At 37.8% G+C, this 72,089-nt stretch overlaps 3 protein-coding genes across 3 annotated transcripts; all 3 read left to right on the plus strand.

The window, feature by feature from the left end:
- The first annotated feature begins 4,009 nt into the window (after positions 1 to 4,009).
- Positions 4,010 to 6,180, plus strand: CIP8 (COP1-interacting protein 8). The gene is made up of 2 exons (XM_086641032.1): positions 4,010 to 5,259; positions 6,065 to 6,180. The coding sequence occupies exon 1, from the start codon at positions 4,104 to 4,106 to the stop codon at positions 5,244 to 5,246; it is 1,143 nt and encodes a 380-aa protein (XP_086497158.1). The 5' UTR covers positions 4,010 to 4,103; the 3' UTR covers positions 5,247 to 5,259; positions 6,065 to 6,180.
- Positions 6,042 to 31,580, plus strand: LOC147538663 (MLO-like protein 4). The gene is made up of 8 exons (XM_086641033.1): positions 6,042 to 6,180; positions 6,310 to 6,370; positions 6,702 to 6,793; positions 7,318 to 7,353; positions 7,674 to 7,741; positions 8,135 to 8,195; positions 31,040 to 31,090; positions 31,498 to 31,580. Exons 1-8 carry the CDS (start codon positions 6,172 to 6,174, stop codon positions 31,507 to 31,509), a joined length of 390 nt encoding a protein of 129 aa, XP_086497159.1. The 5' UTR covers positions 6,042 to 6,171; the 3' UTR covers positions 31,510 to 31,580.
- Positions 31,581 to 47,045: 15,465 nt separating this feature from the next.
- On the plus strand, positions 47,046 to 50,101 carry LOC147538664 (subtilisin-like protease SBT1.6). The gene has a single exon (XM_086640198.1). The coding sequence runs from the start codon at positions 47,203 to 47,205 to the stop codon at positions 49,549 to 49,551; it is 2,349 nt and encodes a 782-aa protein (XP_086496324.1). The 5' UTR covers positions 47,046 to 47,202; the 3' UTR covers positions 49,552 to 50,101.
- The last annotated feature ends 21,988 nt before the right edge of the window (positions 50,102 to 72,089 follow it).

A 72,089-nucleotide genomic window follows, 5' to 3' on the forward strand; every position in this document is an offset into this window, starting at 1 on the left:
GATCATCCGCATTAGTCCAAGAGCTCATAATATTGACAAAGGTTCGTCCGCTTTCAGAATATAGAAGTACCATCTTAAAATTCTGAAAGGTTAGTCGTTGTATCCCGAAGGCATTCACCCTAACGTTTGGTACTGTTACGGGGGTGTAAAATGTCTTAAGGAAAGAGAATTTATTCTTGCCTCGACTACATTAACACCTATCTCGGTTAGTCCGAAAGAAGGAATATTAATTAATTATTATTCCTTATTAGTTTATTTCTCTATAAGTTAGAGAAAGGAAACTCTGTCTAAATCAAGCCAAGACAGAGAGAAATCGACTTATCGATTAATAACCAGAGAACAACATATTTTTCTCAATATTTTCTGTTACGTTTGTGTGTTTGTGTTAAGTTAGATGAATATTTGGTTGTTTTATACATTTGGTCTTTGTTTTAAGATATAAGATGGGCAATTTCTTCCTACTTTATTTTTTTCAGGGAGAAAAAAAATGAAAGAAAATTAAAATTTTCTCTCTCTAAATCTATTTCCCCGAAACATCAGCCTGTCGGTATTCACCCAGGTGATGTGTCGGGCATAGCATCATTAATCTTTCTAATTTCAGACTAATTTGTGTGCCATAATGCTCTCCACCTTCCACTCTTTAAATCCAAAATATCATAACTGAAGATATTTAATGACATTTAAAATTTAAGATACTGATTGATTTCCTTTATTTCTTTCTCGGCTTAACCTCTAATTGAAAGATAACTTTTTCTTTCTCTGCTAACTCTGTAATATGAATCCTTATTTTCTTAACTTCTTACTCTTCCATGTTCTATTGACATGATATTCATTTGTATTTTTTTTCATCAACATTTGAGTTTCATTTATGTTCTAATTTTCATTGTCTTCTTTTTCTTTATAGACAGTGTTTTTTGTGCAATGAAGAAGAACAACAACCCACCTGCATTCATAAATCCTATTGTCAAGACTGAAAGACATAAAGGGCGTGCACATTATTAATTTATGAATAGTTTTTTTCCTTCATTGATTCTCTTTTCATGTCGACTCTCTGTATTTGATGTGTCTGTATCTTTTAAGAATTTGTAAAAAATTGTAAATTTTACTTATGCAAATTTACATTAGAGTATATCGGGATACACTGACATAATTAGTGCCAGAAGTTTGTTAATAAAAGCAATAACTTTGATTTTTTTTACTTCAACATAAATCACAATTCACTTTGCACGTATGAATTTATACACAACCGCGAAATATTAGATTTGTATTGTTTCATCTTTCGTCCTATGTACTGATCTATCTATTTTTTTCCTTCTCAAATGTTTATGTCAGTTGATTTAATTGAATTATTTTGAATTGTTTAGAAGGCTTCATGCGCAAATATGACTTCTGATCCTCTTCTTTGAAGGCGGTATCTCTTCTTCTTCTTCATCTAAGTTTTCTAAATGAGAAATGATAATGGTTATCACTACTATGCAAAATTTTCAATTATCCATAGGAAAATTATCTACCCAATATTATCTTCTTAAAATTTAGTAATTTCTTTAATTATTTCACATCCTAAGACATTTTTCCAACTTCTCTTATTCCATATGCTAAAACATTTACGAAACATTATCTCCAATAATGTCTTCCTAGAATTTGCAAAGTTCCGCAATTGGAATTCTAAATTTCTTATATTTGTAATTTTTTATTTATTTCTTTAACAACTTTTCTATAAGCTTTAGTGGGTTTATTTTGTTTCTTCGATAGTTTTTTCTAAAACTGGAAAAATAACTCTACCCTTGATCCACTCCCATAATCAATGTGGCTATAATAAGATAAATAGGTTACTTATATGTTAGGAATTATTATGATTAGTATTTGGTGGGTTTCCACAAGTTTTAACTATAGAGATGATTTGAATAGATCTCCTACAGAACTCATGAAAGACTTTGATATGGTACTCGAGGGATATGATTAATTTGGCTACAAATATTTTTAATTAGTGTTACTTAAATCTTTAAGCTTAAGACTATGATATATGATCAACTTCACAATTGCAAGGGTCTATAGTCATGTTCTCTTTGATTCCATGATATATAGTTGTATTTTTTATATTTTTAATCTTTAATATTGAATCTCATTGTGTTTAATCTTTAATATTGAATCTCATTGTGTTTTTTTTTCTTGGACATTCTAATTTCGTGCTCATAGTCTTAAGTGTATAATCACTAACTGTAAAAGAAAAGGTTTTGGTTGCCATTATAAGTTACTAGGTATCTCTCGCGCCATGCGGGTGCGGTCAGTCCCGTCGGGCTTACACCAGTCGTGATCGAAAACTTTCATAATACTAGATTATACACTCTGAAATATATTCTGCCTCCATACGCACTAATCTTTGCTCAAATAATCTATAGTTATATGAAATATTTTCAAAATTAGGATTTGACAATAACATTGAAACTTCAAATCATATTTCAGAGTATGTTCCGCCTCCGTACGTACTAACTACATAACGCGTTCAACAACTTGCTCAATATGCTCCAAATAATCTAATCATTTGTTACATAGACTAGGTATCTCCCCCACCCTGTGGGCGCGGTCAATCCCGTCGGGCTTACGCCAGTCGTGGTTAAAAACTTTCATAGTACAAGCACATAGGGTTCAATATACTAAGGGTTATTATGTCCCAAGTGCAAAAAGACTAAAAACCCATTTTTTTGGAAGATTGGACCCTAAACTAGGGGTGGGATTTTGGTCCGAAAACCCGAAACCCCGCCCACGACCGTCCGAGTCCGAAGGGTCCGTGATCGTCCGATGCCCGAAGTCCGAACCCGCCCGACCGAAAGAGCTTAAGCAGACGGACGCGGGCATAAGAGAGACCCGGTGATCCGACCGAATCCGCTCGCTTATATAGTCCGCCCGATCGAACCCGTTCATACCCTTCCGTTTATGCCACCCGATATACACACCCGCATATATGATTGATTTTAATCCTTTACATCTGTAGGGTTAGCTACAACTGTTAGATTTCAAGAGTAAAAATATATAACATTAGAAATCACTTTTTTTAATCTTGTCTTCGGCTCTCTAGTTCTCAATCTCTCTCTTCCAAAATCTCAATATCTCATGAGTAATCCTAGAATCCACAATGCACCGATCGTAATCCATGAGAAGAAGAATGGAACCAATCGTAATCCATGAGAAATCTCAATGACTATCTTTTAATTTTGTATTCATTTAGTTTTTGAAATCGTAAAGTGGGAGTTTCGAAAGTTGTAATTAGCTACTAAACAGTTTTAATTTTAAATACAAATTTCTTTATTTGTTCACTAGTGACCGGCGTCCGACCGACCAATACCCGGTTTGCCCGACTATCAAAACGGTCACGGACGGACATTTTTTTGGAGAAAAATCCGAATACCCGCTCATTTTGTCGGATGTTCGAGTGGAGAGTTAAGACTTGTGCCCATTCCGCCGGGACCGATTGAGTTAGTGTCCGTTTCTCGCCTGTCCGAACCGATTCCCACCCATACTCTAAACCCTTTTTGAATATTATTTTGGACCTTATTCCCATGAACCCTTTATTAAATTACTTTTCTCTAAATCGTCATTTTTTTTCTTCTTAATTATTTAATAAAAATTTGTATGGTGTAAAGTCAAAGGTGGAGATTTGTATGGTGTAAAGTCAAAGGTGGAGATTTGTATGGTTGGTGGTGACTTGAATGACAAATGCGGGATAAACACAAGGAAGCTTTAAAGACGCCGCCGTAAATATGATAGGCGCCTCTTTCAAAACAAATTTGAAGAAAATGTTGTGAAGGTTGGAGGGGCGTATAACACTATGGGGATGCGCCTTTAACAAATTATCTAACTTAACCACCAAGGTTATCTTGATTGATTCATTTTGTCGGTTGAGCATCAGAAAAGGCATGGATGATGTTATCGTGATTACAACATAGTCGCACTAACTTATTTCCATCCTAACTGAGTTTTAACCGTCAAATTTCCAAATCAACGGTGAGAACTCAAGTACTAACCTTTTTATTTAGTTTCATATATATAAAAATCAGAAAGAAAAAATTATCCACTCTCTCTCTCTCTCTCTCTGGTCTCTGGTAATGGCAGAAACCCCACCTCAACCACTAATCTCACCGGCATCTGAACCGGAAATGGAACCGGAACCATCAGAATACTGGTGTTATCACTGTGATAAGAGAGTTTCAATAGAAACTGTATCAGAAGATCTTTCAGATATCATCTGTTACGAGTGTAAGAATGGATTTGTTGTGTCCATCGCCGCCGCAGTTGTTCCTGCTAATCCACCGAGTCCTCCTAGATCTCTTAATCGAAGTGGAGAATCTTCCTTTAGTGATCAGTTCCTTCAAGTTCTTCGATTAATGGCTGAAGCAGCTCGTGAAGATGACTCTCCTCCACCACCGCCACCACCACCACCACCACTACCGTCTTCAGATCCAGTAACAGATCCATTTGATCCAAATGATTATCTTCGAATCGAACTTGATGGATGGAATAATTATGACGATGAGAATTTCAACAGATCTGATTACGAGATCGGTGATGAAGAAGAAGAAGAAGAAGGAGGAGGAGATGAACATGAACATCAACATGAGGATGATGATGAAGATGAAGACGATGAAGAAGGAGATCGACGGAGACGCCGTGAAATTCTCCGACTTAGAATCAGAGACATCGCATCTCGTGCTGGTGGTAGCCGAAACAGAATTCTTGATTGGTCAGAAATCATGATAGGATCAGAAGAGAGTGCGATTCAATTCCGAGTACAGATGATGGAATCAAATGGATATATAGGTAATCCAGAAGATTATGTTGATGCAGCTGGATACGAAGCTTTATTACAGAATTTAGCAGAAAGTGAAGGAAGTTCCATTAGAGGAGCTCCACCTGCTTCAAAATCAGCAGTTAATGAGTTACCGACGGTAACAATCTCACCGGAAGAAGTAGATTTAGTATGTGCTATCTGTAAAGAATCATTAATTGTCGGTGAAAAAGCAAAGAAATTGCCTTGTGGACATGATTATCATGGAGATTGTATTATCCCTTGGTTAGATTCAAGGAATTCTTGCCCTATTTGTAGGTTTGAGTTACCAACTGATGATCCAGATTATGAGGAAGAGAAGAAGAAGAAGCAAAACAAGAGATCAATTCTGAATTCCAATTCCTCATCTTCTAGCTCTGGAGGAAACACAACAACAACCACAACTACTTCCAGAACAGATTAAATTGAACTATTAAGTAATCAATATCTCATCTTCTATGATCTTTATCTTAAGGATTTCCCTTTAATTTAACTAAAAATGAAAACCCCAATCTTGAATTTGTTTATGTGAGTTGGATTTTAAATTTGGATGAGAAAGAACAAAACAAGTATGTGATTTGTGGGTCTCATATGTTCTTGTTGAATGTAAATATTTTTCTTCTCAATTTCTTATTTTCAATGTTGTTGATTAATAATATCAGAAACATAAAAACTGGGTTTGCTAATAACTAACTCATGAGCTCTGTCCTGAGGTAATAACTAACTCATCATTCCTAATCTTCTTTATCTGGGTTCTAATCTCTCTCTCTCTCTATATATATAGATGTAAATTAGGTGTGTGTGTGTATGTGTGTGTGTGTATGTTGTGTGTTTGAAAGTGGCATTGGTCATTCAATAATTTGAGGAAGTGTTCAATGTGGGTGATAAATGTTTAGGTTAGGTCTGTAATTCCCTGCCAACTGGGATAGCCGAGTTTCTAACAATCGGGTCCCTACCTTCACCACCAGACGGGGGTAGCATGGTTCATGACAATTCCTCTTACTATTGTAGTACAGTTGCCTTTTATAAAGTTGTTCATCCCTAGTTATACTTTTTGTCATGGTTCAATGTTGTTTGAACAAAACATTAACCTTGGTTGAGTTGGATTTGGAGTTTTATTTCAATTGAGGCGGACGCCTGTTTATTTGTCGAAGAGAAAATCTTGATTTGATGCAAAACTATCGACAACATTCGAGGAAATTAACATGTAATCATGTTTCATCAGAAACTGTAATTATGCAGCGCCACGAACCCTTCGCTTCATATGAAAGTCTTGAGCAACTTCACCGTTGTTGTTTGTTCTTGGTGTAATCCATGTTACTTACAACTTTGTCCTTACCGTTTTGGCCATGATCAAGGTGAGTTTGGAATCTTTTGATTTTCCAAAGCTTAGCATATAAGGTTTTTTTCTCCTGATGTGGTTCTCTGCTTTAGGTTGTTCTTTTTTATTGACATAAGAGTACAGTAAGATTTTCTATTTGTTGCAGATACATAGTTGGAAAACATGGGAAAGTCAAGCATTGTCGATGGCTAATGAGGGATTGAAAGGTGAAAATCTTCCTTGTATTGTATACATTTGCTTGATAGTTGAGACCGAAGTTAAAATCTACAAAAATGTCTCTCTGCCCGAAAAAGTGGGCTGGACTCTGAGGTGGACGGTCTGATTTCACCCGGTGGCTTAGAGAAAAAGATACTTCGGTGAAACCGTGAAATCAACCTCGCCCATCTCAGATTTCGGCCCGACTCCAGCCAAATTTTTCGGGCAGCGTATCAAGGTTTCTTGTATGAATTTCTTTATTTATTTGGTCGGTTATCTTAACATGCTCACCCTGATGTTACTTTCCTATATAATTTCTATATTCATATTACCGATTTTCAGGCACTGGAAAGAAGAGCTTTAAGCGTCTTTCAACTTTCGTTTTCCACCATACGCCCCATCCGTGGAGCAAAGACCGCGTTCTCGTTTGGCTGGTACCTTTATATGTTCAAATTCCTATCCCATTATCAGGTTTATTATGTCTGTATTTGGTTTGTTACATCACTATTTTTGTTGGTTTTCCATTAGCCGTAGTTATTTAATAATGTGTGAGGATTGTCCCACATAGACAAAGGGAAATCTCTAACCAACAATATAATATCTAAGACCGTTCCACTCAATTTCAAATGGTTGTGAGTCCGATGTCGACAAACTTAGCGTGGTATCAGAGTTAGAGCTGCACGTGATAGGAACAATGTCACACATGCTCTACGCCTGTAACGCTAGCCAACAAAAGGACACATGTTAGGTACTCTTGAAGTGGAAGACTCAAACCCATGCAGTGGAAATCAGTTTAACCTAAGAGACGAACTTTTTTGGTTTGGAAAATCCAAACTCTTGTTATGGCTAATACAACTTATCTCATTTCAGGTGAGTGGAAGCAAAATCGTTCTTCGAATAATTTGAAACTTCATCTTAACAAAGTTCTTATCTTTTCATGGGCTTCTTATTTTTGCAGAATGCATTTGAAATGGCGACATTTATTTGGTCCTTGGTAAGAATTTGCTGATATCAATACAATATTTCATAAAACGGGTACCACCATAGGCAGAGCCACTAGTAAGCTAAGCCTGGCTTGCCTACTAATGGTTCCTGTTGAGAGGCCAAACATGTGTATATTGGTTACCTCGGGTCAGTCTGTCCATTAGAGTAGCCTACATAACCTACCCTCCCTCAATCAAGATTTATGGTTTGGGCCTTGGGTACCACCACACACCAAAAGCAGGGGATCAAAATTGGTCGTTGGGTTGTTTACAAGTAATGTTTGCACAAGAGAATCTGCAACATGCTGACTTACTCTTTTTTTTGGTTCAGTGGGAAATAAGAGGCCCTTCTTGCTTCATGGAGAATCGGCTGTTTCTTGTTATACGCTTGATATCTGGGTAACTTCTCTATAATGTCCCAATGCTCGTTTCTACAAGTTTTTTGATGAACCGGTAAGAACCTAGAAATTTTCCAAGTTTCTTGTAATATCCAACATTGCTTGGGGGATTATTCAAAGTCTGGGGTATAGGTGGGAGCTCAAGCTTAGTAAGTGTTGAGGTCATATGGATGGGCTTGTGGTGCCTTAGTTTGAAACAAAACATTTTACCCAGTGGGTTTGGGCCTATGTTGTAAAAGTGGGGACAATGTTGATACTGTTAGTGCTGGGGTTTCATTTTTTCTGTTCTCGAGCTTGATTTTTGAGTTATGTAATTGATACACATATAGAAGAAGCTGAAAGAACGTCGGTAAGACTATAAATTTGATATTCTTATTGATTGTTGGTTTTGTAGGATTACATTCCAATTCTGGTGTAGTTTCATCACGTTCTCACTATACGTTATGGTTACTCAGGTTTGAACTTTAACCTTTTTTAACTTGATTTCTATGTACTAAATGCATACATTGTCTCCTTTTTTAACCTAGAAGATGTGATATATATGTTTCTCAGCTATTGCTAACTCTAGTGATGTAGATTGTTGCGGAAGCGTAAAAGTAATGGAATCCACCATTGTTAATAAACTAAACTAACGAAATAAAACTGATAAAATAACGATAAACAATAAACTTGATTAATAACTTGATTAATAATAAACTTGGTTGATAATATTCTCTGATCTGTATAACAAGGACATACCTGACTTCCTTTTATAGGAACTTGGAAACTTCTAGATAGACTCAAATTAGGATTCCTAAATATCAAAGATACTCAAATATAGAAACTTCTAAACCTAGATTTAGTAGGAAATACTAAAACATGGAAACTCCTAAACTCTAACCCTAATGGACTTGCCATGAGGCCCTCTAACTAGTTCGGCCGTGAGGCCCATCTTGATGGTCTCCATCATCTAGTACATAAATATGAAGAGATTCATATATTTGTAAAAGCCATCTTCTCTCAATCCCCTAGTATCAACCCAAAATCCAGTGCAAGAGTCTCAATCTTCGAGCGCTAGTAACTAATCCTCAAACACACCCTAAATTAGAGGTTAGAACGGAAGGACAAGGAGGCGAAGGCAGGTACTGGAAAGAATGAAAATTTTACCTTTAGGAAACATCAGAAATAATTATACATAACAATAGCACCACGAGTCCATGAGAGTCTTCCCAAGTCCAGTTGGCAACGCCACTAATGTATTTGTAAATAGAGTCGTGTTCTTGAGAAAGCTGGTAATCTCGAACTGGTAGACAACATATACAGGAAGAATGAGAACAAAAAAAAAAAAGATTTTATTTTTAATTAATTCAAAATAGAAACTTCAACGTGAAGTAAATCCCATACAAATTATAAACCTAATACTACAAATCCAAAACTAAACCAATTAAACCATTCTTCAAGTAGCATTCCTCAAGTAGCATTCCTACTAGCTCAATTAAACCAGTCATTCTCACAGAAAGTGAAAATTGTGAAATATCTCCAGATGGTCGAGAGGTTTCACATAGTTCTGGTCTTACGTGTGACAGTTCTGAATCCTCTGATGAAGATGATAAAAGTAGAAAAGATGAATATTCTTTTTTTCCACTTTAGCAATGTTTCGATTTTCATTTTGCTAAAGGATGTAATTCTCACTTGTACTTCCTGCTAATCATTTCATTACTTCCCACGTAGTACTGGAAAAATCTTCTCACATTCAAGCTCACTTATTGTACCTGGATAATCTGGTAATCGTACTCCAAATTTTGGCAATCGTTTTTTTAAAATTTTGATCTGGTGGGTGGAAATAAATTTGATTAGCAGGAATGGCGTTAAAAAGTAATGGTCTCGCTGCTCTTGCACCCGGTAGAAGGGCTTGTCTCTTCTTTATATTAACTCATTCATCCATAAACTTACTTTGACTGTCTTATAGTCCTCCATTCTCTCTTTTAAAGTTATTATTATTATTATTATTATTATTATTATTATTATAATTATTATTATTATTATTATAATTATTATTATTATGAAAGTTCTCTCTTTATATTGTTGATTTCTTTGGAGAGAATATGGAAGAGAAGAGATGAACTTAGCTTTTCTCTCTTCTGCTTTCTCATTCATCACTTAAAATGGTGAGTATCTTTTTTCTTCATATAGGTGGAGTCCCTAAGTTGGTTAATCTTGAATTTTATTATTTCTTGATAGCAAGGAGTAGAGCATTAATCTCATAAAAAAAGGCGTAGATCATTAAATATTCAATCCCAACATATCATGTAAGTTTTCCCTATCATACATTGCTTATGCCTAGTTAGAGAAGTACGCATGTGATCTCTATGATCGAGACTCTCCATCTTTATATATATATATATATATGTATATATATATACATGTATGTACATATGACTGAGACTCGGTCTTTATATATATGTATGTACATATGGTTTTGTTAGTGTTGCTAAATGTGTTGCAAAATAAAAGCAAATGAATAAGTTAAGATGTTGGTGAGAACTGAAAATGAAAGGGAGTGTGCCACAATTTAATGGTTCTGATTATAAGTGGCATACACCGTCCCTTTTTTTGACTTTAAAGAACTCGCATGTAAGGAGTATTTGGAGGCTATTATTATTGAGGTAGGAAATCAAAGTAGTAATTAAGGGTGATAATTTGGTCATATTGTTTTTACCCAAATTCCATGAGCAATGACTTCTTATAGAAAAATGTTCGGCACTTATGGAATATCAACAACAACATTCTTTTGCCGAATGAAGAAAGAAAAAGACCCATCATATATACATTTTTTGTCATAGTTCGCTCAGTTCTGAGTTTTACAGTAGTCAGGCAGAATAATAATGTTCGAACATATTAAAATGTCCTTTCGATTTTCTCCATTCAGGGGCCGCCTGAACTCAAAGCAACCAAAGCCGATGGTTTGACCCCGACATACCTAAGGCCCCTTATTTGGAGTTTAATGGGCTAGTCTTATTCAAACATATACAATCGTAATTAGATTATTGAGAAAATTAAAACTATAGTTTAGTTGTTATAATCTTGGTTTGAGTTGTGATGGTGTAAGGTACAAACCACCTGTCAAGCAAACATGGGCCGGCCTTATCCCCATTTTTGTAGTTTAAAATTATGATAAAGCAAGACGAATAACAAAAAAGATGAAGTTTTGTTTTTATTTTAATATAAAGATTAACTCGATCGAAAAGCTTCCTACAAATCTACCATAATTACGGGATGGGAAGTGATGAGACATGAAAATGTCCCATCTGGATCTCTTAACTCGGGTCAGTTAGTCCGATTCGAGCGGTTACTCTGACAATTTGTCTTATTTTCTTTCTCAGGTCTCATTTACGGAGTTAGATGCAAAAAAACACCATGATAAAGACATACTTGAGGGGCATTTTGGTCATTTTAATGACAAGGGTATTCTGGTCAATATTAGTGCTCATGTGAAAGCAGAGTCCAATACGAACCCAACGGCGAAGACGGAAGTCGAATCGGAGTCCGAATGGGTGAACTATAACAGGTCAAAGTCCGGGTCCAACACTGTTGACTAGTGGGATGACTTCGGGAGCTATTCTGGCCAGCGGGTATATTTTTATGATGTGGCGCAAATTGAGGCGTTGATCATCCGAGCTCCGTGTACCAGCTTTGCAGCGAAATGGACCCCTTCTCGATACTTCAATACAGCCGAAGCAGTTTAACTAGTGTACTCCCACTTCCCCACATACGTCCAGATCCGCACTTTGCAAATCCGACGGCCACTGAAGCTCCCACCATGAAACCGTGAGACACCACCAGCAAAATTCAATCTTTTCTCTCTCCCTCTCGTCTCTATCTGCTCGAATGCTAAAGAGAGAAAGAATATAAACCGAGATGAGAAAGGAAGGAATATGTTGGATCCTTTCATCTTCACGGTTGGAAGAATATAGAGAGAGAGTGTGTTTTAGAAACAGGGAGAGAAGAAAGGAAAGAAAAGAGAAGAAAGGAAAGAGAAGAGAAAGGAAAGAGATAACCGAGTGGTTCATCTCGGCTATAAGAAAGAAAGAGAAAGAACTGATTTGTTTATCTCATCTCGGCTGGGATTATCAGCCACCTCTAAAGCTCAACTACAAACAGTAAATTAGAGAGAGAGAGAGAGATCATCAGCTCGGTTCTGGAAGAAGAAAGTTAGAGAGAGAGAGAGTTGATAGAAGAGAAACCCGAGAGCTAAGAGCTAGAGAGAGAGAGGGAGAGATTGAATTTTCTGTTTCTGTTCTTATTCTTCTTCTTCTTCTGTTTCTTCTCTTTGTGAGAGAGAGAAGATTAGATAGAAAGAGTTAAGAGAGAGAGAGAGATACTGTAGAGAGAGAGAGATCGAATTAATATAAACTCCATTGAAATTTCTTTATCTTCTTCTTTCTTTACTATTTCGGTTAGAGAGAGAAAGAGGTGTTACTGGTTTGTTTTAGAGAGAGAAAGAGAAAGTTTAGAAGGAGAAAGAAGGATAAAACAGAGAAGGAAAGAGAAAAACCAGGGAAGGAAAATTATTTTCTCACCTGGAAATCGTTTCCGGGAAGATGAGAAAATAATTTTCCCTAAGGGTCTGTTTGGCAGAATTTTGGGAAAACAGAAGGAAAATCTTTCCCTAAGGCCCTGTTTGGTTCTGAAATAGCGAAAAAGTTAAGATTTCTTCTCCCTCTTTTATTATTCATATTTATTTAAATCTCGATCATGATTAACTAAGACTCTCCATCTAGGGTTTTACGATGAAACCCATTTTTGATCTTTTAGAGATATAATTTTTATTGATTAACTCTTGATTAATGCTTCATAGTTTAATTCGTTTTAGTTTGATAAATAGATTTTCTTTTCACTATTTATACTTTTCGATTTGATGCATCGTGCTTATGTTAAATCATTTGACGGTTCATACTTATTAATTGATAAATAGTAGTTTAGAGATTTATTTATTTAAAATAAAATGATTACATTGTTATGTTTTATTCGGTTTTAACGAAAACATCTCCCGGAATTAGGATAGTTCATTATCCGAAATTCTGAGTTATAAAAAAGAGAATTAATTAGATAATTATTTGCTCTAAAGGTAATTTTATGTGGTGAATTCCTAAAACCTAGACTCCTCACCATTTGAGTTCCTTGTATCATAATTTGTTTTATTATTTTGTCCGTTATTTTATCACCAAAACCAAAACCATTTTCAAAACCGTTTTACTTCCAAGTCTTAGAATAGGTTTCACTTAGTCTCTGAGGAACGAACCGGACTTACCGGAATTATCACTTGACGCCCGTATACTTGCGGGTGGTGACCTATTTAGGGTAACCTTTTAGGCCCATCAAGTTTTTGGCGCCGCTGCCGGGGAATAAGTTCAAAATTTTTTCTAAACTTGGAAAGTTTTTATTTTTGGTAAGTTTTTATTTTTGGCCACTTTGACTTGCTTCTCTATTTTTGGTGTGCAGGGCATTAAGGAGCGAAAGAGAAGGCGCAAACAAGGAGGAGGAGTCGAAAAGAAGAAATTTACAGTTTTATTTTATTTTATTTTTGGTGAGAGAGAGACTTTAGACTTTCTAGACTTTATTTTTGGATTTAAGTTTTGACCCTAATTTAAAGGGCATAAATTGTAACCGAAAAACCAAAACGAAGCCTCGGGTTCGAACACTCGCGGGGAGAGTGGCCCGAGTCGTCTGCAAAGGTCGTCGCCCGTCTCGAACGGGAGGTAACTTTCTCTAATCACCCACGAATCCCCTGTTAGTGGGTACTTTTTATAAGATCTTAGTAGTGCTTCCTCGGTTTTCGTGTTTAAAAAAAAAAAAAAAAAAAAAAAAAAAAATTTTGGACCAAAAGAAAGGAGTCAAGTTTAGTTACATAAGTGTCAATTCTCATCTTGTGATCGTGCCTGACCATCATGGCGCATTTTTCTAATGGTTGGACATACCCTGTTGGTGATGATGACCTTGATATAACCTTAAGAGAATACCAACAGTTGCTTAACCAACGTGGTACGACTCTAAGAGATTGTCAACGACTTAACGAGGGGAATAGGCTAGTTGAGCCTAACCGAACTGGTATGACCCTAGGAGAGTACCAACAGATGTGTAGAGACGAGCCTAACCGACCGGGTATGACATTTCAGGATTATAAACGAATGTCTAGAAACAGTCCGATTAGTGAGTGGAGTAGACCATATGAGCCTGATCGATCTCATATGACATTAGGAGATTATCAGCAAATGTGTGGAGATGGTCCGATTAGCGATGGATATGGTCCGACGCCAAATATATATGAGAGACCTTATAGTCCACACTATTCTGAGACCAATGACTTTAGAGACAGGTATGATCCTAATATGTACGGTGAGAGTTTTTATCAAGAGTCTTCATTTAATTACACTAGTGAGCCTTATTATGAGGAGACTCTTGAAGATAGATCTCGATCAGAGTCCGAGAGTCGTCTTATTGAGATTATGTCACAATTTACGACTCAAATGCAGCAGGATACTGAGTCCTTGGCTCAACAGATGAAAATGTTTAAGTCACAGTTATTCGCCGACGAGGAAGGGGGTTCACCACCCCAAACTCAGGAAGGTACTAGGTACGATGACGAGGTTAATACGTCTAACCCTAGTACTAAGTTAAATGTCGATGAATTTACTGATAATATCCTAGAGCCTGAAAGGTCTGATGACCTTGTTGTCTTGCTTCCTCCACCTATGTCATCTCACCATGATAGGACTGTATTAGACGTTGATATCCAGAATGACGGCGCTATGAGCAAGTTTGGGAATGACACTATTCTGAACTTTCCGACATTTGAGATTTGTAAGGAGTCAGCCTTAGATGAAATTCTAGGAAGGCATGATATTATGAATGACTGCGAGACTCCAGATGTATTTGAGGACATTGATGACAGTAGAGACATGTTAGATAGTTTGTCAGACTGTTTACCTAAGGAAACCATGGACCTTGACTTGGTCCCCGAGCCTGTTGCCTTACCCTTAGAGTCTAGTTTGACCTTTCACATGGTCTCAGACTCGGTTGTTGATCCCTTTTGGGACACTTCAGATGTCTCCTCTAGAACGTCTATGGAAATAGTGGATATTCTATCCACTAAGCTTGCAGATGACTTTCTGCCTTCGACGGATATATTGGCCCTTCATTGTTATGTCGATCCTTTTGATGACTTTCTAGTCATTGGTCCAAGTATTTATAGTTACTTAGTGGACTGTGCATCCACTAAGTTTGGGGATTGCCCCTCATCTTTAATAGTCTCACATGCACTCTCTGCAATTCACAAAGATGTGAGACTATCGTTCACTGAAAACTTTGTGTTTTGGGTGGACCCACAGATGTATCGAATATTGGTTTACAGTTAATCACATATCTGTAATCCAGTAGGTTAATTCTTTTTATTTTTTCGAATCATCTGTTTCGTCTGGCTGAAGACGTTAAACTTAGCGCTTTCTGGGAGGCAACCCACGCTTAGGACTTCCGAATCAGGTAATATCTCTCCCTTCACCCTGTTATTTTTTGCATAGTCTTCAGAACATTGAGGACAATGTTCGGTTTAAGTTTGGGGATAGGGGATTGAATTTTTTGCTAAGTCCTTATTTCAAAAATTCAAAAGGGTTTAAAATTTTTCAAAATTTTAATTTTTGGATTGAAAATGTGAGTCTAGTTGTTTTTGCTTGTTAATAGTTATAGAGTCAAGTTGGTTGTACTACACTTTTGCTAAAGGTTTTTCCACGAATTTCGAGTCTTGAAGTTGTCTGTGCACTAGCCATGTGAGTGTTAGATAGGTGAAGAGTGGACATTTCTAAGAGAACTTAATCGATCATTAGTGGAGACTTAACCTATGTGAGATTCTGAGCCTTTCTTTTTGTTTTGAGTGATCTCTTCTGAGCTAACTCTGAGTAGAATGAAGAGGTACTCAACCTCGCAATATTCATTAGAGCTCAGTTGATCTCTTGAGTTCAAATTTTACAACCACTAGGGATGTCATCAGGAAGTAAACCTTTCTCTTGTAGTCTGAGAAACTTGAAAACAGTGTCAACTAGAGGAAGATAGAAATTCATTTGTTAGAACCCTAAGAATAAGGCATGAAGCAAAATGAAGAGAATATTACCAAGGAAGGAATAATGTGAAGCAAGTAATATTTGTATTATGAGTCGTAAAAAAAAAAAAAAAAAAAAAAAAAAAAAAAAAAAAAAAAAAAAAAAAAAAAAAATCAAAGAAAAAGTGTTTGTGTTTATCCAAAAGTAGTTCTTGAAGATTTGAAGACGTCGAGTTCTCAGGAGTTCTAGTTCATCCTTAGTCTATCGACCTCTAGGAAGCATTGTTAGATAGTAGATCAGGTGAGAAGAGTTGGTAAGCTCCCCCATTCCGTATTAGTGGTTGTTTCCTTTCTATGAGATCAGTCGTTTACGAAAAATTTAGTCCATCTTTTGTAATGTGTCGAGTTTTCTTTCATACTCATACTCGCACATTGAGTGAGCCATTTCTGAGTGACTTTAATTTTTGAGTGTATGACCGTGAGGCAGTAGTCGAGGCGAAATGTATTGAGAAGGTAATCGAGGTCTTGTCTGTTTGGAACCGAAATGATACTCGTATTGGCTGGTCATGTGCACTTTAGGTCTTGATTACTAGTGAAGGGATTTTTAGCATTTGTATGGTTTGGTCAACTTTGATTTCATTTCTATTAACTTTCGAAAACTTATCGGATAAACATTTTTAGTCCATACCATATTTAGACCCTTCTGGATTTTTGAAATTTTTGAATTTTGTGGGTAAATTCACTGCAAACCCTCACGAGACAAAACTCGTCCTCTAGGGTAACCTAGAGGTTTAACGGCTTGTTGCACGTGCTAAGTGCAATCGTGATTCCCTACGAAAGTGGTGAACTGGGCTTGGTTTTATTTTTCTGTTTTGCTCGAGGACTAGCAAAATCTAAGTTTGGGGATGTTTGATGAGACATGAAAATGTCCCATCTGGATCTCTTAACTCGGGTCAGTTAGTCCGATTCGAGCGGTTACTCTGACAATTTGTCTTATTTTCTTTCTCAGGTCTCATTTACGGAGTTAGATGCAAAAAAACACCATGATAAAGACATACTTGAGGGGCATTTTGGTCATTTTAATGACAAGGGTATTCTGGTCAATATTAGTGCTCATGTGAAAGCAGAGTCCAATACGAACCCAACGGCGAAGACGGAAGTCGAATCGGAGTCCGAATGGGTGAACTATAACAGGTCAAAGTCCGGGTCCAACACTGTTGACTAGTGGGATGACTTCGGGAGCTATTCTGGCCAGCGGGTATATTTTTATGATGTGGCGCAAATTGAGGCGTTGATCATCCGAGCTCCGTGTACCAGCTTTGCAGCGAAATGGACCCCTTCTCGATACTTCAATACAGCCGAAGCAGTTTAACTAGTGTACTCCCACTTCCCCACATACGTCCAGATCCGCACTTTGCAAATCCGACGGCCACTGAAGCTCCCACCATGAAACCGTGAGACACCACCAGCAAAATTCAATCTTTTCTCTCTCCCTCTCGTCTCTATCTGCTCGAATGCTAAAGAGAGAAAGAATATAAACCGAGATGAGAAAGGAAGGAATATGTTGGATCCTTTCATCTTCACGGTTGGAAGAATATAGAGAGAGAGTGTGTTTTAGAAACAGGGAGAGAAGAAAGGAAAGAAAAGAGAAGAAAGGAAAGAGAAGAGAAAGGAAAGAGATAACCGAGTGGTTCATCTCGGCTATAAGAAAGAAAGAGAAAGAACTGATTTGTTTATCTCATCTCGGCTGGGATTATCAGCCACCTCTAAAGCTCAACTACAAACAGTAAATTAGAGAGAGAGAGAGAGATCATCAGCTCGGTTCTGGAAGAAGAAAGTTAGAGAGAGAGAGAGTTGATAGAAGAGAAACCCGAGAGCTAAGAGCTAGAGAGAGAGAGGGAGAGATTGAATTTTCTGTTTCTGTTCTTATTCTTCTTCTTCTTCTGTTTCTTCTCTTTGTGAGAGAGAGAAGATTAGATAGAAAGAGTTAAGAGAGAGAGAGAGATACTGTAGAGAGAGAGAGATCGAATTAATATAAACTCCATTGAAATTTCTTTATCTTCTTCTTTCTTTACTATTTCGGTTAGAGAGAGAAAGAGGTGTTACTGGTTTGTTTTAGAGAGAGAAAGAGAAAGTTTAGAAGGAGAAAGAAGGATAAAACAGAGAAGGAAAGAGAAAAAACCAGGGAAGGAAAATTATTTTCTCACCTGGAAATCGTTTCCGGGAAGATGAGAAAATAATTTTCCCTAAGGGTCTGTTTGGCAGAATTTTGGGAAAACAGAAGGAAAATCTTTCCCTAAGGCCCTGTTTGGTTCTGAAATAGCGAAAAAGTTAAGATTTCTTCTCCCTCTTTTATTATTCATATTTATTTAAATCTCGATCATGATTAACTAAGACTCTCCATCTAGGGTTTTACGATGAAACCCATTTTTGATCTTTTAGAGATATAATTTTTATTGATTAACTCTTGATTAATGCTTCATAGTTTAATTCGTTTTAGTTTGATAAATAGATTTTCTTTTCACTATTTATACTTTTCGATTTGATGCATCGTGCTTATGTTAAATCATTTGACGGTTCATACTTATTAATTGATAAATAGTAGTTTAGAGATTTATTTATTTAAAATAAAATGATTACATTGTTATGTTTTATTCGGTTTTAACGAAAACATCTCCCGGAATTAGGATAGTTCATTATCCGAAATTCTGAGTTATAAAAAAGAGAATTAATTAGATAATTATTTGCTCTAAAGGTAATTTTATGTGGTGAATTCCTAAAACCTAGACTCCTCACCATTTGAGTTCCTTGTATCATAATTTGTTTTATTATTTTGTCCGTTATTTTATCACCAAAACCAAAACCATTTTCAAAACCGTTTTACTTCCAAGTCTTAGAATAGGTTTCACTTAGTCTCTGAGGAACGAACCGGACTTACCGGAATTATCACTTGACGCCCGTATACTTGCGGGTGGTGACCTATTTAGGGTAACCTTTTAGGCCCATCAGGAAGGTAGAAATATTAATGTAATCCATTTGTAAACATTAATCTACACTTATAATAAAGAGAAAGAATTTAGATGTGGACTTTTATTTATCATCTTTAAACATATAGATTTTTAATTTTCATAAGGTAACAAGGTAAGCACACTATTATGAGAGTCCACGGTTTTCCTATACACTAAAAAGGCCTCTTATAATGTATTAGCGAAGTGGATTTTCGGTTTGATTTTTCTTGGAAAAGAAATAAAGACCGGGTAAATCTTATAGACTCTCTAGCCTATAATTCTTTTCAGGTTTGACATGAGTGTTGTGGACAGTAAAATATCTACGGGTCGGAAAATCCAACAGTCAACGGGTTGATGGCAAAAAGTCTTGTTGGGTCGGGGTTGGATGTTGCGGGGACCGGCTACGTGTCGAAAAGAACATGCACACAAAAAGAGAGAAAAATCGTGAAGCCTCTGGGACACCGGGATGGTGCCGGCGTAAGGGGGCTCCGACGGTCAAGTCAGATACTCGGTCAAATATAAATAAGAAAGTCAAAGTGCGCGATGGAAGGGTAACTGTCGTCGGAGTACTTAGGTGTCGCAGCTCGTAGAGTTGTCGGAACAGATCTCCACGGTAGTGATGTAGTTACTGTAATGAGAAGGGTGATGAAAATTATATTGTGACGATAATCTGCTGGTCGTAAGTGGGTTTTGCTGTAGGTTGTTGGTCGTAAGTGGATCACGTGGCAAGGGGGTGGTCGTATAAGAACGGTGTCGATACGACCAGCTCGCTACTGCTGGATGAGAGATGGATCGGACCCGAGGGTTATATGATTGCGGTAAGGTGGTGATCGCATGAAGATGGTGTTGATACGACCAGCTAATTATTATTGGATGAGGAACTATCAAGCTCTTATCTCTCAACTTCTAAGACAATAAGTCAGAGACTTATGAAAGAATGGGATGCTCTTGAGGATGCTTATCAAAGAATATGTTAGAGGGAAGGTGAAATAGACTGCTAGAGTATTGTTGTCGGATATTCCATGATTGATCTGGGTGTTGCCTTCGCTCTTTATTGTGTCAGAGAGATTCATCTTGATGACGACCAGCTTGTAACGAGAGCATTTACTTCGTAACGGTTGTTCGTGAGAGGAGATAAAGGGATAAGGTATCTGATGTATTGACCATCAGATGAGTGTTTGAATTTCTTGAGGGACGGCTAGGATGTTACCGCGTGTGCGATAAGTTACTGGCCGGTAACGTCCCTCTTTAAGTGGTAGATACGGAATATTTATCACCACTGTGGTTTCGGATTGCGCAATAACCCTCTGGCCGTAAGAGAGCTTAACACTGGCAGGTGGCTATTGTGTGACACGTGTCAGATATGCTTAGTGTCAAGCGGGTATGGATTCGACGGCCAGAGTATCGACTTGGGCCATTATCGGGCCTTGTGATCGGGCCTCACGATTTTATCCTTACGAAGCAGTTGCTCATTTATTTTACAGACACCTCGTTGGGCAAATATTTGGCCATACAAGTGTTACAGCAGGATATATATATATATATGGTCTTGTAGAATGATGGCTTCCGATTATGACGGAGTGATACTTTAACTTGATCAGTAACCTCTATTGGATTGTTATGTAATAGCTTTCTTCGCATATTTGTGCACTTACCTCCTGGGTTTTTAACATAGTGCATCATCCTATTAAATTCTATTGGTTCTTGATGATGCATAAAATGTCCTGGACGTTGACTAACGTCCAGGACAACTAAAATCCCTAATGGTCCCCCACACATTCCCCTAACTGGGAGGTCGACCAGAAGAAACCAGCTCTGCACAAAACGGCCTCGACATGGACAGATCAGCCCTGGGATCTCTAAAGGAATAAGGGGGCCTCCACAGGTTCGGCCCATATCTTACGCTCAGAACTGGGGAGATATCAGCGCTGGGCAACCTAATGACTTAATCCTGGACTTTCCTGAGAGATCTCAGTCGGCCACACATCTTGAAGTGTTTAAGCCCGATTGGACTCCACGTATCTAAAGGAGGAAACTTCTCCTTTAGAGTCTATCACTCCGGCAAGATATATACAAAGTATCCTTGAACTTAGGAACTTTCACTTATCAAAGATCCGGGATAGACTCGAAGAGAAACCCTAGATACGCACAAGAGGTAACTTCTATTATGGTTTAACGGCCACCGCCTCACCACCGCCACTAATCACTGTCGGCCTAACTTCGCCTATAAAAGGCCCCCTACATCGTCCTTCACAGGGGACGGTCTCTTCAGAACAAACACACTCTCTCCCCCAAAAATACAATCTCTTCATACCAAAAGGATCACCCCCAAAAATAGAGTTATCACAGCTCGCCCCCAAAAGGATCGATCAACATTCATTCTCACAAAAAGTGAAAATTGTGAAATATCTCCAGATGATCGAGAGATTTCACATAGTTCTGGTCTTACGTGTGACAGTTCTGAATCCTCTGATGAAGATGATAAAAGTAGAAAAGATGAATATTCTTTACTTCCGCTTTAGCAATGTTTTCGATTTTCATTTTGCTAAACGGTGTAGTTCTCACTTGTACTTCCTGTTAATCATTTCTTTACTTCCCGCATTGTACTGGAAAAATCTTCTCTTTGTAGTACATTCAATCTCTCACTTATTGTACCTGGATAATCTGGAAATCGTAGTTGAAAATTTTGATCTGGAGGGTGGAAATAAAATTTGATTAGCAGGAATGTGGCATTCAAAAATAATGGTCTCCCACACTGTTGGAGGGCTTGTCTATTCTTTATATTCTCTCATTCATTGATAAACTCACTTTGATTGTGTTATACTTCTCCATTCTTTCTTTTTAAGTTGTTATTATCATCATCATCATCATCATCATCATCATCATCATCGTGAAAGTTCTCTTTTTATATTTTTGATCTTTAGTTTATCTCTATTAACTCATCTCGAGTGCATCAAGCGGTATATATAGCTAAATTTTCTTAGGAATACTAAGGGAAGAGAACGATTCGATATTTTTTGTATTTTTAACCAATAGATCTGTTATCCAATATAGACGATTTGTAGTCGAATCTCACTGTCGATTTAAGATTGAAAAGAATATTACTTTAAAATCAATAACTTCTTGATTCGAAAATCAAAATGTCATTGATTTAGAAATTTAAAAAATTAGAGGATTAGAAAGAAAATTTAATCGAGACAAGGTATCCCTCTTTCCTCAGGACAATTGACATCCTGTATAGTAACACATAATTACCAACGTTTATCTCCCACGGTACTTTGATTTAATAATACTTTGAATAAAAAACATTCTAAGGTAAAAGTTTACTAGCCTATGTAAGTGGAGCACAAACTTCTTGTGAAACTCCTTGATAGATATGTTAAATCTTCTTTCTAGCCTCTTTAAAATGAACTAATAATACATTATGTTCTGGAAAAAAGCATAATCAAATTGGGAGTTGATTTTAGTGTTTTTAACGGATCAAATAAACACCATGCGATTAAGGCCACAACTGTTCAAATTGGGACGCATTTGATGACTGTTGGGTGAACAAAGGCGAGTTTTTGTTAGAAGGAAGCGACGGTTGCGATCTACAACTTTGGATCTTCATGAAATAAGCGGAGATAATGCGAGCCCTTCGATCGATCCAAACTGATCGATTCCAACAATCCCCCCACTTAAATGAATATTCGATATTTGCTATAAAGTAAACTTATTAGACCGGTACACTGACGCTGAAAGAAATTAGATACGAAATTTCATTGCATAGGGATAGATAACTTGCGACTTTGAATCTTTTGTAGTGATTAATAATCATCGGGTTTATAAATTAAGTCTTAACAAACTATATCTTGAACTAGATCCCAAGGGTTGTACACCGACGAGTAGCTATCACCCAACTACTTTCTTACTTCTAAAAGGTATTGGTTGTGTTCATTTCGACCTTGAGCAACTTGGTTTTCATGTCTGTTTTAGAGAAGTTGTCCCATTACGACTTTCTAGTAGAGACATAGGTTACCTTAATAATAATAAAGGTATCCCACCACCTACATTAGAAGCAATTTTCTAATATTTGGGATTCATTAAAAGGTTGAGCTTAACCTTGGAACTGTAGGCACATTGAGTCATCCTAGGCTTGTGTAAGAGATAAATTTCTTTCAGTATTATGGTCGCGACGTAGTATGTAAATTGATCCTCTCGTGGGATCTCTAGTCTCATAGGTTGGGTTTCCATCACGACTCTACTAATTTATTTTAGGAAAAATCTCTCGTAGTGATATGAGACGGAAAAAAAGAAGGGAAAAACGTTGTTTGGGTCAAATAATTATCCATAACAACAAAAAAATCAAGTATCTTTTCATATTAACTAGAAATTACCAAAATATTTGGGTAATGACATATAAAGCTAAAAATAATATGGGTTTTAATTCTTCTTCTTCGATGCATCTTCTTCATCATCTTCTTTGATTCTTCTTCTCAAAATACAATGGAAGTTCATGATTGTCATTTTGGAAGTTTGAATTGCGAGATTTGTTGAAGAACGGAAGGAAATATCGAGAGCCCTGGCCGTAGTAATGGTCGTTAGGTATGGAGAATTTTCTCAAGAAAGCAATGGAAGTCGATCTATTGAGACTTTTATGCACGCCATGGTTAATAGAATCTTCAACTTCTTAAGATTAAATTGATTTTGGCTTTGATATGGTGATAGAAACCAGATCGTTTTGAAGTATTTTAGAATCTGAAGAAGTGACTAGATACCTATCTAGCCAGGAAACCTCCATTTAAACATTCCTAACTAAAGGAACTGACCCTCCAAAAGTCAGCCCAATCCGATTAAACAACCATTCTTATGTGTAACCCGTTGTAGGATCTGATCGAAGTTAGCCGCGAATTACTTCGTTATTCGACGATCGTAGTTGGTTTCTAGCTAAACACTACGATCCCTAAATCAATCGGACTTTATGATCTTCTTCATCAATTGTCCTATCCGACAAATTGCTCGCATTGCAATCTTGGTCGAAAGACATGTCCTTCATAGGTTTCCATCTAATTGTCGGTTGGACCATGTAAACGGGTTGCTCTGGAAACCTAAATCAATCAAACCTAGTTGTTGAATGATCTCTAAGATTTTCGGGAGGGAAGAATTAGATGTGTATTTTCCACCACACTTTTCTTGTGGGTCGAGAATGCTGTTGAGGTCACCTATTACCAACCATGGTTGGTCCAAATTCATATTAAGGTTTGTAAGCATTTTCCAGGGGCGAAGTATATTTTTATTGTAAGGGCAGCCGTAGAAGCCTGTTAGATAAGTATTCATATTACTAGTTGTATCTTTTATTTCCGCATGTATAGTGTTAGGGTTAGATTAAATGATTGAGAGGTTTAAGTAGTGCTCTAGTTAAGGAGCAGACCACCAGCTCTATTGGTTGGTTCTACAAAGGGGCTCGCATAGGTTTTACTAATAGAAATGTGTTTAGCAATGTTACAAGATCTGTTTTTAGTCTCTGAAAGATGATATCTGGCTGCATGTAGGTTATGAGGCTAAGAAGATATTTTTTTGAGATATACGTAGAGGTGCCTATAATATTCCACCTAAGACAAGAGAGGCTGGTGGTGGGGTTTGTGTTAGTGGTGGCGGCCATGTGATGACCCAGAAAGAAAAGACAAACCCACGAAAGGAGAAGGGAGCTTCAAAGCTATACAGGCTGGGAAATCCAAGAGGGTTACAACCCAAAACCAACAAAGCGCTAAAGGCACCACCTAATAACCAGGGATAAGAGAGGAGATAGAAGGAGAAGAAGGAAGGGGAGGACGGAAAGAGAAAGGAGAACACAAAAGAGAAACTCACAAGTGCACGTAATGACTATAGAAAAACTAAAAACACATGCAAGAATGAGAACTAAACTTACACTAAAACAAAGCTACATATAGACCATGAAGAGAAATACTTAATATGATAACAAATACATACTTATTTATCTCTTTTTAAGGAAGACAATTACTAACGAGTTATTTCCTATTTGACCCCCTACTTTATAACCAGCTTTTTTTTGGCCTCCATAATTTTCATAAATTTAAATATGACCCACTTTTTTAATGAAAATGTCATAACTACCCTTCCTATATATATTTTATCAAAATAAAATTGATTATAACACATGAGATTCCACCCCACCTCTCTCTCCACCTTACATCTCTCTCCACTTCACCTCCCTCTCTCTCCACCTCACTTCTCTCTTCAACTCACCTCTCTCTCTCTCTCTCCAACCCACCTCTCTCTCTCCAACTCACCTCTCTTTCTTTCTCCAACTCACCTTTCTCTTCTTCGACAAAGGTCGCTGGTCGGAAAATTTTTCGACCGGCGACCTTCAAACATAAAAATAAATAAATAAAAATCTCTCATCTCTCTCTCTCTCTCTCCAAACACTCCGGCGAAGGGGTTTCCTTCGCCGGAGAAGGTCTGTTCAAGAACATCTGATCAGGGAAGAGAAACATGACTCTTTTTTCCCACGACATAGCTTTTTTAAATGATTAGATCCTGAGGCAGGATAATGATTAGTCCCTATGGCTTCTCGCGACCTCCCACTACCAACTTCTCTGAAGAAGGGATCTACATACAGACTATGTCTAGTTTATCATCTAGCTATTCAAATAACATGCATTAACATGGTGGAAAGCATAATGTTAGTCAAAATGCACATAATGGGAAAATGAAGCCAAACAAAGGAACTTACTTTCACAAGAGGAACAAACGAATCAACTAGATCACTCTCCTTCATTTGAGCCCCAATTCGACATAATGACTCTACAACTTTATCCCTAACACAGGTTTCTTCAACAGTGCATAAGGTTTCCAATAGTGGTAAAAGAAAATGAGCATAATCAATAAAAACCCCCAATTCTTCCGCCCTAAAACTTCATCATCATCATCATCATTATTCTCGCTAACAAATGGAATCAATTCCTTTCTAGTTCTTTCCTCACCGAGGGCACGAGCAATTATTGATAGCCTACGAATTGAGTTTAATCGAAGCTGAATGTCTTCAATTTTTAGTTCCTCAATCAAAATTGTAATTGGATACAAGTGATGTAGTAGGTTCATCTTACAAGAGTACTTGGTCATGTTGAATAGAATGAAATATCTCATTTTCTCTCTCTTCTTCAAATTTCCCCTATTTCTCTCTTTTCCTCTATTTCTCTCTTTTCCCCATTTCTTCAGAGGTTCTCATTTTCTCTCTCTGTAATGAAACCAAATAAACCCTAGCTTTCTCTCTTACAACATGAATCTCGATCCCGGCGAGCTTATCGCCGTTAAACAGGTCCATCCCTCTCTCTCTCTCTTGCTCTATTATTTTTTCTGAACTTGTATGAAGATGCTAGTAATGGAATTTCCTACTGAGGGTAAAAGATGATCATTTTAGGTAAAAGATGGTAGTGTGGGATGATAGTATTTACCACATTTTAGGTAAAAGATGATCATTTCAACTTGTATGAAGTGATTTGATTGTGGGAAATCAGTAGATCTGTAAGTTGAACAGACTTTCTCCGGCGAAGGGAAACCCCTTCGCGGATGAGAAATTTATTTTTTATTTTTTATGTTTAAAGGTCGTCCGCCAGGAAATTTTCACATTAATTTTCCGTCCGGCGACCTTCGTCGGAGAAGAGAGAGGTGACACTACAAAAAAAATAAGTTTTTAGCGACGGCATAATAACAACGGTTTTTGCAAAACCATCGGTATTTCTCACTATTACTGACAGGTTTTAATTAAACCGTCGGTGATGGTCTTTTTCGTAATTGTTCACCCATAATCCGTCTGGGAAAAGGATTGTTAACGACGGAATCACACGAGAAAAAAAAAAAATTGGTCTGTCTCTTAGCGACGGTTTAAAAAGCCGTCGTTATTTCTTAATACCGACGGCTCGAGAAACTTAATTCCATCGATAGTGGGAAAACAATTGCCCGCGGAAATTTCACAAAACCCGCGGTTTCTCCAAATTTGCCCTAATCAGTTCCCATTTACGAAATTGCAAAAATATTCCAGGTACTCTTCTTCCTTTGAACTTGAAAAAAGAACTCTGGAAACTTCATCATTCTTAACTTTGCTCCTACCAGTTTGAATCTGAATTGAGGTAGTTTTTTATCAACACATGAAACTAGGGGTACACAAGCTTGACCAAAACCCATATGTAGCACAAACTTGTAAACCTTTCATTTGTAAACTCATAAATTAATGGGTTAATTCCGTTTTGGCCCCCGATTTGTGACCAACTGGCCGTTTTGGCCCCCAATTGTGTCCGGCAGTTCGTTTTGGCCCCAATTTCCTGTTTGGCCCCAACATATTTTTGTAAGCTTCTCCATTCTACCCTTATGGCAATTTTGTAAATTAAATGTATTTTCTTTCTCTTTGTCCACCTCACTAAGCAATTGCCACGTCATATTCGTCCACATAAGGTCGCCGAAAAATGTCGCCGGCAAAATCATTTCCGGCGACCACCATTTTTTTTTTAACTTCTTCTTCTCCAACCATCTCCTTCCTTCTTCTTCTCTCTTTCTCCTTCCTCTTCTCTCTCTCTCCTTCTTCTTCTCTCTCTTCCCCTCTTCTCTCTCTGTTAGGTTTCCGGCGAAGGGAAACCCTTCGCCGGAAATCGTCTGGATCTGGGGAAAACCCCATATCCAGACGCCTCTTCGTCTACAGTATAGAAAATCCGAGCAATCACAACAGCATCAACGATTTGATTTCTCTGTTGATTCATACCTCCAGAAACCACAACCATCAGAAACTTCGTCCGATCCTTTACTATTTCACTGCTTGATTGACGATATTCATCACTGAAATACAAAAGAGGTCGATAACCTAAACCATTAGGTTGTTTCCAGAACTCTTTAGCATCATCATCATCGTTCTCATTCTCATTTACTAACAATTTAGTCGAAGAAGCTAGGAATGAATCTTTAGTAGTAACAGAGGTTGAAGATTGAGTAATCAAACAGGGATAGGGTGAAAATGGAACTAAAACATCAAGACTGAACCACATTTTCAACATTCCGATTAAAGTAAAGAAGTGGAGTAAGAAGATCCAGAATATAGGGCTTTTAGTAGAGGAGAAGAGTTTGTTTGAATTTTTTGATGATTTTTGAGGAGATAGAAGAAGAGCTTGTAGTGAAGAAGATGAAACTGAGCTTATAATTTCAGATGGAACTGAAATGTAACAGAGCTTGTTATTGTTGTTGTTGGTAGCATAATTTTTAGGTCTCGCCAATAAACCCTTTGAAGCTTTTTCTTCTTCTGTACTCTTTGACAACTTTTATAGTGAGAGGGGGGTGGGGGGATCTGGGAAAATCCAGACGAAGAGGCGTCTGGATCTGGGGTTTTCCCCAGATCCAGACGGTTTCCGGCGAAGGGAAACCCTTCGCCGGAAACCTAACAGAGAGAGAAGAGGGGAAGAGAGAGAAGAAGAAGGAGAGAGAGAGAGAGAAGATGAAGGAGAGAGAGAGAGAGAAGAAGAAGGAAGGAGATGGTTGGAGAAGAAGAAGTTAAAAAAAAAATGGTGGTCGCCGGAAATGATGTCGCCGGCGACATTTTCCGGCGACCTTATGTGGACGAATATGACGTGGCAATTGCTTAGTGAGGTGGACAAAGAGAAATAAAATACATTTAATTTACAAAATTGCCATAAGGGTAGAATGGAGAAGCTTACAAAAATATGTTGGGGCCAAACAGGAAATTGGGGCCAAAACGAACTGTCGGACACAATTGGGGGCCAAAACGGCCAGTTGGTCACAAATCGGGGGCCAAAACGGAATTAACCCTAAATTAATAGATAAGTGAAAGGTCCTCTCTCTCTTTAATGGTGTATTTATTTGAAAGTCTTTTGGTGTTCATTATCTATTTAGTTTACTAATAACCAATTTATGTTCCAAATTAAGAAAAATTGATAACAGCTGGGTTTCCAAGAGTATGACGCTCGAGTGCTCGCTTTCTTGGATTATGCATTCGCTAACGGGTTTGTTAAGGAAATAGTTTAATGTAACACCGTAACGAGTTAATTATCATGAATTGAAATTTATACGTTTGTATAATTTGTTTATTTTTTGTTTTTTAGTACTCTTACGTTGATAAACCTTGTTATACAGGTTATACATGGAGTTTTGAAAGGAGAAGGACTATTTGGATGAAGATTTAGGGCCATCAAGTAGTAGACACTATAGTATACAATTTTTACATGTTTCGTATCTTTGAATACAATTTAAAATGTTTCTGTTTCACGTTTGGCATTTTAATATGTGTTTGTTTTAATGTAAATGTGAATATTTGTTTGGTTGAATAAATGTGAATTTTTGCTTCTTTTTGCATGTTCGAAGGAATTATTTTTAAGGGTCAAGCATTCTGCCAGCTCAAAAACAGGGACCGTATTGAAAAATAAAATTCAACATTAGTCACGGAAACAATCCGTCATGCCTATTAGTGTCGGTTTGTAAACCGTCGATGATAAGGAGCAGAGCGCAATTGTACAAAATTTAACGACGGACATTTACTACAAAACCGTCATAAATGTTCATCATATCAATGATGACATCTAGAAACCGTCGTAAAATCCGTCGGTAATAGTATTGCCGACCCTACTTGTAGCGACGGGTTTTCATTCCGTCGCTAATAACCTAATTTTTTGTAGTGAGTTGGAGAGAGAGAGGTGAGTTGAAGAGAGAGGTGAGGTGGATGTGAGGTGGAATTTCATGTTTTATAATTAATTTTATTTTGAAAAAATAAATATATGAAAGGTAGTTATGACAATTACAACAAAAAAGGGGGTCATATTTGAATTTATGAAAAATAGGGGGTCAAAAAAGAAGTTGGTTACAAAGTAGGGGGCCAAATGGGAAATAACTCATTAGTAACTCAGAACTTAAGGAATTTTCATAACCATAACCAGACCCTTTACAATAAGTATATCTTCTGCTTAAAATAAGAAAACCTAACCACATGGAGTTAAATAGCTGCAGAATATTAACATCAAAACTAAAACTAGGGATGATCTCACATAAACAAACCTAAAAAGCCTATCTATAACTCCTAAGATACTTTTTTTTTGTTTTAATAAAAAGAGAACACAGATAAACACTAACTTAGCAACTGACACTAAACAAACTAGTAGAAGATAGGAGACATTAATATACAATCACTTAACACGAAATTAGATTCAAATTAAATAGAAAAGTAGAGGAGATAGAGAGATACATAAAAAATAGTAAACAGATTGATGCGATTCAGGATAATGAATCCATTAAAACCACATAAACAGACTGTCAACAAATAACATGTAGAGATTAAGAGCATATGGAGCTTAACCACAGTAAAGAAGACACCATCTTAACCTGAACATCCTACTACTACCATGGCATAGGCAAATAGAAAACAAGATTAGCACCAAGCAAAGAAAATAGGGCAAAAACCAAGTGCATGAAGCAGTGGATAAATTAAACCGAGAAAAAACCTAGAATACTACAAGCTAGTGTTGAAAGACTTCCCTGGGTTTTTGGTGACCCTCGTTCATGGCGGTGTCTTCTTGTCCGTACATGATGATTGATTTGATTGGTTGGTGAGTCTAAACCTTCATCTTCTAGGGGTTATTTTACTTCTTAATTCGAACAATCTCTTGATCGGCCTACGATTTTTCACCACTTCAAGATAAAATCTAGATTTAGGGTTTAATAGGTTTAGATTGATAGATAGCAGATGAGATTTCGACATGAAAGGATATGGATAATTGAGAAGATTAAAGGGATTATGTGTTTTTGATTCTCTTATTAAGATTGCTACTTACTGAAGTAGATTATATAAAGCTTTAGAATTAGGAGCTAGGGTTTTGGTAAAAAAGGAAAGAGGGAAAAATCGCCAAAGATGACGTCACACTGGACCCTCTCTCTCCTAAAAAAACCCAAATATTGAATAAGTTGGGAGTAAATGTGAATAATTAGCTAATTGAGGGAAGGGTTGTTAGAAAATATCATTTATTAAACAACGGTGTTTGTCCCAGTCATCATTTTCCCTTCTGTTTTATATAATAGATTTTTATTCTTTATCTAGCAAAACTTTTTCCAAATCTTCTTTGCTTTGATGTATAAATTTAGTTTAAGTTCTTCTATATCGGGAGACGTTTTCACTCAAAACCTCATACACATGTGTGGATCAACATCTGATTATGTTTTTTCTTTATTTTAGGTGGTCTGCAAATCTGGAGATCTGGAGCTGTGTGGATCATTTTATTCTAAGGTATTGTTTCATTTGGCCTCTAAATCTGTATTTACTTTTCAACAAAAGAAATATTCAACTAAATTTGCTTTGCCACATTATAATGTGCCAATATGCTCCGGTATTTAGAACGATTAATAGTTAACAAAGTTTAACTCATGTTTGAAGCGTTTATACCCCACCAATCGATATTTGGAGTATAGGTTGCATCTTTGCTGAAGTATTGACAGGGAAACCATTGTTTGCTGGTAAAAATGTTGTCCTCCAGTTGGATTTGATGGTCGACTTACTTGGTACACCTTCATTAGATACTATTTCTCGGATACGACACATTCATCATAAATTCTTTAAAGACATCTTATTGTTTGAGCTATGCCTTTCTTATAGAGGTAATCATGACATCAATATTATGTTTTTATGTGGCTAAGGGTTTAAAATGAGAAGGCAAGGAGATGCCTAACTAACATAAAGAAAGAAGCAGCCTGTTTCATTCGCGCAAAAGTTCCCTAATGCTGATCCTTTGACCATTAAACCGTTGGAACATCTCTTAGCACTTGATCCCGACGATCGGGCAACTGCTGAACTGGTATTTATTTTTCAACCATAAATACAGATTTTGATTTTCTCAATAAAGAATGCTGGTCATATACTTTCATATTGATTAGGATGTTTTTTTATTAATTTTTTAACATGGAACTTGCAATGAATTAAAGTTTGGTTAAAATATAGTGTCCTACCCGAACTTACCTTGGGTCTTAAAATGAAGTGTTTTATTAATTCAGAAGTTGTACACATCTTTTTAATTTACTTCTCGTCGACAAATCATGACCTTCGTGGTCATTTTATCTTATGCAGATTATTTTACCTTTTCAAATTATGGTAGCTGCTGATTTGATTTATATACGTTGTGACCTGGACGCATTATGCCCCATCTTAATGTTCTATGTCCATGTTATTTGTGACAGGCATTGGTTGATCATTACTTCAAAGGGCTTGCCAGGGTGGAAAGGGTGGTGAGGGAACCAGCTTGCCAGACTAACCACACAACTAGAATTTGAGTTGGGAAGGAGGACGGTGACAAAGGAGGAAGTAGGGAACTCATTTTCAGGGAGATACTGTAATACGACAACTTTTCAAAGATTACATGAATGGATCTGAAAGAACAAATTTTCTTTATGCTAGGATTTTCCTCGTACCTATTTCGTTTCATGCCATTAATTAATTATGTTTCCAATGATATTTATTATGTACTATGCAGCGTTGTGGATTCTTTCAAAAAGCAGTTTTCGCTCAATTGATTATAAGTTTTCAGTAATGTTAAAATGTTTTTTTATTCTATAGTTTGCTTTTAGAGATTTATATTTTCAAACATCTGGTTTGATTCATTTCTGTTTAGAAGATATCAAATAATTGTGATAACAAAAGGTCAAATTTTACAGACAGAAGGTCTTTTGATAATAGGTGATCAACGACTTTATTAAGTATATAGTGCTTAACGGAGTCGCCCTTGCCGGAGGCACGGGTTATACATAGTTCGTTTATATTTTATTAAATTATTATGCATTTTCAAACTTGTTGTTCTTACTTCATTGTATCTAACTGATTGGGTTGGACTTAATTGGTTGGACCATAAATTTCGTGAGGGTATAACGGAAAAAAAGTAAAGGACTAAATACCTATTGATGTTTATAAGTGGGCCTTAGACCTTGATTTCTCCCTCTTTTGGACCTCTAACCCGCGTTCTTTAGAGTAATTTTGCATTGATAAATAAGTCGAATAGCTCCTTAATAACACACACGACAACTCTAATAAAACAAAATCAAAATCCAATTAATGATAATTATGATATATACGGGTTTGTTTCGACCCGTTTATTAATGGGACGGGTTTGAGGAAAGTGTGAGTGGATGACCCGTTCCAAACCCGCTCCGCTAATTAACATCCCTATTTTCTATCAGGTACACTCATGAGCCTTCAATCAAGGAAAAATCCAATATTCACTGGGGGTCATTTGAAAGAAAAAGCTAATAAGGGGGAAAAAGAGACTAGGATGAAAGAGAGAAGTTAACAACAGATGTTGTACAGGGACAGGAGGTTTTTTTTAGGAGAGAGAGAGAGAGCGAGCTGACGTCAGCAGGCGATTTGTCATTCTCTCCTTTTGGTAACCCTAAACCACTTCTTCCATCATCAGCAATCTCTTCTGAAAGTAAATCAATCCTCAAAATCATCTAAAGATCCACCTCTAATCCACAAAAGCTCAACAAAAGTTGAAAACCACCCTCAAATTATCCGGTTTTCAGAAAAGACACTATTACCTAGGCTAAAGGACAAGGAATAATCAAAGAACAGTTAAGAAGACAATCAATTCTCAAGGTAGTATTCACGGCAAACAGGTCAGTCAGCCGAACCCCATCGAAAATCCAAAGAAGATCAAGAATCCAGGTAAGTTCTCCTCTCTTAATACGCATTAAATTCCATCTGTCTTGATTTTATTAGCTTAAATTCATGGGGAATAACTAACCCATTAACCAAGACGGGCTACTCAGAAGATCCTCACGCATGCGCCGGTTTCCAAGGGTAGTCGGCGTTCGACCTTCCCTATCTTACTCGCAGATCATAGCTTCTTCCAAGTGGTTCTTAGACGGTAGGTCCTAGAGCAGAATTCTCGTCTTTGCATACACGTGCCAGACATTCAATTGAAGCTTCATTTATGAAGCCTCTTCCTCGACATGCAGAAGCCCTAGGGTCTCATCATTCATCCCCTTTAAGTGAAGAGACGAACAGCCAACATAAACAGAGTAGTCTTCTCCTCATCTTCTTCATTCTCTTACTTTCTCTGATGTTGTCTCTTCCCCAAGTTAACCCAGAAGAGTTATCCAAATTAATGTCGATCCAACTTAGCCTTTCGGACTACGGCAAGTTAACTATCAATTACCCAAAGCCGTCGGAGATTAAGGAACTTCCTGTAATATCGACTGGCTTCCTTGCTAGGTTATGCTGTCAGTACGATTATGGCATCGGTTTCATAAGGAAACATCTCTCTGCTCAGTCGAGATTCTTCAGAGAGAGTAGGATCACTCCCTCCACCACAGGACCCAACCACTTTTTAATCAAACCCAGGAATCTCATAGCCCTTAACGAGATTAACCAAGGTCGGCCTTGGGTGATCAGAGGTTATCTTATAGTAATGCAAGAAGTTGATCTTCCACTCCAAGGAGAGGTTCCAAGTTTGATGAGTGAACCGATGTGGTGTAGTCTGTCTGGGTTGCCATCTTCCATCCAAAATAGACATGACTTAGACATCATCTTCTCTTGTATGGGTTTCATTCTTCAAATCCAACCACGTAACTTCAGCAAAGTCACCAATTCAACTCTTAGGATTCAGTTTTTGTACGACGTTCGTACACCATTCTAGCCACTCTGAACTCGGTTTTTTCTGATGGAGGTAAGCCTATAAACTTCAGCTATCTTAAGTTTCCTAAGGCAATATGTCACAAATGTCAGATCGTGGAGCATCCTATCATTCCCTGCCTCCCCACCCATGATCACAATTCCAGTGTCCCTATGGAAGTGAACTTTGTTGGCCATGGTCCATCTGAAAACTGGGCTCTTACTGTCGTCCCCCCAAACACTGCTCCATCATACACAGTCCCTCCTCATGAGATCTTTAAACAGAAAGGTAAGAGGAAGGACTTAGACAAATTGATTGATGTTAAAATCGAGATCGATGAACATCATCAATTTATGAGCAAGAAACTCAAGGAGCATAGTCTGGGTATAGGTTCATCAGTCCCTGGGTATTTTCATGGTTGGAATTCTAGTCAGTCTTCAGGGTCTTCCTCTTTCACTGGTTATGGTCCATCAAGCTGGTATACACCCCCTCCGGAGCCGATAGACAGTCAGGAAGAGCGTCGAAGGCACATATTTGCAGATCAACTCTTGGATCCCCCTCGGCAATTAAGGACTAATAGAAGTGATGGAGACAATGAGTAGCCTGAAGTCTTGGTTATAATCTTAATTAGTTTGTGTTCTTAGTGGTGATAAGCTTTTGTGTATGTTATTATCTTTACTTTGTTTTCATCTTTAAGTTGTCTACCTGTTTTCTTCTTAATCTCCTAGTTAGCTCATATTCTCTGCCATTAGAATAGGCAGAGAACCAGGTCAGTCTTAGCATTTTGGATAGCTTTGTTGAACAGTATTTTGGTTAGCCATTATGATGAATGTTTCTGTTAAAGCACCTTAGAGGTGCTAACTTTATTTAGTCCTTAATTAAATAGTACTTATGTTAATTATTAGCTCTTAATTTAGCTCTTAATTTTGTTTTTATTTCTAGCTTGCTCTAGATGTTTATTAGGTTTTACTGTAGGGAGAGGTGTTTTCCGTTGTTGGCTCCCAACAGCTAAATTGGGGGTGCCGATAGATTCCCCTTCTTCTTCCCGTTCCCTTTAGTAGCACCCAACAGAGGATCTTCATAGTCTTATTAAGAACCCATTTGACTCGTTCCTGAACTTCAACCTTATAATCCAAACTCTTAGGCTTCCTCTACAACTAGAGATTTAGCACACTAGCCCATTGGGCCTTCAGGACCGGAGGCACAGCTAGTGTGCCTCTATCATTCCCTTTATCCCCTTTACCTGGTCTGAGTACGGGGGTGGCATTCAGACACTATTAGGGCCATCTCTTTGCAGACTCTTTGTGCCTTCCTCTAGACCAAGATGTCCGTCAATGATGGGCCCAAAGTTCTTAACTGGAACATTAGAGGCATTAATTCGTTTAATACCCGCAAGCACCTCATGAGTCTGATTAATAGGCATAACCCTGATATTATCTTTCTCTCGGAAACTAAAACTAAAGCTAATAATATCAATAAATACATTAAAATCAACAAACATTATAATCATTTCTTCGTGGAGCCTAATAACAAGGCCGGGGGCCTAGGCCTTTATTGGAAACACAACCTAAAACTAAAAATTTCTTACTCAGACTCCAATATGATCCACATGGATATCTATAATATCACCCAAGACCCAGAATACTCAATAACAGGTTTCTACGGTAGCCCCTACAATAAAAACAAAATGAAACCATGGAAAATGTTAGCGAAACTTAACATTAAAGCAGATACTCCTTGGATAGTTATAGGGGACCTTAATGTTATTCTTGATAACAAAGAAAAAGAAGGAGGTAAGCTGGGAATGAATTCTAATAATCATAGAATTCAAACGCACATCAACAACCTAAATTTGACAGACATAGGATTTAAGGGATACCCGCACATGGAACAACAGACAATATGGAGAGAATTTTATCCAGGAAAGACTGGACGGAGCCCTAGCCAACCTCCCCTGGTTAAATAAATTTCAACGCTCGGGTATTTCTCACCTAGAAAGTGTAGGTTCAGATCACCTCCCTATCCTCCTCGAAGACACAGACTTAAGCAGTAACAAACCTAAACCGTTTAAATTTATGCGCACATGGATGACACACCCCGATTGTCATAAGTTCATTGCTGACAAATGGACCAATCTCAACAATATCCAAATAAATCTTAAAAATCTCAGTAGACACCTCACGAAATGGAATAAGACAGTCTTTGGCAATATAGAAAATAACATAAAAGAATTAACAACTAAGCTTAATAACATTAAAACAAAAAAAGAATACAACTCTATTCACAAACAACTAGAAGAACTATATACTCTCCAAGAATCTCTCTGGAAAGAAAAATCTAGGAACAACTTCATCACAGTAGGAGATAAAAACACAAAATTCTTTCACTCACAAGCTATTCAATGGAACAGAACCAATAAAATCTCTGCCATTAAAAACCCCAATGGTGACTGGCAAGAAGGTCTAGATAGTATCCAAGCTACCTTCACTTCCCATCTCCTCAACATTAGCACGTCTCAAGGTAACAATGATAGTCAAGCCATCCTTAACCTCTTCCAGCCTACAATCACCCAGGAGCAAAACATAGAACTTTCCCGAATCCCTGATCAGGAAGAAATTAACAACGCCATAAATAGCCTTAAAAAAGAAGCTGCCCCGGGGCCGGACGGGTACCCTCCTTTCTTCTTTCAATCGAACTGGGATACTGTCAGCCCCAATATTTGCGACTTAGTTCAAGAATTCTTCGTGGAGGCGGAGCTTCCGCAGGGCACTAACCATACCCATGTCTGCCTTATCCCGAAAACTTCTACCCCACAAACTCCAGCGGACTTCAGACCTATAAGCCTCTTAAACACGACGTATAAAATCATCACGAAAATTTTGGCCAACAGATTCAAAAACACGTTACAGGACATCATATCCCCATTCCAGGCCGCTTTTGTCCCCGGTAGACAAATCTCAGATAATATCATTATGGGGCAGGAAATCATTCACTCTTTCAAAAACATGAGAGGAGCGACTGGTTACTTTGGTCTTAAGTTGGACATGTCGAAGGCTTTCGATAGGATCGAGTGGAATTTCCTCACAGGTATCATGGCCAAACTGGGCTATTCGGAACAATGGATCAAAATGATCACCCAATGCATTACTACCCCCTCTATGGCGGTCTTAGTTAATGGCCGCCCTGGTCCTACGTTCCACCCTTCTAGAGGAATAAGACAAGGAGACCCACTCTCCCCATTCCTATTCACTCTAGCAATGGAGGGGCTAAGCAGACTCCTGAAAGCAGAACAAGACAAAGAAAATTTCAGTGGATTCCCCACCAAAAATCCCAATCTTAATATTTCTCACCTCCTCTTCGCTGATGACTGCATCATCTTTGGCCGCAACTCGCTTGATAATCTCCATTCCCTTAAGTCAATACTTAAGGAATTTTGCGAGGCCTCGGGTCAGATGATCAACTATGCAAAATCAAATATCTTCTACTCTAAAAACTCTCACCCAAAATTCAAGCGGTTGATCATGCGGACTCTTAAGGTTAGATACGCCGCCACTTCGGAGAAATACCTAGGAACACAACTTTTCATCGGCGCTAACAAAAAGCAAATTTTTAACGATATCCTTCTAAACATTAAAAGGAAATTAGACAAATGGAATCACAGCTTCTGGTGGGCCTAGAAAGGTTACCCTAAATAGGTCACCACCCGCAAGTATACGGGCGTCAAGTTGTAATAAATTCCGGTAAGACCGGTTCGTTCCTCAGAGACTAGTTAAACTTATTCTAAACTCAGAATTGGTACGGTTTTTGGTTTTGATTTTGGTTTTGGTTTTTAAAATAAAATAAATAAAATATTAAAACGATTAAAAAGGTGAACTCAAATGGGAAGAAGTCAAATGGGAAGAGAGCCTAGGATTTTAGAATCCATTTTAACACATTCTCATGAAAACTTAATCATGCATATCTTTTTATCACTCGAGTTTTGGTAACCGAATGTACCAATCCCCGGAAAATAGTCTAATTAACGCTGAAAAATAATTAAAGTCTAAATTCTAAAGTCTTGATATATTAAAGTTTCAACTATTGACTATCAATCTATAAGCATACACTATCAAAGAACTAAACCTAAGTATAGTGTATCAAATCGAAAGCATAGTCAATGAAGAAATCGTCATCTATCGAAACTAAGAATTCAATATTTCTACATTTAAACCACATCAAGATATTAGACATGAAAAGATTATCTAAATCATATGTCAAAACTTCATCGAAAACCCTAGTCAAAGAACGTTAGTTAGACATTTTTCATCAAAGAAATCATGAAGAAGGGTTTCATTACAAAAATAAATATCAAGAGAAGAGTAAGAGAGAGGTCACCAAATTGATAGATTTCTTGTTGATGGTGATGACAGACGATAATGGATGAATTAGTTTCCAAGCCCCTCTCACAAAGACAAAGAAAATTCAATACATTGGCATTCTCTTTAATCTTTCTCTCACAAAAAGACTAATAGATCTATGTCTCTCTCTCTCTATAAATTAATCTCTGAAATTCTTTTAACAAAACAAAGGAAGATGAAGAACAAATCAGAGACAATGATATATAAAATTATTACTCTGTTTTCTTTTCTTTCACTCCTTTTCTCTCTATAATACGATTTCAAAACAGAAAGTAACAAAAGGAAAAAATAGAAACTCTCTCTGTAATCTTCTTTAAAATTCTGTTTTAATAAGAACTAAGAAAACAGTAGCATAACATTCTCTCTCTCCTTTTACAAACACTCTCTGTTCTCCCTCTCTTAACATGAACTAACCACTGTTTTACCCTTCTCTGTCTTCCTTTTCTCTCTATAATTTTTATTGAAGCTCAGGAAAGAAGAAGAAGAACAGAGAAGAAGATGAAGACAACACCAAGTTTACTTCCCTCCCAGATGAGATACCTATGATTAGAGATGTCCTCCCTGTTTTATAGAAGTCTAAGAAGAGTATAATCCAATCCAATTCAGTCTCTGATTTCTTTCTTTAAGATTAACACCATCAAATCTCTCTAAAAGTTTCTGTTAATGGGAGAAAATCAATCTTCTATCTTTGTTTTCAAATCTCCAGCTATGTTCCAGCTGAGTGAAGCATAAAAATATCAATCTAGCCGGCCCTCTCTCTCTAAAAATATCTTTCATCTTCTTTCCTTCTTCTCTGAATATATTCTCCAATCTCTTTGATTTCTTCGATTTTCTAAGAGAAAGTAATATCTCTTTCAATAATATCACAGCCGAATCATCTCTTCCTTCGATTTCCAATGGATATGTCCAGCTAACATACTTCTGAAAATCTTTCTCTCTCTAATCTTCAAGTTCTCTGTGATCTTGTTATTCCATTTCCAGCCAATATTAACCCAACTCTCAATTTGAATATCTCCATCGAATCCTTTCTCTTTCTAAATCTTCCTTTAATCTCCCTAAAAATACCAACCCAATCTTCTCAAGAGATTACATCTCTTTCCTATTTTTCCTTTCTCTCTCTACTGTATCAACTCTTTCTTTCTCGGTTTACAATTACTTAACTTAGTTAGATATGAGAGAGAGAGAAGAAGTCCCAACAATTTTGGGAGCAAAACGTGGGTGCTTTGCTGGCTATTATAGGGTCTGAGAGCATGCCTCGCGGGTGAGAGGAATAAGTTGCTGCAGAAATAGAGATGCTGCCATGTGTACTGGGAAAGTGTCGTAGTCCGTCCATTTCCGTCAGATTCGCGTGAGGACTACTGAAGCCTGAACCCGAGATGCACTCGATCCTGATCCACTGAGAAGACCCGGAGGCATCCTGTTGTGCCCGAAATAATACCGAAATATTCAAATTGTCGTCCTGGATTACGCCACGTGTTCCATATTGACCCGAATTTAACCAAGACTTTCACCCAATCTAATTTTCTCATCCGGACTCCGATTTGACCTCCGTTTTCACCCACGGGTTCGTCTTGGACTATACTTTTTCATCGGAGCATCGACGTTGGCCAAAATTACTGAACTCTCCAAAAGACCAAACTACTCTTTTGTGTCTCTTTCTCTCATTTTTAACCACTTTTCGTGCTCAATCCCATAGAAACCTCCTGAGTAAGAGAAACAACCAATTCATTAGAGTAACCGTCCGAAATAGACTAACTAGTCTAAGTAAAGAGACTCAGATGAGACATTTTCATGTCTCATCAGCTTCTTATCTCAAGCGGGTCGTACGATAGTCATCTCGACTATAGCAGCGGCCGTACCCCGATACCAAATGCAATGCTTTGCCCTTCCCAAGGGCACTTGCAAAAGCATTACGACTTTGCAAAAGTCGTTCTGGTGGGGTAAGTCCAAAGGCATATGTACCAAATCCTGGTCTTCCATATGCCTTCCTAAATCAATGGGTGGTCTGGGTATTCACTCCATTGAGCTGGATAACCAAGCTATGTTAAGCAAACTGGCTTGGAGAATCAAAACAGAGTCGGACACTATATGGGTTAAGCTATTAAAGGCCAAATATTTTGATAGATCAGATAACCCAGGACCGACAAAACCACATCACTCATGGATTTGGAAGAACATCAATAGATATCTCAAGATGATTGAAAACTTCACGGTTTGGGAGGTCCATAACGGTAAGAGTATTAATATTTGGACCGATAACTGGATCCCCAATACCCCGTCGATACCGCATAACCAAAACTCTAACCTTAAAGAGGTAGCACAGCTCATTTATCACGGAAAATGGGACGAAAATTTACTGAATCAAGAATTTGATAATGAGACTAAAAACCTTATCCTCACCATCCCAATAGTGACACACGGCGAAGACCAAAGGAAATGGACTCTCACAAAAAATGGTAAATTCAGTGTCAAATCTATGTATCAACATTTGAGGCTCAGCATGAATTCTCCCCAACCCTGGTCCCCCAATTGGAACTTTCTCTGGTCCCTACCAGTAGTTCCTAGAGTACAAATATTCATTTGGAAAATCTGTAATAACGCTCTTCCCACTAAGGATAGAATAGGAAAATACACAGATAAAAATCAAAGATGCCCAAACTGCAATGAGACAGAAACCATCGAACATGCCATCCTTCATTGCCCTATAGCAAAAAATATCTGGTTCTACTTTAATATTATATCAGAAAACATTTCATCTATTAGAGACTGGATCTTCACCTGGGAAAACAACAATGTTACGGATTGCGCGGTGAACAATATTCATTTTGCCACCATCATGTGGAACATTTGGAAAATAAGATGCGACCATTGCTTCCAACATGAAATTAATAAGCTAGAAAATATGATCTCGATCATAACGACATTCCCACAAGTGCATAAGGAACAAGATCAGAATAACAAAAAAGTACAAGACAAATGGGCACCTCCAATTACGCCTTTTGTCAAGATAAACGTAGATGCATCATTTGTAGATATACATCATATAACAGGAATCAGTTTAGTCATCCATGACAATGAATCTAAACTAGTGGAAGCGGCAACTTCCACAACTAGAAGCAGAAACTCAGAGGAAGGTGAGGCAATTGCAATACTTAAAGGAATGCAATGGGCAGAATCTCATGAATATAAACAAATCATAATTGAAAGCGACAACATCAATATTATAAAATTTCTTCAGAAAGGAAAGAACAATATCCAATGGCAATCTCAAGTGCATCTGAACAAAATCCTAGAAATAAAAAACAGATTGGAAACAGTCAAATTCTCTCACACAAGCAGGAAATTCAATGGAGTGGCAGATAAGCTGGCTAAATGGGCTCGAGCGAAAAATAGATCGAAAGTTTGGAAACACGTTCCCTATTTTCTTTGTAAAATGTATTGTAATAGTACTCTCATTTCCTATTAATATAATATTTCCTTTCAACAAAAAAAAAAAAAAAAAAAAAAAAAAAAAAAAAAAAAACAGATGTTGTACAAGAATAACTACTTGGGTCCACAACCACGACCTTTTTGTCTCCAATTGAGACCCATTGCCACTTTGTTGTTTCTTGGTCAAACATAGCCATTATTTTTGTGCACTCTGTTTTCGTTATAGAAAACCCAAAGTTGTAGGGTAGTCTTGGTATTATACTGTCTTCCACAAATAGAAGCTGCTTTGTATGGAGTTTTCAGGCATGGAGTTGTTATGCTTTGGATTATTTTGTTGGACCTCCTCAAACACCAAAGCAATAAATGAAAGTTGCAAACTGAAATAAAAGATGTATGAGCAACACATGAACATTAAAGGTTTGTCAAGTATTTTAGTTCTTCAACAAAAAAAAAAAAAAAGTATTTTAGAAGTTTTTTCAACAAAAAAAAAAAAAAAAAAAGTATTTTAGAAGTTTGTCTAGCGAGTCCATGGTTTAGATCCAAAAATATATCCTATATTGAAATGGATTGCAGGTTCTACGTTACGTTCTCTAGGGTGATTTTACATTCTTTCCCCCACTGTTTCTCTATGTTGCCAAGTAAGTAATTCTCACCCCAACAATGATCCAAGTAATCCTTGGTGGCACTCTGTGTTGGAAATTTTGGACAAATATTTAATAAGTTTATTTTATAAAATTGAAACTTATTTTTTAACATTTGAATTTTATCTCTAATAGTTATGTATTTTGATAAAAAAAAAATATTATGGAAGGTTATATCTTTTACTTATTGAGAAGTGTTTTTTTGTTTTCTATAAATAAGGTTTTCTCTACACAAACTAGAAGTTGATGAAACAATGTGTAGAAATTATGTTGGAATCTCCTTTGCCATCTTCAATGTGTTCTAATGCTCCTTAAGTGAAATCTCCACAAATTACTTGGTGTAGTTTCACAAAGGCTTGCCATATCTTGGGAAGCAATTTGCCTTATAACCTTCAAGTAATCTCGATGAGAGGGGGCAAATAATGCTTTAAGGAAAGTGTACCTAGTACACGTTTCAAGCCTCTAATCTCCATGTACCTGTGAGGTTAATTTTAACTCATCTTGTTATGTCTTTCAGAACCCAACGAAAACAGGGACTATTGGACTTGGTGATCAACTAGATGGTATGTACTTTCTACGCAGAGCCTAGGATTTTTTCCATTTATGTTTCTGGTGATTCTAGTGATTTTGATGTTTGCACATTGGCGTTTAGGCCACCCATCTCTAGCTCGTTTTAAGTTATTTTTAGATAAATTTCTTTGTATTCAATCTAGTTTAATGAATAAATCTCCGTCTTTTATTTGTCCATTATCTAAACAATCACGTCTACCATTCCCTCGTAGTACTTCACGTTCTTATCGCCCCTTTGAGTTAATTCATGCGGACGTACGGGGACCATTCTCAATTTCCTCCCACTCAGGATGTCGTTATTTCCTTACTTTGGTGGATGATTTTTCGCGTTGTACATGGATTTTCTTATGTACTTTAAATCCAAAACCAAGCGAGTTATCTCAAATTTTTTTCTTACACAATAACTCAATATCGTTACCCAATTTATTCGGTTGGTACCAGTAAAGGGATCTACTCTTTCCTCAATTACAGACTTTTCGATCTGATAATGGTTTTGAGTTTATGTCTCGTGAACTTTAAAATTGGTTTCGGGACAATGGAATTGTACACCAAATAAGTTATGTTTACACACCCCAACAAAGTGGAGTGGTTGAAAGAAAACACGGACACATCTTTGACGTCGTCCGTGCGCTTCGCCTTGGGGTGAATTGTCCTTATGGCCGTTTACCTCATTAACAGACTCCCAACTCCGCTCTTAGATGGTAAATCACCTCATTAGACTTTACTTGGTTCTCCACCTAAAATTGACCATCTTCGTGTATTTGGTTGTAGATGTTCTGCTCATAACAATAACATCAAAACTAAACTCGACCCTCGTAACGTTCCAGGTATTTTCATTAGCTATCCTCAAAGTCCGAAAAGGATATCGGATTTTCAATCCTTCCACAAAGATGATTTTGACATCTCGCAACGTTACCTTTTATGTAAACCAATTTCCTATGCAACATCCATCGTCTATTCAATCTTCTCCTCGGCCGTTCATAACGCTACCAAACGATGGATCCTTCAGGTATACATCCGTTTTGCATGCTGACTCCTCTGTTGATAGAACAAATCGACAAAGTGACTAAAAAAATAGAGAAAATAATGTTTTGCAAAAGTCAAACAAATCGACAAAGTGACTGAAAAATAGAATCACAACGAAAGAAAATCGTTGGAATGGCGGAAGCAAAAAGTTGATGAAACAGGATTGATAAACCCGCTCTGAGAATCTCAAGATTAACTTGGAAAAAAAATATCGACAAAGTGATTTATCGACTACTTAATCACAACGACTAAATCGTCGGAAAATTGCGGAAGCTTAAATCAGGATTAAACTACCTGCTCTGAAACCATATTAATTTCACGATTATGTGATAATCGGAGATAGATATTGAAATAATTGACACGATAATGTAACGTGGTTCGGTCGGATACTCACAACCTACTTCCACGGAGAAATAACTGTTACATTAATAACCACCACATACAATTGTGTTGATTGGTTACATTGGTCAGACACAACTCGATGATTTAATTCCTAAAACCTCTCCCCTATTTATAGAGAAATTAGGGTTTAGGGTTTCCTAGTTTCTCCTAACTAAACTAGGAAGGAATATAAAGATAATTACAAGAATCTTAAATACATGAAACTAAATATCTCTGGATCTTCATATATCTTGGAATATATCAGAGCCCGGGTATAACAAGTCTAAGCCCAATAACTATTGAAGTTAAGAGCCAATGTGTGAAGGGAGTTTGTTAGGATAATCCCACATTGGTTGTGGAAGGGGCAGGAGGTGTGTTAATAAGTATTTCGTTGTGATTCTATTTTACATTTATCTCTCTCTTTCTCTCTAAAAGCTATTTCTTATTCTCTCTAAAATTCAATCATCTCATTCTCAATCTAAAAGAAAATATAAAAAAGTTTCCAACTAGAGATTTCTTTCTCCTAAATAACATTAAAATCAACTTAACAATGAGTTTTGATTCAATAATGTGGTTTGAAAAGCAAGAGATTTGATGTTTTCAACAACATGAATAAGAATTACCCAATAATATATTTTTATTATATTTCTTCTTCTTCTTCTTCTTCTTCTTCCTTTCTGTTAAAAAAGATTAACAATATCTTCATCTTATCTCTTTGGAGTAAATAAAAAAATATGAATTATCAGCGTTAACTAAGAGGGATCTGCCGCGTCCATACTATCAACAACTTATACATCCTAAAATGAAGTCATCTCTTTTCAAAATCATGAAACAGAATGAGATTGTCTTGAAATCATGGCGTTCTTCGACTATTGCCACCACCATCATCTTCTTAATCAACTCTCAAATTTGATTTATTCTATGAGCTGACCTCTAACTCAATTAACTCCAATCAATCAAAGAAGACATACAACTTTGATCACTGACCAAAACCCCTAAGGTTGATGATGGTTGTGATGGTCGCTTGTGAACATAAAGATTGTGTTGGTGGTTGTGTAAGGACGATGGCAGTCGATGAAAGGAATAGTTGTCTGTGGTTGATGAAGTTGATTAATTGAAGAAAAGCAGAAGACATTGAGATGGAAATTAAAATGTAAAGGGTTATTTCTCGAAAGGCTCTTTATAAAAAATACCTAGATGGTCCACTTTTTAGTTACCGTTAAATGTCTGTTAGCTCTCTCTCCTCCATCTCATCACCTCTTTCTGCCAATCTTCTCTGATAAGCTCATTGGCCAGTCAAAATTTCCGGCGACCTTCATACTTAAAAAAAAAAATCTCTCTCCACCTCACCTCTCTTCTCCTGCGAAGGTTGCCGGCCGAAAAAATTTCTGGGCGGCAACCTTCAAACATAAAAACAAAAATTCTCTCATCTCTCTCTAAACACTTCGGCGAAGGGGGTTCCTTTCCAGAGAGGGGGGATTTTTTTTTTCTTTTTCATGTCTAAATGTCGTCGGCCAGCCGAAAAATTTTCCGGCGGACAACCTTCGCCGCAGAGGAGAGATGTGAGGTGGAGAGAGAGTTTTTTTTTTTGAAGTATGAAGGTCGCCGAAAATGTTGACCGACAGACGACCTTATCGGAAAAGATGATGAGGTGGCGAGAGAGATGACGCGGCAGAGAGAGGTGATGAGATGGAGGAGAGAGAGCTAACAGACATTTAACGGTAATTAAAAAGGGGGGCCATCTGGGTATTTTTGATAAAGTAGGAGGCATTTTGTCCTGATTCACATGTGTGATTCCCACGACTGACATTTATCTAGAAGTTAACGTTTTCCATCCACGTGGAGGTATAAATCAAAAGTTAAAAAAAACCAGAGGTGTAGTCTTAATATCGATATAAAAGTGGGGGGGGGGTAAATGTCAAAATCCTACATAAGGGCATTTTTGTCCTGATTCACACGTGTGATTCGTACAACTGATATTTAACTATGAAGTTAATGTTTTCCGTCCACGTGAGGGTTTAAATCAAAAGTTAAAAAAAAAGGGGGTATAGTCTTAATATTCATGCAAAAGTGGGGATCAATGTCAAAATCTCCCAAAACTAGTTAAGCTGCGTGGCAAGTGGAGCATCAAACTTGTACAACACTAGAAACACCAAAAACTTACCCAAGTATCTTCTACCACACACAGTCGCTTTCCAAAAAGTGAGAAAAGAAAAAGACACAACTTTACTCTACCGGTGAAAATTCTTTTAAAACCACACTCACTGAGTGAGCTTCTCAAGTAAAACCCTAGCTTTCATGGCTTCTTCTCCATCCATATCTTTTCTCTCTCTACTTATTTTCTCTCTCTTCTTTCTCTCTCTACAAATATTTCCATCTTCAGCTAATAATGATAACGATCAAACCATAAAAACTTACATCTTTAGAATCGACCAACACTCGAAACCATCAGTTTTTCCATCTCACTACCACTGGTACACTTCTTCTTTTGCTGATTCTTCTAAAATCATTCACGTTTATGATACAGTATTTCATGGATTCTCTGCAATTTTAACTAAAGATCAAGCAGATTCTGTAACTAGAAATCCTTCAGTTCTTGCCTCTTTTGAAGATCATCGTCGTCAACTTCACACAACTCGTTCACCTCAATTTCTTGGTCTTAGAAATCAACAAGGTCTCTGGTCAGAATCAGATTATGGATCTGATGTAATTATTGGTGTTTTTGATACTGGAATTTGGCCAGAACGAAGGAGTTTCTCTGATCGGAATCTTGGTCCTGTACCTTCTCGTTGGAAAGGTATTTGTCAATCTGGAGTGAAATTTAGCTCAAAAAACTGCAATCGGAAGTTAATTGGAGCTAGGTTTTTTGCTAATGGCCATGAAGCTGCTTCCGGATCTCAACCTAGTGGTGGATTTGGTTTTGTTAATCAAACTGTTGAGTTCCGATCACCGAGAGATGCTGATGGACATGGAACTCATACAGCTTCAACTGCCGCTGGTCGTCATGCTTTCAGAGCAAGCATGTCTGGTTATGCATCAGGAATTGCTAAAGGAGTTGCTCCGAAATCTAGAATCGCTGTTTACAAGGTTTGTTGGAAAAACTCTGGTTGTTTTGATTCTGATATTCTCGCCGCCTTTGATTCTGCTGTTTCTGATGGCGTCGACGTAATCTCCATCTCGATCGGTGGCGGAAATGGAATTTCATCTCCATATTATCTAGATCCGATCGCAATCGGTGCTTACGGTGCTTCATCCGCCGGAATTTTTGTTTCTTCCTCTGCCGGAAACGATGGACCAACCGGAATGACTGTAACAAATGTCGCTCCATGGATTACTTCAGTCGGAGCAGGAACAATTGATCGGAATTTTCCTTCTGATATAATCCTTGGTAACGGAAAGAAGTTTTCCGGTGTATCATTATATGCCGGAAAACCACTTGATGGGAAAATGTTTTCTCTTGTTTATCCAGGTAAATCAGGTTTACTTTCTGCTTCACTATGTATGGAAAATTCGTTAGATCCAGTTATGGTAAAAGGAAAAATTGTGGTTTGTGACAGAGGAAGTAACCCTAGGGTTTCTAAAGGTTTAGTAGTGAAGAAAGCTGGTGGAATTGGTATGATTCTTGCTAATGGTATCACTAATGGTGAAGGTTTAGTTGGTGATGCTCATTTAATTCCTACTTGTGCTGTTGGTTCTAATGAAGGAGATAAAATCAAAGCATATATTTCATCTTCATCTTCTCCAACTGCAACTATTAATTTCAGAGGAACTGTACTTGGAATTAAACCAGCTCCAATTGTTGCTTCATTCTCTGCTAGAGGACCAAATGGATTAACCCCAGAAATTCTCAAACCTGATTTGATTGCTCCTGGTGTTAATATTTTAGCTGCTTGGACTGATTCAGTTGGTCCAACTGGTTTAGATTCAGATTACAGAAGATCAGAATTCAACATTCTTTCTGGTACATCAATGGCTTGTCCTCATGTTAGTGGTGCTGCTGCTCTTCTTAAATCTGCTCATCATCAATGGAGTCCAGCTATGATTAGATCAGCTATGATGACTACTGCTAGTAACAACGATAATCGATTCCAACCCATGACTGATGAATCAACTGGTAATTCATCAAACCCATTTGATTTTGGTTCTGGTCAATTAAATCTTGATTTAGCTATGGATCCTGGATTAGTTTATGATATCACAAATGATGATTATGTTAACTTCTTATGTTCAATTGGGTATTCACCAAGAACAATTCAAGTGATTACTAAAATACCAGCTAAATGTTCATCAAGAAAATCAAGAACAGAGAATTTGAATTACCCATCAATCTCTGCGATATTCGATAGTTCAGATACAAGGGTTATGACAAAATCCATCATCAGAACTGTTACAAATGTGGGTCCTGTTAATTCAATTTACAGACTTAAAATGGAATCACCAAAAGGAGTAACAATAAGGGTTAAACCAACAAGATTGGTATTTTCGGAGAAGGTGAAGAAACAAAGTTTTGCTGTGTTTATAACAGTTGATAATAGAAATTTAGTAATGGATGATTCGGGTGGTTTATTCGGGTATTTGTCATGGGTTGATGGAAAGAAACATGTCGTTCGGAGCCCCATCGTTGTTTCTCAAGTAACTCCATTGTGATTAGATTCAATGGTTGTAATGAGATTGATCGATCTCAAAATGATTGTTCCAAATCCAACAAATGCGAAGGTATGAATGTTTATGTTTAATTGTATTTGGGTTTTTATTCCCTTGGGAAAAGAGAAAAAAAAGCTATACAAAGTAAGAGAGGGGATATCAGAGATAACACCTGATATTATAGTATTATGGTAGTGTTTGTTTTACGAAACCAGAAAGCCTGACTCGTGGTCTGAATTGAGGCGATTAAGATTTTAGAATGTTTCTTTTTGTCTCTCGTAAAATAGGTTGGGATGAATCAGATTGTAACGGTAACTCGGTAAGAGAAGACAAACATAACCTAAGAAGGTTTGTTAGTTAATGGAGTAGTGTCTGTGTTGGTTGTTTGCTGGAATGGAATTCAAAGTTGTATTTAATGAATGCTTTGGGTTTGATCAGGAGATTAGTTTAAGGTTTTTTTTGTTTTCTGAATATCAGTGTAAGGGTTTCTTCTAAAGAGGCTTCAAAAGATAGATATTTGAAAGTCAAAATAACTACCCGTTCCTGTAACTTCATTAAATGACCAAAGTATGTGATGATATTAACATGCATATAGAAATTTTCGTGTCCAATATGGACAAGGGTTGCACTCTAGTATAATACAATTTAATAAGAAGTGACAAGTATTTTCATTTAATTCTAAAAGCACCCACTCGAATGACTCCCTCAAGATGACCTACTTCCAATATGAAATTTTCAAGCAAATGTTTTGGGAAAAAAATTCAAGGTATGAAATTTTGAGGGGAATTTGATGATCTAGAAATTGGTCATCAGTTGACTACGGTCAATGAGTCGAGAGAAGACCAAAAACTTAGCGGGTTAACTCGAGTCAAGTCAATAGGAGGTGAATCCTAAGGAGGGCTGTCCTCTCAAGCCCAGAACTGGAAGGTTGGCAGTCGGTACAATCTGTGATAGTCCCACATCGCTCACGAGAGTGTCCGGAGCCTGGGCTATAGGTGTATGCTCAAGCTTGGTAAGTGTTGAGGCCTTTTGGGGGAGTCCGTGGTGCTCTCGCCAAGAACAAAACCTCCTACCATCCGTGCGAGGACGGTGGCGTAAAGGGAGGACAATATCGGTAACTGCTGGGCTCGGGGCGTCACACAATCGTACTGGGTGCCTTAAGTCCCGCCTTGCCTCATATACGACCTGGTCTGTCTTGGGGCTTGGGATTCGCAAGAAGAATAGGGGGTCTACGTAAACAAAGTCGATGCTTGATGACTTTTTATTTTATTTTTGTTGAAACGATGCTTGATGACTTATAAATACAATCTATTCTCCTCAACCTATTCATTTAAGCCAACATTTTTTTTTTGTTGAGGTACAACTAAACTGTCTAAAAAACATTATACAATTCCTGCGGAAGATCTAATAAAGAAAGCCACAACCATGTTCCTTTGTTTCTTCTACTCCATTTTGCCAAGTGGTCCGCTTTATAGTTGCCTTCTCTGGGAATATGAGTATATATCACTTTGGTGAAGTTGGCCTCCAACTGTTGCACTTTATCTATAATCTTTTCAGACTGCCAAGATATGTCTATTGTTTCTCTATTGAGTTTTTGAACTATATTTAGGTTATCACTTTCAATATGGAGGTAAACAATCTTCTTTTTAAGAGACCATTCAAGAGCTTTGAAGATGGCTCCACATTCACACTCTTCAGCATTTTGACCCCCAAAAGTGAAAGCTGCTGCTGCAAGGAAATTTGCCTGGTCATCGTGCATAATACACCCTATTCCCGCCTCATCCTGTACTGCTATAAAGGAAGCATCAACATTAATTTTAACAAAAGGAAAGACTGGTGGAGACTAACCAATAACCTTTTCAATTTGCTGATGGGTACTATGAATATTCTGGAGATTAGTACTACTTTTGATAGTATCTATGATCATCATCGGGACAGGATCTTTAGACCCAAAACATTTATCACATCTTGCTTTCCATATATGCCAAAGAATAATCGCAAAAAGGCTACTAATGTGATCTTCTATATCTTTCCATGAAGTGATCCAGTCTATTATGTTACAGATATTAATCGAAATAACATTGAAGTGCAGCCAAATTACCTTAGCTAAATCACAATGTAATAGTACATGAATCATAGTTTCTTGTTCTTGACAAAATTCACAATGATAAATATGACCGATATATTTTCCAATTCTATTTCTTACCGGTAAACTGTTGGTACAACATTTTCAAATGAATAGTTTGATTTTGGGCAGAATTGGCAAATGCCAAATAAAAGTCCATTCTTACGTACTGAACATTTAAGCCAACATGAACCTTAGAATTTCTCTCTCAAGGTTGAGATCCAAGGAAATGAAGAAAAATAAAAATAAAGTAAATGATTCATGGATCTCTAAAAGAATGTTCACCTTCTATCTCAATTATATTTCTTATTGTTTGCATGTATCTCCATTTAGATCTTAAGAATAAGTATTTTAACAAAAAAAAAAAGATCTTGAGAAGAAGTTAAATCCTTAAATATGTATATTCTCTTAGGTCTATGTCATATGTAGGTTCTTTGTGATTATGTGTTTATCTCTCTTCATCTTTGCTTTTACATGTAGTTTGATGTATACATTCTTTATCTACGCATTTTGTGTTCTGTTTTAGTTACGTGTACTTTGTGTTACCCGCAACGCTCATTACTCATTTGCAGAAGCGCCCATGACGGGCCATGTGCAAATTATTTCTGAATTTGCCCCGTCTGAACCCGCCCGAGAATTATAAAGTTTTAGAGAATTTGAAGCCCAGAACGCTTGGACCGGGACCTTAGGTACCGATGGGTACTCGAGCCGACTCGTTTCTGGCCCCCAAGAATACTTAAGCTTCCACCAATCTTTAAGAATGACGCAACATTCTAACCTTTTTGGTAAGAAGTTACTACCGGTAATCTCCTAGTATCCTTTTGCCCATTGCAAATGTCGACTCGGAAGCTACAATCGACACAGGAATAGCAAGCACATCCCGTGCAATAACAAGAGAACGGGATATCTTTTTTCATTTTATCTCCACCAATCAAGCACACTAAACTTCGACATATCATTAATAGCTGGTTCAGATTCAGATTTATATCAGAATATTTCTTCAGCGGCGGCAGTTAGAGTATCAACTCGAGCTCTATTGATACTGTCCCAAAATATATCACGACGACAAGAAGAAGGCACACAAGGAATGGGTTGAGAAACACTAGATGTTGTCGCATAAAAGGACTTCAACCCATCATTTAGCAGCACTATACTCTGCAAAAAGTTGATCATGTTGATCTGTAATTTGGTCCATATCAATCTGAGTAAACTTAAGAGTAGAGGCAGACGTACTAAAGCAATCATAAAGAACATCGAACACAAGCTCGACCGTAGTTTTAATCCTAGGATCAAGTACATAAGCAATATATACCAAATAATGGAGGAATTTCCTCCTCATACTTCACGAAGTTAGCCTCCATGGCTGCTACAATCCCACCAAACAAAGGATTACCCCAGTTGTCTTTGACCACGACACCAATCTCAAGCAAGTGTTCAAAAACATGACAACTTATAACATAAGACGCACCAAAAAAGAACATGGTTGCTGTATAAAAAGGATTTCAAAAATTTATATATAAATGAGCATATAATCAATTTTTGTCTGAAAGAGGAAAATGACTCCTTTTATCAGACAAAAAAGTTGTATGGATGTCCCCGTAAGGCAGAATTCCACTTAATTAACATCAAATTAGTGGAATTCCCACTTAACATCAAATAGGTGGAACTCCTCCTATGCTTCACATCAAGTTGGAATTTTTTTTTTTCTACCATGTGAAACACAAAGGGTATTAAACTGATTAATATGTGCACCATTAACACTAATAATTATACTCCATGTTACTTTTTAACTGTTGTAACATGTGAGAAGACTTGGGAACTTTCAAACCATCTTGCACAACCAAGTTAAGAACATGACAATAACATCTCACATGAAACAAGTCACCACGAAGATGTAAATGGAGTAAAAGACTCTTCATTTTAGTAATAGAAACGTGGTTTGAAATAACATCATCAAAAGAAAGACACAACATTATGCCCGGCTCAGGAGCTAACTTCTTAATCAAGAGTTGGAAAATATTGTCCCCTCTCAATCAAGAGTTGAGAGATATTGTCCCCTCTGTCTGTTTTTTCCATAAGAGAGTGCAAGTATCTTCTTTTGCGAAGTTCAGAATTCAAGGATATTCGGCCAAGAGAGGCCTTCAACATACTTTCCTGATGTTCCTTTTCTTCTTTGAAAAAGACTTGCAAATTGCAATCTATTAATAAGTATACCACGAAAAGCCCTCGTATATGCATGATGAGTACTATCTGTGATAGTGTACTTTACAAATCTATCTTCAAGAAATAGGAATGGATTTGATTCATGATAGTGATCCTAATCTTGTTGTCTCGAGCTCAAGACTGACTAAACTTAAAAGTGGTCATAAAGTCCGTCCAGATAGAAGACAATCTGGGCTGTTTTAATTCGATCTTGTGATTTTGACACATTTCTTATCATCATCAACGACAGTTCTTCTCATATTATCTCTCTTAAAAAAAAAAAAATCAATAAGTGGAAAAGAAGAAAGAGATGAATTGTAGTGCTTATAGAATGGTGAGAAAATATACTCCAGTGATATGTCGCCACATCAGCAGAGCGCTGGGGGAGAGACCAAAATGGAGGGATGAATAGAATTTTTGTTGTAATATATTCATGTTCCCCAATAAGTCTTTTGCCACATAGGATTTCTATTTTTTTAAATTGTCTTTTTAAGGTAAATCTAAAGAATTTTTTAATACGTGTTCATCACATATTTAGAAAAACGAGTCAAGAGGCGAATCCTTTATAAAAAATGAAAGTTGGGATATAGTGAAACTATTCTAATTCCGACAATCTACCAGTGGAATTAGTGAACATTGTTAATATAGATACTAGAGGTACAGTGAGAGTGAGGAAAGACTGGGGCTAATATAAAAGATACTATGATGGTTCAGTTTTCTCTTTGTTTTTCAGTGCTTTATTTGATTTATTGTAACGGTTCGAACCCTACCCCGCTTATCACATTAAAAAAAAATCTAAGAATTTTCAAATATCGTGCATGTTGGATTTCCATCGGAGAATGAGTTTCGGATGGTTTCAACAAAAAAAAAGAGCTTTGGATCTATTTGGCACCACGTCGGGGCAAAATAGATCTATAAAATATTTGTACAGATTATATGCTTCATTCACAAATGGTCCGTAATAAAATGTCCAACTTGCTTGGTTGCACTCCAATTTTGTGCAACATTTCCACTTGGCCCTTAAGATCATTGTATCGTTTATCAAACTTAACAATTAAAATTTTCTTTTTTTTTTTCAATTCCCTTCAAAGTATTTCGACCCCCTTCGCTTTTTCTTTTTTATCCTCTAAAATCCTCTCTGTGTCACCACCACCACCATCATCTCACTTTATCTCTAGAAAATCTCAGACCGGGGTATCATGAATCGCAGTACAAGATGGGATTGTCGAGGAATATCTTTCTCTTCGAGCAAAAGTCTCAGATTGGAGTTTTAGTCTATGAAACTCCAATCTAGGATTTCCTGAAAAGCGAAAGAGACGATGATGAGGACTATGATGATGATGCTGATGATGATGATGATGATGGTGGTGGTGGTGGTGAAGGAGACAGAAGGAAGAAAAGATTGAAATTTTTATTAAAGTTAAAAGACCTCGGTAGTCTACCAACGACATCTTGTAATGAGGGGGAAAGTGAAAGCAAATATGAAGGCAAATATGGAGGCAAACATTGGTAAATGGTCGGTAGTCTACCAACAACATCTTGTAATGAGGGGGAAAGTGAAAGCAAATATGAAGGCAAATATGGAGGGAAACATTGTTAAAGATCTATAGAAAAATATCAATTGTTATGTTTGACTAACGAATTATGTTTGACCAATTGGTAACACTAGACAAAGTTGGGGACCAATTGGATAAGTTGGTCATCTACGACCCACTTGAAACTTAACCCAAATTACATGGAAACTAAAAAGCTTAATTGTTCTTATCCACGCCTAGGACAATAATTGGATGAAGTATTTAATGACTTCAAAAGCAGGAGAGCCAAAATCTAACGAATCATTGACTTTATCTTTTGTTCCATTGCTTTATCTTTTAACCTAATACCTCCCTCCCCCACCCACCAACCTTATTTCTTATTTATAAAAAAAGCAGGAACAAAAAAAAGATTTCAACACAAAAAAAAGGAACAAAAAAAAAGATTATTGATTCACTAAAATCATGGCAAAACTATTCGTAAATTGCAAACCCAAGCAGAGGTATCAAGTAGTAGCCCGGCAAAACCGGAGTCGATCCAAGGATAGGAAGGTAATTTAGATATCGAAGGGTCTTATCCGTCGGTTTAGGTGTCACTAGCTAACTTAGACAAAAAACGGAAAAAGAACAAAGGTAAACGGGGAATTTTGATAATTGAAGAAGCAACAAAGGAAGACAAGTAAAACTAAACTAAATAACTAAGTAAACGGGCGAGAGAGATTCGAGAGAAGAGTTCGGAAGAACAAGAGTCGGGGAACAAGAGTCGGGAGACAAATAAGTGAGAGAGGTGTCGAAGTCTTGGAATCCATAATGATAAACCTACGACTATGTGTAGTCCGATCTAATGTGTCAATGTACAATCGATATTCGACTCCTAAAGTAGATGTCTCTAAGTACTACGTATATCTGGAGATCATACTTAGTCAAACAAATGTCTAAATCTGTTAATCCCGAGTCATCGAAAGTGTCATCTAGTCGCCTAACTATGTGAAGTGCATGACAAGACACATGAAAATATGACTTAGACTACGATCGATATCGAATACTTCGTTTCGTCTATTAACTATGTGAAGTGTTTGACAAAACACATGAAAATACGATCGAAACGATAATCGAATCAAATGAACATCAATTTATAATCAAAACATCAAATCATATTAAACATAATCACAAATTCATCATATTTCATCTCATACAATCGACACACTTGATTTAGCTACACATGGTGAATAAGTAATAAATGAAGAAAAAATGATAAGAGAATCCCCCTTTTCCGATGTGGTTCGAGGCTAAGATCGTCGGAAAAAAAATGAGTATTTAAGGTGCAGCCGATCTCCCCTTAGCAAAATTATGGGTTCCCCATAGCGACCACCATCATCTTCTTCATTTAAAACCCACCACCATTAAAGCTTCACCAAGCTTTCTCTCTCTTAAAATTGTAGCTCAAAACCAAATCAAACCACATGAGAAGCTAGCCAAGGATGAGGAGAACAAAAGCCCTAAGGTTTCCGGCCAAGAAAGTGGCCGGAAAGTGTAGAAAAATCCGGCCAAGAGTTGAAGATTTCGGCTAACCACAAGTCCAGCCAAGATTTCGTCGCGTCCGAGCATTAACTGCTGTCCCGTGCTTAATGCCGTCTACCCGAGCTACTGTCTTCCCGTGCTAGCTGCTGTCCGGCGTGAAGAAACCACAACCCGAGCTGCTGTTGCTTGTCGAGTTGTTGTTGCTGCTGTTCCGAGCAAGTTGAGGCCTGCAGCCGCGTCCTTGATGAAGAGATCCGAGCTCTTGTGAAGCCTGAGCTCGAGCAGCTCTTGTGCTCGCTACTTCTTGCTGTTGCGGCCGAGAACAGCAGCTACAGCTCGTCCCGTTCCTTCTTGTACCAGCCAAAGCTTTGGCCGGAATCCTTCACCCTCTCTCTTTTTTCTCTCTATCAAAGTTGAAGCTTCAAAACCCTAGTTCTCTCCCTTCTCTCCTTCTTGCTTGGTGAAGAAGATGATGAATAGTAGATAGATCCCCTCTTTTTGGTGTAGTAAGACAAGATTCATCAACACATTAAGAGGTGCCTTGAAGATTTCTTTTCTTTCTTCTTCTATTTGGGCTTCGGGCTTGCTTCATTAGAATAAGAGGTGCTCCTAAATTCTTCATATCTTCTTCTATGGATTTCTTCTTGGACTTGGGCTTGCATCTCATTAGAACCAAAGGAGTGCCTTCATCCTTTTTCTTTACAAATCTAATTTCAAGCAACGACTCCGGCTTCTATATATCTTCCATAACTTCCACGTTCGAACTCGGAATCGACTTCCGTTTTCACCGTTGGACTCGCCATTGACTCCACTTTTCATTTGATCTTTGATTTTGACCAAAATCACCAAAATACCCCTGGTGCTCTTTTCTTTCCTTTGGTCTCATGAGATGAAAATGTGATAATTCGCTATTTTTATTCCGAATCACACGCCAAACCCCAAATAAACTACCTAGCAATAGAAACACATAAATAATTAGAAATAAAATCCGAAAAGGACTAACTCATCAAACTTAAGTGACCTAAATGTGGCATTTTCACGCCACATCAACATCCCCAAACTTAGAATTTGCTAGTCCTCGAGCAAACAAACAAAACAAGACAATAAAGTAAACCTAGCTCACTTTCGGAGGACTCCCGGTTGCATTTAGCGTATGCAACAAGCCTTTAAACCCTTAGGTTACCCCTAGAGGACGAGTTTTGTCTTGTGAGGGTTTCCAGTGAATACAACCACAAAGTTCTAGATTTCCAAGAGACATAAGAGTTCAACTATCGACGCAAATAAGGTGATGATTAACGAGTGAGAGACTTAAGTATGTCAAACATATGAATCAAACTAATAAACACAAAAGCATGCTAAGAGTCTCCTCACTATTAGTTTCATGCTCAAATGCAAGTGTCCCATCATCATGAGTATCATCCAAGTCTAAAGTAACAAAACCTTATTTCCTATCATAGCATATTTCGCCTCGACTTTGGCCTCACGGTCATACGCTCTTAAACATGAAATCACTAAAAAACGAATCATAATGGTTTACTCTCATGTGTGAGCATGGAATAAAGTAAACTCAACACGTACAAAAATTAAATGAGGATATCAAGTTCTAAAACGAAATGATCTCTTAAGAATGGAAATAACCACTAACGGAATGGGGAAGCTCACTCACCCTTCTCACCCACTCCTACCCTCTAATAGTGCCTCCTAAAGGTAAACGGATACAAGTGATGGAATGGACGATGATGAAATCCCGAGAATGTCGACGCCTTCAATGATAAAAGAACACTCAAACAACCTTTAAACTTAACTTTTTTGCTTTGAATACTTTATTTATTCTAAACACTTACATAAACACTCAAGAGTTCACATGAACTTTTACACAAAAACAACTTTCTTTCTTTTTTTTTTTTTTTTTCTTTTCTCTCTTATCTTTTTTTTTTTTTTTTTTTTTTTTTTCCTTTTTTCCTTTTTTCACTTTTTCACTTTCTTTCCTTTTCTTTTCTTTTTTACACACATACCCAAACACCAAAACAAAAATACAACATAGTATTCTCAACAAATCACCTTTACTTTCACATTCTTTCTTTTTTACTTTTCATGCCTTCGTTTTCGGGAGTAGTATGATGAATGGATGGTGGAGTATCCGTTTCCCTAAAGTTGACACCATTATCGGGTTTCATGGACTACAAGAGTAAGGTTTATTCGCTATCCTGATGTTACTCCTAGTGGCTAAGGAAGTTGAGCTCATGAGATTGTCTAAGCTCTATTGAAAGTTGCGAAGTTGAGTAGCTCTTCATTCTACTCGGAGTTAGCGGGGAAGTGTACACTCAAAGGCAATAAAAAGGCACATATATCTCACATGGGTTTAAGTCTCCACTAATAACTATTTTAGGTCACTTAGAAGTGTTCCTTCTTCCTTAAGATTATATTCACATGATAGCACACGAACACTAAAGGACTTAACATTCATGAAGGGACGAAGAGCATGCATAAGATTTATCGAGAAAGAGCCATATGCATCAACATACTTAAGAATACCACTAGAATCATACCAAATCTACCCAAAAAATTTCAAATTTGGTCAATTTTGTTGAACTCTCTAATCTTTTGAAACCCAAGGTCATGAGGCCAAAATGTCATATCCTCATCCCTAAACTTAAAACTAACATTGTCCTTAATGTTTTAAGCATATACTCAGCAAAAGATAAGACACATTAATTTAAAGAGGAGGGTGGAAAGATATTACCAAAGCCGGAGGAGATAAAAGAGGTTACTAACGAGACTCATGCATACCGAGTTCCAAGTTGATGATAAACTCACCGCCATCCCCAAACTTGGAACGAACCTCGTCTCAAAAGCAACACAAGTACCAATTTCTCCTAGGTTATCAAAAATATTAAAAAAATGAAGCACATAACTGCATGACCATAAAAAAGATGACCACTCACGCGGGATCACTTGATTGCATCGAACCATGCAATTAGTCGTTGATTCTCTTGCTTTCACAAGAGCACGAGTTAGGTCTCGTGGAGGGTTTCCAGAGATGTTACCCACAAACATCAAGATCCCACATCTCAATAGATCAACCAATCATATAACAAAAGACGAAAAATTTGGGGGTCTACCCATAAGAAAGTTTTGACCGATAAGAACCGTCTCACAATACTGTAATGACATAAGTATATTAGTGAGGCGGCCACAAGGAAGAGGTAATCCCCAAACTTGAATGACGAAAAGACAACAAAGTTTGGCATACTAATAGAGGGGACATGCATTTCACCAAAATGATCTACAAAGGTCTCAGGAATCAAACTAGTCATGTTGTTATGGTCCTCCTGAGCATTAATAGTATTGTCCCTTTGAACTACCGGTGCAAGCATATATATATATATATCACAGGTAGGGAATAATTGTTGATAGAATGACCCACTCTACATAGATTAGGCATACAGGCACTTTAGGTCGATCAACTGGTTTTGGCTCAGATTTCGACTTTAAAGCCTCGTTATGTTCATCTCCTCTCTCAGATTTTCTAAGATCCTCAGGTATATCTACCTTCATAGGGGTCTCCAAGTTAGATACTTCATCTATTTCGAGAGTGGAACTAAACGTAACACATTTAACACTAGCACTAGGTGTATTACCCTCACCTATACCCTTGGGATTTGTTGGAGTTTGGGGTTGTGAAACCCCTTTCTCGATGTCTTTCAATATTTCCTCCAACTCTTTAAGGGTGTGCTACGTGTTTTGGCTAATCTGAGTTTCTGCCTCATAAAATGATTTCGAAACATCTTCAAGAGTCCTCTCATGATGAGACGCATAAGTGAAACCGACTAAGGGCTCTTGAAGATTCTCATAATCATTTATAAACGCATCACTCCTTGAACCTATGGGCTTCATATGAGTGTCCAGGACATTTGGGCATCCTAGTTAGACATCTCGACAAAGAGAAATAGTAGGGCATTCACCCGCTAGGTGTTCTCGACAAAGAGAAATAGTAGGGCATTTTTTGTGGCCACGAAATCCTCGAGAAGGGTCTCACCAGAAACCCTCCTTGATGTCAGGTTCCGACGAAGGAAACACTTTCCTCTGTCGGAACAGTGTCTTTGTGAGAGAGAGAGAGAAACAATGAGACATCGATTAAAAAACAGTTAGAGATTGAGAGTAGAACAATTAGAAATCGATTGAGAAATAGATAGACTTTGAGAGAGAAACAATGAGAGATCGAGAAAATAGATAGTGAGAGTAATAGAGAGAGATAATAAGAGATAGGCAATGAGAAATTGAGTGAGAGACTAAGAGAAGAAGAGGGAAAAAATAAAATAATAAGAGAGAGCTGTTGAGAGACAGTGAGAGAGAGAGAGAGAGAGAGAGAGAGGAGAGAGAAGATGAAGAGTAGGGGTAATGTTTCATCAAGTCAATTTTTGGACTAAAAATTATATGCCCCTGAATCAATATTTTTATTACCTAAATTTTTTATCCTCCACGGAGAATTTGTTTTATTCCCCAGAGCCGCTGCCTAAAAATTATGGAAAAAAACGTTAGGGAATTGTTGTTGAAAAAGCGATAAAAAGATCGTCACCTATAGCATTAGAAAAACCATTAGCCAAGGTGTCAAAAACAAGGTTTATTTTATTTACACAAGGTTTGCGCAATGCTTGGTGAGCTGGGTAAAGATTTATAATTCATAGTAAATAATTCATCGTATATTCCAAGTGTTAAACTCATAAAACGTATAGGGAATTGTTGTTGACGAAGCTCTTTCCGACCTCTTAGTGAAAGCTCTCCTTAGATGCGCATCAAACTTCCGTCAGCACTAATACTACCGACGACTCTTTCCGGCGGCAGTTTTGTCGGCATTAGTATTCCCGATCCCCTTTTGGACGACGTTTTTTTAGCCGTCTGGAGTCATTTTTGTCGATGGTTTTTTTTTCAATTTTCGGACGGTTTATTGCCGTCGACAATAACCTTTATTTTTGTAGTGTGCTATGGATTCCAGGGAACACACCTTTAATCTTGTATGACCTTTCCCATTTAAGGAAAAACTTAGCTGAGAAGGCTTCTTGACAAATTTGGAATTTCTCCAGATAATATCGCACTCCTGGAATTTTTTCTTGTTTGTGTGAAATTTTATTGTCTAAACGTTGTATTCCGGTAGGCGAGATTTCTGAGTTCAGCTTATTTATCTCTGACCTCTTCTATCAGGTCAAGACGATTTTTGATTATTTCTTCGTTTTTCTCATAGTCGAAGTACTTGACCCAAAAGCTTTGTATGCCTGTTTCCACTAGCAGAACAGATTCCATACAGTGGACCATTTTGTAATGGGGTTACCCTTGTTGCTCTTCTAATGGTAGTTTGATGTTCCCATAGGACATTCGGGAGGTCGTCTATCCAGTCCTTGCCCCTTCCCTCACATTTAGTATATAAATGTTGAGTAAGAGTTTATCAGTTAGTTATCTCGACTTATCTCTTGGTCGCGGGATGAGCTACATTGACATATGGCATTAACCTATACTATGCCACAATTCTGTTACTTCATCATTGTCGAATGGGGTTTGTGATCCATCATTAAGACTCTTGGACTTTGAATCTGGTAAAGGAGCTCCACCAGATAAAGGATGTATGGGCCAAAATACGTCAGTAGGAGCGTCCCCAGAACTCCACGATTAATGGGCTTACACAGTGACCAAACCCATGAATTAATGGCTAATGGGTCCGACCCATTTATCTTCGGGCACCCCGAAGTAATGCCAAAATACGGAACCGCATCCAGCCCTGGAGAAAGAGGTCAGTCCTCACCTCCTCAGCGGACCTGTCGCCATGTATCCGTTGGGAAGACGTTACAGTCATTCAAGATGACCAAATCCTAGATATACCCGTTAAAGGGTTATGATATCCGTCTTTATGGTGACAGCCTGTGCGTTACCACCATTAAAGACGACAACCCATAATCGGATAGAAGTCGACCACCAACACTATAAAAGGACCGAGAGGAAGATGATACAGATCATCCAGCTTCCGACTAAAACACCCAATCATCTGGTTATCACCGAACACACCTGGTACTCGTCTATATTCCAATTCCCTAGCAACCAACCAAATATAACTTACTTTCTCTCGCATAGAGTCTTGCTCTTTGATATGGTGTCGCTCCATCACATAGTCCTGCTTCCTTCCTCCCACCTACGTATGATCACGGTCTTACACCCAGGTACAGGACATTATCAAGTACTGTTCATAGAAGATACAAGACCTTATTATCCACCAAGGAACTAGGTCTTACCAAATACGAGATACAAGATCTTATCAGGTGCAGGACCCTTCCAAGTAGAGGACTTTATCAAGGGTGCAGGACCCTTATCAGGTGCAGGACCCTTTCAAGTACAAGACTTTACCAAGGGTCTGTCTATTTTCTCTCTACTACAACCACTTTATCAATATCAAGGGGTCGACTACTTTTCCAACAAGGGTCTGATTACTTTATCGAAGGTCAAACCCTTAAAGCTTTCTAATCACCCACGTGACAAGTCGGTCTACCCGCAGAGATCGAGCTCCGGCCACTCTGCGAGCCGTGCCTAAACTCCGACCATTCTCCTCAACAGTAACATTCTAAGGATATCACTCACGTATATATTACTTCTCTTGCAAGCCATGACAAGTCGGTCTACTCGCAGAGATCCGAGCCGTGCCTAAACCCCTTTAGGCCGACACCATCCCGATGTCACAGGGATCTTACGGTCACGTGTGTTTTGTCTCTTGTCACACGTATAAGCCCAAAAACGTCGTCGGTGCCGATAAAAATATTAACAGGTGAAGGTCCGACTTCTGGTCAACGGTCCGGTCCCCCTTGACCTCTTAACTCGCGATTTCGGCCCCTCAAAGTATAGCACTAGAAGTAGGGCCCCGACAACTAATTACTGAGTTTATTTTGATGGCAGAAGAGATGACTAACACTTCACTTGACGTAGCATCCCAACTTGCATTGTTGACAAACCAAATGCAAGAGAACACACAATGATATGGAGCCTTGAAAGAGGAAAACATCCTAGTCAGAGTCGAGAATCAATTATTGCAGGAAAAAATCACGGAGTTGTCTGTAGTCGTACCATCTAGAGGACCCGTTACTCTTAGGCAGGCAGAGTCGAATCCCGGAGAGTAGGCTGAAAGGACTGCCGAAGCAAGAGGCATGCCTAACCAGCCAATCCTTCGTTCGATAGCTCCGAGACAATCAAACAGGATAAAGACGGGCGGCCCCTCAAGCCGACCAGCCACTCAACCAGACCTGGATGACGACCAACACCCAACAACGCGGACCACGACTGCTATTCCTCATTTGTTTACTGTGCCCACTAACGAGACTTACATCCCACACACCCGTGTTATCCTAAAGATAACTCTCTAGAGCAGAGCTTGGTAAAAAGACACGCGCCCCTGGGGTTCTGACTCCATTTAAAAAGAGTATGCTCCAAAGTTATGCCGACTCACCATTTTTTGATGCCATCGCTCTTGTTGAAATGCCCAGGAAGTTTAGCTTCCCGAATATGAAGATGTAGGATGGTACGTCTGACCCAGCTGACCATATTGCTTCTTACAAGCAATGTATGTTCACTGTTGCTATACCAAAAGACCTTTTTCAAAATAGAAAGAAGCATTTTTTGTTATAAGGTTATGCCATTCGGACTAAAGAATGCATGAGCTACTTACTAAAGATTGGCGAACAAGATTTTTGCCAACATGCTCGGCGACGCAATAGAGGTGTACATAGACGACATGCTGGTCAAGTCATTGGAAGCTGCACAATACATCAACCATTTGCAGCAGGCTTTCGAGGTAAGCAACTCCCAATTGACTATGTTAGTAAGTCCTTACTTGATGCTGAGACTCGGTATAGTTAACTAGAGAAGTTGGCATTAGCTCTGGTGGCAGCTGCTAGAAAATTAAGACCGTACTTGTAATGCCATTCCATTGTGGTCGTTACTGCCTTCCCCATAAAGAATATCATGCACAAGTCAGATATGTCTGGATGCCTCACTAAGTGGGCAGTCGAGCTAAACGAGCAGTCGAGCTAAGTGAACACGACATCACCTACCAACCAAGGACATCGATCAAATCTCAGGTATTAGTTGACTTCATTCTTTTATTTAAGACACTTATGACGATGTAGTTAGATAATAAGATACAGAACTACGTGATGCTTGATTCCCTGTTTATTGTAGTGGTACGTAGGCAGCACCACAGTGACATGTTCAATGAAACAAAAATGATACCTTGTTCGAGAAAGTGGGACAGATGTATGTTGGAATACAGTGTGGACGACATGGATTCAACCCCCTTTGCAAACTGACGAGAACATCCAGGATACAACCCAATATTTTAGAAAGCTAAAAATGGCAATATTTTGAAAGTATAAAAATGAGTTGAATTCAGGACATCTATCGTTGGATTCCGACCTAGATTTATCCCACTTTTGGGGGCATCTTATCATTTTTGTTTAGTTGAACATGCCATCGTGTTGTTCATTACAAATATGTAAAACAAATTCTTTCATTATGTAACACTAGCCATAACCCGTGCCTATGTATTCGTTGGACGCTTGACCTGTTTAAATACTATATAACAAATGACATGTATATAACAGAACATAATGGATTTTTGATGACTAGGACAAAATAAATACAAGTTGAGTAGGAAAAGTTTAATGCATCTTATTCACCTTTTGAGTCACAACCCTTGAATTCAAACCCTCCGTAAGAGCTTTCATCTAATGACATTCCTTAACCCCGTATAACCGAACGCCCTTATTCAAGTTATTTGGAATTCCAAAGGGTCTTTAAACTTCCTCTACAATAATGAAGCAACCATAGCTTGAGCTGCCCTAATTTCCAAACCAATTTCACTCTTCCAAAGCGTCTCCTTTCTTCTTCCTATATATCAAAATCTCTTCAACTTCCAAGTTTCGTTCGACCCAAATGACATGCCTTCCTTATCTCTCATGATGTTCAAGTAATTTCTCGTTCTTCAATCTATTTAAATGCGGTTAAATGTAGAGTTAACCGATCCGGTAACGATTCGTACTCGCCATTAAACTCTGGTTCAAACTTCAGTGATCGTCCACCTACTAAGATGGCTCCTTTATTCCCTGGTTGTGATTATGAACATTGGCTTATTTTTATGGATAAACCTGGTGATGAAGGTGCTACTAAACAACAGATGATCGATTGTTACGTTCAAACCCTAGCTAAGATTCTTGGAAGTAACAAAAATGATTTGGTTTTGTGTTTAAAGCTCTGGGTTTTCATTTTTTTTTGTTGGTGTTAACAACTGTTTAGTTGGAACAAAGAGGAAATTGATGCTTTATAGATTCTGTAATTAGGGTTTTAGAATGTTATCTGAATTCTTTGTTTGATTTGATAATTAGGGTTCCAATTGTTTCAACTACTTCTTCTATCTCTTCAACTGTCATCCAGCATGCCATTCATCTTCCTAAGTCACATTCGATTATTCAAAATCTTCGAATCAAAACATTAAATCGTGCTACTACAAAAAGGTACAGGAATTTAAATTTAATTATCACTCATCCTTTATTTGAGTTATTTTAATGAAGAAATCGATCTATTCCCACACAAAACTATCAGAGTTTTTGCGGTTGATCCATGTATCGGTCTCTGAAACGTTTTTCCCTAATATTTCATGTTGCCTATTGGATTTTTGAGATAGTATAAGATAATCTTATTCCTGATTGAAAAGTATATGTTCTTGATTGAGTTAAAGGAAGTAAATTTCTTATTGTTCAAGCTTAATTTTCAGAGAAAGTTGTATAACTGTGTGATTTCACCAAATTTTACAGCACTCGTTTAAATTTCTATCATGAATATGATTTTAGGACTCGGGTTATATCTAATTTCTTGATCATCTTCGTTTTTTCTCTTTTGTCTGGTTGATCCTTTTTTACAATGGAATATACGTCGAAAGGAGAAAAGAAAAAATGAACAATGCTTCTCAGTCATAGCTTTTCCAGAAAACATATGCAGGTTAGTTTGGTTTTTCGAAATCCTCACTTTTTTATCTATTTGTTTAAGTTTTGTTTGCTCTGGTTGAATTTGTTTTTGGAATGTGGGTAATTTTTATTGCATGTTCAAGTTATACCAAGCTCTGGTTCTGAGACAATCTAATGCGGTTACTCCCAACATCCATTTCTTGCGAGTGCTCACTGAATTCATTAAGGTTTCAAGCCATTGTGTGTGCTTTTCTATTCTAGATAGGCGACTGTATATATATAAAATCTCTCTGCAAATGCTTTGGTTGTAAGAATAGGAAGCGTTCACTGATTAAACCCATTTTTATATTACTAAAACTACTTTTTTTTTCTTAATCTAAAATCTCTCTACAAATGCTTTTGTTGTTAGAAGCACTCAAATATAAAATAAGCACTTCGTGACTTTATATTTTCGCTTATACAACCCAAGTGCTATATGTCATTGATTTATCGTGATTTTAACTAAAATTTGGGCTATTTGTGTGATTCACAAAAGTGGAAAATCTTCACCCAATATCATTAACCACTTAGGTATTTGTAATGTTTTAACGAATAAGAGATCCCCGACCGATTACTTTGAAACCTAGCTATTTGTTTTTTATGGTATTAAGTATATGGTATTTAGTGTTTTTTCATTTCCAAAGGACCAAACAACTTGGACAACTAAAGGAAGCTAACAAGGTTGTTCCAAAAGCATATGCCAAGTGGAACATCAACAACTCAAGAACATGACGATGACAATATCCTTGAACTCGTGGCTACCGAGACATTTGAAGGTGCATCTGAGGAAGGAGAATCTCTTAGGCATTGTGAGGGAGCTCTCCCTAAATTGTGTTCTTTCTCGACTACAATATAATTTAATGTTTAATTGTCTGCTTTTCCTTAGATGAGAAATAAGTTAGAATTTCTAACTTGAAAATACCCTACTTACTTCAAATCATATTAAAAGGTATATGTTATGCCAATTGGGGTTTGCTGTGACCGAAATAAAGTAATCCAAGAAAAGCAATAGGAAATAAAGAACAATCACACAGAACACAAGAGATTTACGTGGTTCGGTTAGTGAGACCTACTCCACGGCGACAATGGGGCGACGATTTCCACTATGATAACCAAACAAGTTATACAAGAGATTTGTGAGAATTTGACACAGATATCTTCTAGGTTTTTAGTTTATATAGCCATTAAAATCCTAATCCCACCGCCTCACCGACTGTCTTTCTAAATCCAAAATACATATAGATACGCTAACACTAATAACCGACATAGCTCTGCTCCGCATTCCAGCTCCGTCTTGGTGTCCAGCTCTGCCTCGGAGCCCCGCTTCGCGTACCAGCTCTGTCTCATAATCAGCTTCGCTAACGGGTCATAAACCGAGTTCGATATCAACCCATATTCAAGACACTTTTAACAAATCTCCACATTGACTTGAATATGCTCCTCTTGACTTAAATCTGCCACCATCATAGCTCAGCGCCTTTGAGCCGTCGTCGCTCCAGCCCTGCTAGGGCTCAACATATAGAAATCCCAATCCAGTCTAAGCAATGCTTAAACTTGTAACAGCCTTGGTCAACATATCCGCTGGATTATCATCCGTAGACACCTTCTTCATTGTGATCTTCCCTTCTTCAATCACGTCCTTGGTAAAGTGATACCCATTGAAATGAATCTCAAACTATCGTTTCTCTTTTAATCGAAACCCTCAAATCGAATCAACAGTTTCTTCATACGCAAACCATTCTCCTCCCACATTCACAAATGACAATCGATTCCTCTCCCCTCAATCTTCATCGCTCTCACCCTCTTCCCTCCCCAGTTCCACCAAGCTTCTTCATTCACGGTTTGTCGAAACTCTTCTCTCCCTACATTCACAATCGATAACCCTATTTCAGTTGTGTTCTAATTTCCTTAAAATCAATCCATTTCCACTTCGATAATTTCTTGTAATGTTCTGGATGCAATTTGCCGATTCACCTTGGTAAAGTGATAACCCGTGCCTACGGTGTAGGGTTATGTAGTCACCTACTAGTGTTGTATGCGAATAACTTGACATCTAATGTCAAACACTAGTATTCCCAAGATCATCATGCATAATCTAATAATCAACAAAGAGTTAGAAATTACCTTAATCGCTAGTTTTCCATCGAATCTTTCCAATCGCTTTAGAATACCAAGAACTCCAATTGTATCCTCTACTTGGGACACTGAATGGTCTACTTAATCTCCAAACTTGTTTATTAGCTAGAACAACAATGGTGGTTTGATAATAAGAAGAACTCATTCTTCTTTATTTGACTAGTTGATAGCTTTTGGGGATTAGCTCACTTTTTCTTCTCTACTTGATGTGGTAGAGTAAGAAGCTCTTAGAAAAATCCACATCTTATTCAATACCCTAAGGGTCCTTATATAGAGTTCTAAGTTAGATTCCAACCCTAATTATATTCCTAAAAAGCCCTTTTGAATAATATTAAAGAAATAGTCGAAAATAGAAACTAGTTGCTATTTTCTTTATTTTCGTTAGTTGTGGCCGTCCCCTATAGGGGGGAACTCCAGATCTGGACGGCCCCCTTAGGGAACCCTATTGATCATGGTCGACCACCCTTTTATTCCCAAAACACCCTTCCGGTGGCCCGACCCAAAATCTTGTTTTTCGGGCCTTTTGTGATATCGTTGCCTAAACTTCTTTTAGTCCTATGAGACTTGTTTATGGGACTCTCCCATGATTATATATCTCTTTCCCACTAGTCATATCATCCGATTACATATCCATTCTTATGTGTAACCCGATGTAGGATCCGGTCGAAGTTAGCCGCGAATTACTTCGTAATTCGACGATCGTAGTTGGTTTCTAGCTAAACACTACGATTCCTAAATCAACCGGACTTGATGATCTTCTTCATCAAATTCCTACCCGACAAATTACTCGCATTGCATTCTTGGTCGAAGGACATCTCCGTTACAAAGGAATATCCTTTAGACTCCCACTTGTACTTAGAACAAGTGCAATGCTCGATTCCCATGTTAATTTGTATCCCATATGATACGTCACGTCTTTCAGAATTTTTTGATCCCGAGTACAACTGTCAAAGACAAATGATTAACTTTTAATCCATTTGAGCTCGACCACGCATTTTCAGTTGCTACTCATCAGGCGGCCTTGAGACACGTTTTCTTAATGTAATTAGGATGACACAATCCATTATTGTGCTCCCACTCAACTTCATGTCTATCATGTATTTCCTAGTATCTTCTTCTATAACCTCCTTTGACGGTGCGGCGTTTGGCAGAACCAAAGTCGGAAATTCCTTACATAAGATGAGTAAAACACTCATGTTTTGAGGAATCTATCAAATCTTGTCAATGAAAAGTGTTTTGACGTTCATCATGATTGATGTGTGATGCACCCGAAAAGGTTGCACACCCAAGCGGAGGTATCAAGTAGTAATCCGGCAACGCTGCGATCGATCCAAGGATAGGAAGGTAATTTGGATGTCGAAGGGTCTTATCCCCCGGTCTAGATATTAAAAGCTAACTTAGACTAAAAAGGAAAGAAACAAAGATAACGGGGGGTTTTGATTAAATAAGAAAAAAAAGAAAAAAAATAAAACTAACTAAACAATATATGTAAAACGGGCGAGAGAGATTCTAGAGAAGAGTTCGGAGGAACAAAAGTCGGGGAAGACAAAAAATTGAGAGAGGTGTCGAAGTCCGGGAATTCATAATGATAAACCTACGACTATGTGTAGTCCGATCTAATGTTTCAAAGTATAATCGAAGTTCGACTCCTAAAGTAGATGTCTCTAAGTACTACGTATATCCGGAGATCATACTTAGTCAAACAAACGTCTAAATCGGTTTATCCCGAGTCAACGAAAGTGTTGTCTAGTCGCCTAACAATGTGAAGTGCATGACAAGACACTTGAAATTATGACTTAGACTACGATCGATATCGAATACTTCGTTTCGTCTATTAACTATGTGAAGTGCTTGACAAGACACATGAAAATACGATCGAAACGATAATCGAAATAAATGAACATCAATTTATAATCAAAACATCAAATCATATTAAATATATTCATGAATTTATCACATTTCATCTCATATAATCGACACACTAAAGTTAGCTAAACATGGTGATTAAATAAGAAATGGAAAGAAAATGATGAGAGAATCCCCCTTTTTCGATGTGGTTCGAGGCTAAGATCGTCGGAAAATATGAGTATTTAAGGTGCAGCCGATCTCCCCTTAGCAAAATTCTGGGTTCCCCATAGCGACCACCATTATCTTCTCTATTTTTACTCAAACTCCATTAAAGCTAACCCTAGCTTTCCCTCTCTAGCAATTTCTACCCCAAAATCAAATCAAACCACATGGCATGGGGAGTAAAAGCCCTAACGTTTCAGATCAAGAAGGTTTTCGGAAAACTCATAAAAAGTCCGGCCAAGATTAGAAAAATCCGTCCAAACACCAAGAAGATCCGGCCAAAATAGCTCTTGCCCGAGCCAAGAGCTGCTGTCCCGTGCAGTTGCTGACGCGTCCCGTGAAGGCTTCAGCTTGTGCCCGCAGCTGCTGCTGTGCACGTCCCTGCCGTGCCAGAGCTGCTGTTGTGCACGTCTCTGCCCGTGCCGAGAGCTGCTCCGGTGCTCTACCTTCTAGGATGCAGCTCGGGCTGATGTTGTGTGTTGCCCCGAGCTGCTGTCCTGTGCCGGCCAAGCTTAGGCCGGCCCCTTTTCTTTCCTCTTACTCTCTTTCCTCTTGATCTCTCTCCTCTTGATGAAAAACCCTAACTCTCAAGAACTTTCAAACCCTAGCCTCTCTTTTCTCTTTTCTCTCTCCTCTTTTTTGGTGCTTGGTTGATGATGAAGATGATGAATAGTAGCCTAAACTACTAAAACCCAATAGTCCCTTGACTTAGTCATTTCATTTAGACTTTGTTGACTCTAATCCATAAAGAGAGGGTGCTCGTATAATTCTTCCTTGTCATTCTTCTTTGGGCTTGTGTGGGTTTTGGGCTTGGTTTAGAAACCAAGAGGTGCCTCCATCCTTGTCTCTACATCTTCAAATTGTCACAAAGGACTAAAATACCTTCGGACTTCTTTCTTTCACAACTTCCCTGTCTGAACT

The sequence above is a fragment of the Eschscholzia californica genome, unplaced genomic scaffold, assembly GCF_041429995.1.
Source record: "Eschscholzia californica isolate CP2 unplaced genomic scaffold, dmEscCali1.0.p SCAF_5, whole genome shotgun sequence".
Classification (NCBI taxonomy): Eukaryota; Viridiplantae; Streptophyta; class Magnoliopsida; order Ranunculales; family Papaveraceae; genus Eschscholzia; species Eschscholzia californica.

Bases quoted from the DNA above. Each gene is read 5' to 3' on its own strand.
- LOC147538664 (XM_086640198.1), top strand. From the start codon at position 47,203: ATGGCTTCTTCTCCATCCATATCTTTTCTCTCTCTACTTATTTTCTCT.
- CIP8 (XM_086641032.1), top strand. From the start codon at position 4,104: ATGGCAGAAACCCCACCTCAACCACTAATCTCACCGGCATCTGAACCG.
- LOC147538663 (XM_086641033.1), top strand. The intron at 7,354-7,673 runs GTAAGAATTTGC...TTTTTGGTTCAG, and splicing joins CGACATTTATTTGGTCCTTG to TGGGAAATAAGAGGCCCTTC. The intron at 8,196-31,039 runs GTTTGAACTTTA...TCTTTATTTTAG, and splicing joins TATACGTTATGGTTACTCAG to GTGGTCTGCAAATCTGGAGA.